Source organism: Oncorhynchus tshawytscha, linkage group LG26, assembly GCF_018296145.1.
Source record: "Oncorhynchus tshawytscha isolate Ot180627B linkage group LG26, Otsh_v2.0, whole genome shotgun sequence".
Lineage (NCBI taxonomy): Eukaryota > Metazoa > Chordata > Actinopteri > Salmoniformes > Salmonidae > Oncorhynchus > Oncorhynchus tshawytscha.
In genome coordinates this window covers 4,009,249-4,081,337 of record NC_056454.1, presented here as the reverse complement: position 1 = coordinate 4,081,337, position 72,089 = coordinate 4,009,249, and positions in this window count along the sequence as shown.

The window sequence follows — 72,089 nt, the reverse complement described above, 5'->3', positions numbered from 1 at the left end:
AAAACCACGTGGTTGCTATCATGTCATTATCGTGTGCCGTGTGACGATAGACACCCCACTGAGTCTGTATGTGGATTCGGTAGCTGTTGTTATTTTGTCCCGCTTTATCTAACACCTGTATCCTGCCTGTCACGCTATGTAATGCCTGCCACAGGTCAGTGACCACTGCTAACATCCACAGAAGAGCTCAGTAATTACTGTGGTAACAGAGCTGTTTAGGGATTGATCGGGGTCAAGGGTGAGGGATTATCCCAAAATATTTTTCCTGAGGAAAATGGCTGCCTCAGGTTGGTTGGCCTTGAGACATTCAAATTGACAGGTCTCATTACCTCCTACACCCCCAATACTCTCCTCCTTCTCCCACCATATGCACAGTCAGGCTGAATCTACTTGTCCAAGTCCTTACACTGCATCACCTCACCCCTCTCTTAACCCGGACACTTTCTCTCTCTCTCTCTTCACCAGACACAGCTCAGAGCCATAGCAGGAGAGAGTGAATGTGTGTGTAATTAATTGACATGTGTTATCTTTGAGTGTGCGTGTGTGTGTGTGTGTGTGTGTGTGTGTGTGTGTGTGTGTGTGTGTGTGTGTGTGTGTTGTGTGTGTGTGTGTGTGTTTGTGTGTTTGTGTGTGTGCATTTTGTGTGTGTCATTGTGAGTTAAACAGGCCTTTCGGTTGACAGTCTGACAAGGGTCCCCTTGTAAACAAACCAGAACAACTAGCGTGATCCGACCTTACCTTAAGAATTGTGCTGCAAATTGAAATGGGACGGAAGCGTCTCTCTGTCTTTTTCACACTTACACACACACACACACACACACACACACACACGGCAGTACCTTTGCAGAATCTTAAGTACCTTATGCAAACTGTGTGTTTGTTGGGAAAAGCACAGGCAGAGCGCTGATGAGTGTCTCATTAAGGCAACACCAGCAGTACACACTGGGTATCGCATAATCAAAGCCTGGGGGTACGGATTAATTATCCGTTTGAATAGTGATGAAATTTTAAAAAGCTTCTCCTTAAGGCTCCCATCATCGGCAGATGAAACAAAGAGCGGCACAGCTTGCGCGCCCGGGCTCACATGTGTTTTTACATCTGTTCAGGATATTTCAATTTGATGCTCAACAAGCTGAGACTCAGATTAAAGGATAATAATGTGTCATCCTCTCTCACAAACATCTCTTCCACGGCGCTGTAATAGCATGTCGCCAGGCAGGCAGCTCTGCTCCTGGAGAAAAAGAGCTAGCAGCCGTCACAGACGACACAGATGCTACAGTCACACATGTATCTCTTGCTCGTCTAGTCATGGTTGCTGAGGCAAATCCTCTCTCACGAGATATAGTATGTACCGGTTGTCGAGGAAGAGAGAGGGAGAGAGTTTTTGTATCAATATTTGCTTGAAATAAATATTTATGAGCTGCTTTTCTTTAAAAAAAAGTGTTGTCATTAATGAACATGCTTTAAGATTGTTTCATCATCTATAATTTATAAAGTAAGGCTTTGTTGGCAAACAGGACTCGTTTGTAAGTGTGAATTCCTAATAGTGATGAAAAAGTGCATCCTACACAGCTGCTGCTGCATTGGAGTAGTATGACACTTCTGGAGCAGGGTAAAATGTTCCAGAGAAGGACTCGGTGTGGAGACCTCCACCTCAAGTCAAATCCAGCTAGGCCCAACCTACAAGCCAAGTCCAGCTAGACCTAACCTACAGGCCAAGTCCAGCTAGGCCCAACCTACAAGCCAAGTCCAGGTAGGTCCGACATACAAACGAAGGCAAGCTAGGCCCAACCTACAAGCCAAGTCCAGGTAGGCCCGACCTACAAGCCAAATCCAGCTAGGCCCAACCTACAAGCCAAGTCCAGCTAGGCCCAACCTACAAGCCAAGTCCAGCTAGGCCCAACCTACAAGCCAAGTCCAGGTAGGTCTGACATAGAAACAAAGGCAAGCTAGGCCTGACCTACAAGCCAAGTCCAGCTATGCCCAACTTACAAGCCAAGTCTAGCTAGGCCCAACCTACGAGCCAAGTCCAGCTAGGCCCAACCTACAAGCCAAGTCCAGCTAGGCCCAACCTACAAGCCAAGTCCATCTAGGCTGGACCTACAAACGAAATGCAGCTAGCCCCGACCTACAAGCAAAGCCCAGCTGGGCCAGACCTACAAGTCAAATCCAGCTTGGCTTAATCAACAGGCCCAGGCCTCTTTTTTTTTTTTGGGGGGTGCAATTAAAATTGTACAGGTTCTTTGTTACATATACATTAGTAGTACACAGACATCAATACAGTACTTTCAGTAATAACTATTACCAATCATGCTACCCTCAGCCAATCCCCAACTTGCATTTAAGAGCAGTTGGAGGCCACGGAAGCAGAGTAGTATGGCATTGAAGCTTGTCTGAACGCTAGTTAACACAGTGTCCGAAGAAGCGCCAGAGGTATACAGAATGGTGTTGTCTGCGTGGATGTGGATCAGAGAATCACCAGCAGCAAGTGCTACAGGATTGATGTATACAGAGAAGAGAGTCGACCCGAGAATTGAACCCTGTGGCACCCCCATAGAGACTGCCAGAGGTTCGGACAACAGGCCCTCCAATTTGACACACTGAGCTCGATCTGAAAAGTAGTTAGTGAACCAGGCAAAACAGTCATTAGAGAAACCAAGGCTGTTGAGTCTGCCGATAAGAATGTGGTGATTGACAGAGTCAAAAGCCTTGGCCAGGTTGATGAATATGACTGCACAGTAATGTCTCTTATTGATGGCAGTTATGATATCGTTTAGGGCCTTGAGCGTGGCTGAGTAGCATCCATGACCAGCTCTGAAACCAGATTGCATAGCGGAGAAGGTATGGTGGGATTCGAAATGGTAATCTGTTTGTTAACTTGGCTTTCGAAGACCGTAGAGAGGCAGGGAAGGATAGATATAGGTCTGTAGCAGTTTGGGTCTAGAGTGACTCCTCCTTTGAAGAGGGGGAAGACCAATCTTTGGGAATCTCAGACGATACGAAAGAGAGGATGAACAGGCTAGTAAATAGGGGTTGCAACATTTTCGGCAGATCATTTTAGAAAGAAAGGGTCAGGGGTGCAGATTTTGCAGCTCTTTCAGAACATCAGCTATCTGGATTTGGGTGAAGGAGCAATGGGGGAGGCTTGGGCGAGATGCTGTGCGGGGTGCAGGGCTGTTGACCGGGGTGGGGGTAGCCAGGTGGAAAGCATGGCCAGCCGTAGAAAAATGCTTATTGAAATTCTCAATTATAGTGGATTTATCGGTGGTGACAGCCTCAGTTTCCTAGCCTCAGTGCAGTGGGCAGCTGGTAGAGGTGCTTTTCTTCTCCATGGACTTTACAGTGTCCCAGAACATTTTTGAGTTTGAACAGCTCAAATTAGAGAAAGGACAGTCCATCATTACCTTAAGACATAAAGGTCCATCAAGTGCTCTGATGAAACTGGCTCTCATGAGGAACACCACAGGAATGGAAAGACCTAGTGTTACCTCTGCTGCAGAGTTCATTAGAGTTAACTGCACCTCAGACTGTAGCCCAAATAAATTATTCCCAGAGTTTAATTAACAGACACATCTCACAATCAACTGTTCAGAGGAGACTGCGTGAATCAGGCCTTCATGGTCAAATTGCTGAAAGAAACCACTTCTAAAGGACACCAATAAGAAGAAGATACTTGCTTGGACCAAGAAACACAAGCAATGGACATTAGTACAGTGGAAATCTGTCCTTTGGTATGATGAGTCCAAATTTGAGATGTTTGGTTCCAACCACCATGTATTTGGGAGATGCAAAGCAGCTGAATGGATGATCTCTGCATGTGTGGGTCCCACTGTGAACCATGGAAGAAGAGGTGTGATGGTGTGGGGGTGCTTTGCTGGTGAACCTGTCAGTGATTTATTTAGAATTCAAGGCACACTGAACCAGCATAACTACCATATTATTCTGCAGTGATACGCCATCCCATCTGATTTGCGCTTAGTGCGACTATCATTTGTTTTTCAACAGGACAATGACCCAAAAACCCACCTCCAGGCTGTGTAAGGGCTATTTGACCAAGGAAAGTGATGTAGTGTTGTATCAGATGACCTGGCCTCCACAATCACTCAACCTCAACCCAATTGAGATGGTTTGGGGACGAGTTGGACCGCAGAGTGAAGGAAAAGCAGCCAACAAGTGCTCAGCATATGTGGGAACTCCTTCAAATCTGTTGTAAAAGCATTCCTAATCAAGCTGGTTGGGAGAATACCAAGAGTGTGCAAAGCTGTCATCAAGTCAAAGGGTGGCTACTTTGAATAATCTAAAACCAAAAATATTTTTTGATTTGTTTAGGGTTACTACATGATTCCATATGTGTTATTTCATAATGAGAAGTTGTAATCTGTATGAAGGCAAAAATGTCATTTTTGAACCAAAGATGAGCCTTTCTTATTAATCTACCGGAGAACCAGTTAGGGTTTAAAAGCAGTGTAGCACTTATTTCTCGATGCTAGAAACGCAGTACCCCAAGAAAACATTCCCAAATTACAAACTCTTTTGTTATCAATTGTTTTAATATTATAATGGTGTTCTAAAAAGTTGAGTTTGAGTTTTTTTGCAAATCAGCTCTACCTTTGGAAAAGATCCCACAACTCCCTGTGGTCAGCGTCGCACAATGAATGAAAAACTTTGTGCAAAGTGGGATAAACTGCTATCAACAATGGAAGGAGTGCTTCAGAATGAAGTTGCTTCTCAAAGTGGATCCTCTACTCCTTTGCATCAATTTGAATTCCAAAAGCATCACAAACAGCCATCAGCACAAGCAGAGACCAATCATTATCATTGGCTTCAGTGAGCATGGATGTCAACTGGCTAAGGGACAATCAAAGCGCTAGCTTGCTAGCACGATGCAAAATGTAAACATGTCTGCCAGCTGTTGGCAGCTAACTACTGATGCTGTCATACTATAGTATAGTATAGTATAGTATAGTATAGTATAGTATAGTATAGTATAGTATAGTATAGTATAGTATAGTATAGTATAGTATAGTATAGTATAGTATAGTGTAAGACTAAGGGAAAGAGTAATTTTGGATGCGACGGAGGTCCCTGTTACTGTATAGAACCAGTTTTCAAGGTGTTTGTGGGGGCTGCTCGTTGCGGTAATTCGGCCATTCTGTGGACATTTCTATACAGTTTGCCAAGCAGTGCCGATTTTAGCATGTAAGTCTTGGTGGGGCAAACAAAAACCCCAAAATGTTTTATGCATGCCATTAAAGCCACTACACAACACAACACTAAACAATACATTAATTGCACTATAACGGTGACACTATAACTGTTCCCCAGTAGGCCGTTATTGTAAATCAGAATTTGTTCTTAACTGACTTGCCTAGTTAAATAACGGTTACATTTGAAACGTTTAAATATAACGGTGACAAACGGTGCCCACAAACTTTTAGGGTCTACATAAAGCTGTCCCAACAGCAGAGCTTTCTTTTTAGCACCGTGGAGCGAATCCTTACCACCACTACACCTGGCTATCAGCGGAGACTTGTCTGGCAGCGAAACAGTTCATTCAGAGTCATTTACAACCTTTTTAAAAAACATAGCTGATATGGCTGACTTGCTTAAACAAATGTGGGTTTTACTGACAATTGAGATGTACAAACTATGGCACGATGAGCGGAAGAGACAATCCATAATTTTGATTAAGACATTGATGAGCGAGCTGGGACGGATGAAGAAAAAAATTACTATTTGTTCAGCACTTTTGAAATGTACAGTTACGGAATTCAGAACATGGGCTTTCTTACAGTATTCTCCCTGTAAACCAAGTCAGACCCATAGGATAAATAAAGGTGGCATGTAAGCAGGCAATGAAAGCTCTTAGAATATTAGATGATTACATTTCTCTAAAACAGGTTATAGGCAACATGTGCACCATCAAGTCAGAACAGTAGACTAAGTTATGAGGGAGGAAAGGGACCAAATTATTAGGATCAGGAACATGGGCTACTATCAGCTTACTAAACAAGTTATCTTGAACTCACTACAGTCCGAGATGTCCCAGTTCCGAGATTCCAGGTGTTTTTGAAAGCGACAGAAATCATGCTGGATCGACAGCATGGCCAACGTATTCAAACTTTTCTGGCCAATGGCGTTGCCCCCTTTTTCGTGATATCCAATTGGTAGTTACGATCTTGTCTCATCTGTCACACCCTGATATGTTCCACCTGTCCTTGTGATTGTCTCCACCTCCTCGCTTATTATCCCCAGTGTATATATACAACTGTGTTTCCTGTCTCTCTGTGCCAGTTCATCTTGTTTGCCAAGTCAACCAGCATTTTTCCTTGCTCCTATTCCCAGTCTCTTTTGGTTCTAGTCCTGCTGGTTTTGATCCTTGCCTGTCCTGACTCAGAACCCACCTGCTGACCACTCTGCCTGTTCTGTCTTCAAGCCTGCCTATCCCCTTGTACTGTTTGGACTCGGATCTAGTTACTGGCCTGGCCTCTAGACTGCCATTCGTATGGTACTGTTTTGGACCCAGTTTATGAACTCTCGCCTGTCCCCGACCTACCTTTGCCTGCCCCTTGGATTAATAAATATCAGAGCTCAACCATCTGCATCCTGTGTCTGCATTTGGGTCTCGCCTTGTGTCCTTAGATCATCGCTGCAACTCCCTTACAGACTCAGCGAAGGTCGAGAGCCAAGCCACACTGCTTCTTGACAAACTGCTCGCTTAACCCGAAGGCCAGCCGCACCAATGTGTTGGAGGAAACACTGTCGAACTGATGATCGAAGTCAGATTGCAGGCACCCAGCCCACCATAAGGAGTCGCTAGAGCACGATGAGGCAAGGACATCCGTCCAACCAAACCCTCCCATAACCTGGACGACGGTGGCCCAATTGTGCGCTGCCTCATGGGTCTCCCAGTCACAGCCGGCTGTGACACAGTCAGGGATCGAACCCGGGGCTGCAGTGACGCCTTAGCTCTCATTTTTTAATTTGTGATTTCATACTTGCTGTATCATTTTTATCTATAATTTCTCTTCATATGACAAGGATTAAAAATTATTTGTCAGTAGATTGCCGACTTGATGCATGATGATGACTGTCTAGCTTGCTAGCTACGATTTTCAAAGTATGATTTTGACATCATCAGTCCAATCAAAGCTAAGGTACATATAACATGCTTTGATGTAATTATATCTGTGGCCAATGACCTATGGCCAATGGTCTATGGCAGCACCTAAGGGACTTAGATTTTGCAGTGTCGTAGTGTCCCCCATGAGTGACAGAACACTGAGCCAATCACGGCACAACTAGAGAACATTACCAATCCCTACGCACCACAGAAAGCACTGAGCTAGGCTGAAATGCCTGCATTTTGGAGCAGCCTTACTCAAAAAGGCAAAAAAGATGTGGTTTGTATGTGGCTTTATTAACTCAATGATATGTGACACGTATTAATGCCAAAATAACATGCAAAACAGGCCTTGAATGACACTTCACCACTGCTGCCAAGTGCGTCTAAACTGAAATGCAACGCCTCAGCAATAGCGGATCAGGTGGCATTTCGGAGATGCCCAAGCGCTGTGCTCACTTTGGAGTGGTGGATTGTGGATTTTGCTCAGTGGGGAATCTTGCAAATTCAGCCAGCTGTGGTGTGAAATAGGCTTTTATAAGTTACTTCTTTATCTTATCACTTATTGTTAACCCCGTCTTTGGTGTGCTTTGGTGTGCTTATCAATGCACAACCACAAGCACTTTTTTTCCACTCGAATCGATCATGCGTGAAGTTTCAAATGAATTCTGTCATTACTAAATATGTAATGTGATAGGCATTTAACAAGGGAGTTTAACACAACAAAAAACATTTGATTAATAAAATGTTTAATTGGTCATCTTCCTCAAATGAAGGGGATGATGATGCAATCTTTGCAAGAGGGTAGTAATCTGATTTCATTGGTCCTCAACTCGTGGCACACACACTTCATTCATGATAAATGGAGTTAGCCTGCTCCGGAGCAGAGTAGCTGTGAAGGAATCGTTGCCATAGAATTGTACCTTGCTAAAAGGTATGCCACTTTCATGGTATCGGTTATTCCGAGTTGAACTCAAAGTTGACCGAAGCTACCTCGGTAAGTTCTCAAACCGGATTCATGGTATAGGGCTCTCACCAACACAAGCCAAGTCCAGCTAGGCCCGACTGACAGTGAGCTCCAAAGGTATTGGGACAGTGACATAGGTTTTGTTGTTTTCGCTCTGTGCTCTAGCACTTTGGATTTGAAATGATGCAATGACTATTAATGCAGTTAAAGTACAGACTCAGTTTTAATGTGGGGGTATTTTCTTCCATATCGGGTGAACCATTTCGAAATTATAGCACTTTTTGTACACATAGAAATTAATGGTAAATAACGTATTGTGTCATTTTGGAGTCACTTTTATTGTAAATAAGAATATAATATGTTACAGATGCACAGATATAATACCTTCACCATTACAATAACAGGGAAGTTTAGCACTTTTGGGGGGTGTGATATTTGTGCGTTTTAACTTCTCCCTCCTCATTATTCACCATTCATTCAGGATTATGCGTAATCATGATAGTATCCATATTGACCCTCCTGCTGTGTTCCGGTCAAATTGGGCAACCAAATTGGACTGAGTTTTCTCTCTGAAAAATGTAGTTAATTTAATCTGATTGTTTTAAGGTTCCATGACTTTGTCCACACAGGGCATCTGAACACACAAAATACATTTTGATGATTTTCATTACATTTTGGGTGTTTTATTTAACTTTTGTACACCTGTGGTGTTCCCTGTCTAAAATGACATCAGATATGAATGTGTGAGACTACAATTAGTGTATAAAATTGAGTTCAGGCACATGCCCATTCATCAGATGGACACACTTCCTCTCCCAGACTCACATGCATGTTTGTTTTAGCACACACACACACACACACAGACACACACACAGACACACACACACACACACACACACACACACACACACACACACACACACACACACACACACACACACACACACCTCACCCCCCTTCTTGGCATCCATCCAACGCCCACAGGAACCTTTCCCAACAGAATCCACACCTGTTGGCATTCTCACAAACAACCACAACATTGTTTCTATAATATATATAACTTTTCTCGCAGCTCTGGTATGGAAAGATTTTTTGGGGCCTTGTTCACAATTAATTCTGTGGCAGCACAATGACCAAACGATATACTGAATGTGAGGCTCCTGATCATATCTTTGATCATATCACTGGTGAGGAGGAGAGAGTCCTTGTTAAACTTTGACACAAAGTAGTCTGTGATAAATAGCACAATATGTTTCATCTGAGTATTTGTTATAGTCAAAATAATCCATACATTATGCCTTTTTTTACTCAAAGACGAGTTGTATGAGCTCAGGTCAATGAGGCCTACAGGCCATAAATAGCAAATGGAAGATCAAAACTTGTAATGTTCACAACTTAAGTTGATAAAAAGATCTAACACAACATTAGATGATAATATATGTATTATTATGGATTTATAATCAGCTATAATGGGGCGGTCATTTTAGACCAGGAACACAGAATGAATTAACATGAAACGAACACAACAGGAGGGTTAATATAGAAGTCTTTAGAAACATATTCTATTCTTATTTACAATAAAAGTGACTTCAAAATGACACCTTACGTTATTCACCATTCACTTCTATTGGGCACAAAATAATCTGAAACAAAACCAAAACAAACAGCAAATGCATCCGACAAATTTGTAGAATCTCAAGCTTGATGTTGTCATTGTGCGCCATGAATATAGGACCAAATATTACACTTTTTGCTACTTTAATACAAATAAGTGAATTTGTCCCAATACTTTTGGTCCCCTAAAATGGACTATGCACAAAAATGGCTGTAATTTCTAAACGATTCACCCGATATGGATAAAAATAACAAGATCCTAAATCAAGGAGCTAACCCCAACGACAACACTCATTTGACCTCCTTTGGATTTGTGTCACACATTTGTCTGGTTGTCTCCTTCTATGACCATGGTAAAACACCTGAACTGCTGTTGGAGATGTAGATACACACTCGGGAATGAAAGCATTGGTGAACAGGCAAGGTCACAACCAATAACCAACAAATAAAAGGGAGATCAGCCTCAGCACTATAAGTCTGGAGAAACTCTAACCATATCACTTTATATTCTGTGTATTTGGACGTGCACATTAGCACAGTAAAAAACTAAAATAACAATAAAAAAATACAAAAAACACTGTAACTGTCAAGCTTTTACCCTGTTTGAGTTTCTCACTCTATGCACACACACACACACAGTTTGAAAGTGATTTTTCCATTTTTCAGGGATGTTGGTAAACCTGTCATCCTCACAGAGAGAAAAGCCAACTTATTTATTTATTTGACTTCAGAGTAATTAGAGGCGTTACCGTGGTGCCTCGCCGTGACAACCCTTTCTAGAATCAAGTGTCAGAGTGCGGAAGAGTTAAGGCATGCCGGGAGGAAACGGTAGAGGGAAATTAAATAGGTGAGCAAATGTTTTTTCTCCTTTTCTAATCTTTAAGCAAATTAAATAGGTGAGCACAGTTTTTTCCCTCTGTCTTCCACACCTCCCCTTCTCTCTTTTCTCTCTTGAATATGGCAGAAAGGAAAAGCATTGTGGAACAGCTAGGAATACATTTAGAAAGCACGGAAATCGTTTCCTGTCAGGGCTTCCATACATGTTGGTCCCCAGGAATTTTTCAATATGACTCACTGTGTAAAAGTGAAGACTGTACAGGGAAAACACCAGAGCCAACAATCCAATTGAAGGTATGTCTTTCCATTTCCGGCTATTTGGCGAAGACGAGAAAATATTCATTCCTCCTGAAAGGCTTCAGAGGAAATATGTTGATACTGTTGCCTCTTTTCTTTTACCCTAAATAATTGAACAGAGAGAGGAAGGCCTCTGCAGGGTTCATATTGAGTTTTACAGTTTTCACACATCTGTTTCACCCGCTCGTCTCCACATGCACACACGCACGCACGCACGCACATACATACACACACACACACACACACACACACACACACACACACACACACACACACACACACACACACACACACACACACACACACACACACACACACCACACACACCCTCTGCATAGAGTAGGTGACAAAGAGCCTGTCTCTGCTTCAACTGCTTTGAGCTTTTTGACAAGGCGTAAAAGATAAAGACTAGCATACAGGTACAACATGGTCAGACTCCGCAGGGTCTCCCCAACAGTAACACTCCTCCTCCACCACTAGACACCCACCACCCCAGAGCCCTGACAGGAGAGAAACGACATATTAAAAACAAGAGGACGGGAACAAAAACAACTTCCCCCTCTAAAACATACTGTTCTACATCTCCCTCACACGACAGCTTCAGGGACAGTTTATGTGAGAGAGACAAAGACTCTTTGACACTGTCAGCTTGTCACTGATGCAGCGGATGGTTGAGCGTTACAGTCGTCGCTACAGCAAAGCCATACACCCTTCCATCCCGCACCACTTGTGTGTTCTGCACTGTCTTGGGCGCCTTGTGAAAGCGTGTGAGTTGACTCACTCTTTTGTGCGACTGACTGAATGTCTGGAGGGTCTTATGATAATGAGTGCCAGAGCTAGGCGGTAGGCCCACTAAAATAGTTCAATAATACATGAAACAGTGCAGCTACTGGTTGATTCACACATAACATTGTGAGGAGAAGAGGAGCGGAAGATGTTACTGCCATTTTAAGAGAGCAAAGTCGAGCTGTTAAATGCATACACTATCCTAAACACAGGAACAAACCACGTGAAAGCTAGAAGCAGACCTGTTTTCTGGGGCGAAGGGGAACAATGTAGGGGTAATTAAGAGAGTCAAGTGTAAAGATTTAATCGTCTGGGTTGTTGATTATCCTGATTACCATTATTAAGTAGCTTCTAAAGAAACATGACTGGGAGCTATATACTGTATGCAGTGGTTGATTTATTAAACTGTTTGTTGGAGCACAAGAGATACAGTGGTAGAGGTATTAGCTTGGTTATACTGTAGAGCAAGAAAGGGATATACAGTACAGTTGTACAGAATAGGAGGGTTCCCCAAAAGATGTGCAGCTAATAGGTTTTTTTTCATTGAAATTGATTAAATGCTTGATTTGCTGATGGTTGATCGCTACAGCTTGCTAGGTATCAACAGCCAGCATAGAATTTGCATAATTCATATTTCAGATTCCCCAACTTTACGCATGCTCTGTTCACCGAGTTCCTCCCATTAAAAATAAATGGGCTCTGCCATTTTATCGGACCCATCACACCCAGTGGACATGGGTCATAACGTGAAACTTTGTCTTGCCATGACCAAGAACAAGACCAATTGTAGAACAGCAAAGTGCTTCAGTTGGTGAATTTCACGCACAGAAGACTTACTGTCAAACATCAATCCAGTTCTATTAGTTTAACTCCCATTGCTGCAGTGTGGATAAAGAAGGTACCACATCAGCTAGGAGGCTTTCAGGAGTCTCATTCCAGTACAGTACAGTACTGACAGTGATTCACTCTGACTTAATGAACTGTGTGTGAACGTCTTTACTAAGGCTATGGTAATTTAACACACATACACCATTATATTAACTAACCTTTACGTTATCTTGCCCTCCAACCATTTTGAAAATCACTGATCAATAAATATCAACCATATTTGGAACAGCCATTTAAGGTCTGTAGACAGCTTTTGTTACACATGACACAAATTTTACCCCAATATTTCCATGGGATTCCCCAAAGTCCTTAAGAATTTGCGACAGCATAGAAACTCAAGGTGTATATTGTGTTGTGTAGAAGCAGCTAAAGTCTGTTCTGCAGACCAGGGCTGGATTTCCTAAAAGAATTGCAGCACTAAGATCATCTGTCATTTATTTAGTTTCAGTGGAATTATGATCTTAGTGCTATGATGCTTTTGGGAAACCCAGTCCTGACCAAAGAAAGGTAGCCCACTTTGTAATTTTAAAAAGTTTAGTGAAAACATTTAGAGTCGATTTTTTTGTGGAAGGATTAGCACACATTCAGGATCACTGATGATGAAGTGTTTAAACACAAATCCTATGAAGCTCTCCAATTTGATTATCATGAAGACAATCGCATCAGCAAGCTGGTCAGTCCCCTTCGGCCCTTTAGAAAAAACACAGGCTTCCTTTTTTCCCTGATTGTAGTAGTCAGGGTGTGAGCAGTACCCCCCAGTTTGAGGTTAGAGCTCAGGTACCTGGCTCTCTCTCCCATCCACCACCCACCCCCAGGCTGCAGACTGACTCTTCAAAGAGATGATACCCACCACGGACTAGTTGGTTGGAAAAAAATATGAAATATTGATTAAAAAATACAGATAGATCTAGGCTTGGGCGGTATACCAATACACCGTATACCGGGGTATTTGGAAATAGCCACTGGATGGTTTTTCAATTCCGCCAATACCGTCAGAACTATTTATTTTAAATTTTGTTTATAATTTAGTTTTTTATTAGCTACTTTTGGGGTAAATAGCTGCAGTCAACTTGTGCAATATGTTAGGAGATACAGAAGATTGCGTGTTTCATTTCACCTGTCAATTAATTTTTCATAATGAAGTTTACCAGTTGTCCCCAGTCACGTGGTGTTTGTTTGCAAGCAACAATGACGAGAGATCGAAGCCTTGTTAGTCACTCACTGTTGTGCAGCACGTGCCAGGTTATCTAGATACAGTTTGGAATTCACAACTAAATGTTTGCCAGCTGGATATCTTACAAATATCAAGTTAACTGTCTGAAATGTGATAAATGCTCTGCAGTTGTGCACTTGGTTTGCTAATTTAGTAGCTAGTTAGCTATCTAGCTACGTGGTTAGCTTATTTCAAAATCAAGTTTTGCTTGGTAACTGCAGAGAATCCCCTCCTAGTCTAATATTTGTTTTGTGGACGTAGCATGCTATGAGTAGCATTTTTTAATTACTTGTATAACTTTATGAGCTGGGATGTCTGTCCTGCAAATACTTTAGGTTAAAGACTGTATAAAATGTCCGCAATGCTAGTTAGTTAGCATTTCGTTAGCATTCTCCATCGAATTTTACATGTACTTATTATCATTGCTAACCTTCGGATCACAAAGGCTCAGTGGGGTTTGAAAATAGCGGCCCTTGTGTTCAGTGCCGGTATTACCAAATATCCAGTATCACAACAGTATCTCGGACCTGCCGGGTGTGTTCCTTGTTCTTCATGATGCTCTCTGCGCTTTTAACGGACCTCTGAGACTATCACAGTGCAGGTGCATTTATACGGAGACTTGATTACACACATGTGGATTGTATTTATCATCATTAGTCATTTAGGTCAACATTGGATCATTCAGAGATCCTCACTGAACTTCTGGAGAGAGATTGCTGCACTGAAAGTAAAGGGGCTGAATAATTTTGCACGCCCAATTTTTCAGTTTTTGATTTGTTAAAAAGTTTGAAATATCCAATAAATGTCGTTCCACTTCATGATTGTGTCCCACTTGTTGTTGATTCTTCACAAAAAAATACAGTTTTATATCTTTATGTTTGAAGCCTGAAATGTGGCAAAAGGTCGCAAAGTTCAAGGGGGCCGAATACTTTCGCAAGGCGCTGTATGTAAACTTCAACTGTAGTTGCCCTTGGTCTTGTTTGATGCGTTTTCACTCTCATCGTTGCCATGAAATGCCAACTCCTGTTTACCTAGGTAGATTGAGCATTAATTAGCTAGGTCTTACAAAATCTCAGGGTTACCCTTTACCTTTGCATTGTGCATGCTGATGTTCAATCTCCATTGTTCATTCAATGTCAGATCTATCTCTGAGCTGTCAAATGTCTTAAGAGCTATCTGGCTTTGGATGTGAGACAGATTTATCATGCTTGTTGAGTGCTATAGGCAAGCTGTTCAAGTCGCAGTAACCTGCTCTTGTCCACACGCTGTCGTTGGTGGAGAAGCAGGCAGGGGAAGCAGTAGTCGGCTGCTAGCACTGCTGCACTGCTAGTCGGCTGCTAGCAGTGCAGCCACACATTGACACCACTCAGATTGATATGATTGTGTTATTTTCTGTCCCTAAGGTCCCTAAACTCAGATGTTGGTCTTCCATCCCTTATCACCCCCTGTTTTGCTAGAAAATCCAACTTTGAAAACTGTTTCAGATGCAATATGTTAGCCATCTTGATCAGCTTTCTTTGGCTAGCAGTGAAATGAATGTAACCAGAATATGACACGTGACGTCCATAGGCAAGAGCTAGCTATGCCTGTCCTCCTGCCTATACCATTACTTTTTTTCACACCAATACGCAATCCCACCAGGAGCCATTGATTACAGGCAACATCTGTACTGTGCTAAAGGCTATAGCTGCTGCATTCAAGGATCGGGACACTAATCTGAATGCTTATAAGAAATCCCACTACGCCGTCCGATGGACCATCAAACAGGCAAAGCATCAATACATGACTAAGATCGAATCCTACTACACCAGCTCTGATGCTCGTCGGATGTGGCATGGCTTGCAAACTATCACAGATTACAAAGGGAAACCCAGCCGCGAGCTGTCCAGTGACGCGAGCCTACCATACAAGCTAAATATTTTCTATGCTCACAACTAAGCAAACAACACTGAACCATGCATAAGCGCATCAGCTGTTTAATTATTTCTTGTTTTTTTATTTCACCTTTATTTAACCAGGTAGTCTAGTTGAGAACAAGTTCTCATTTATAACTGTGACCTGGCCAAGATAAAGCAAAGCAGTTCGACACATACAAAAACACAGAGTTACACATGGAATAAACAAACACAGTCATAATACAGTAGAAAAGAAGTATATATACAGTGTGTGCAAATGAGGTAAGATAACGGAGGTAAGGCAATAAATTAGGCCATAGTGGCGAGGTACTTATGATATAGCAATTAAACACTGGAGTGATAGATGTGCAGAAGATGAATGTGCAAGTAGAGATACTTGGGTGCAAAGGAGCAAAATAAATAAATAAATACAGTATGGGGATGAGGTAGTTGGATGGACTATTTACAGGTGGGCTATGTACAGGTGCAATGATCTATGAGCTGCTCTGACAGCTGGTGCTTGAAGTTAGTGAGGGAGATAAGAGTCTCCAGCTTCAACGATTTTTGCAGTTCGTACCAGTCATTGGGAGCAGAGAACTGGAAGGAAAGGCGGCCAAAGGAGGAATTGGCTTTGGAGGTGCTGCTGCTATGGTGACCAGTGAACTGAGATAAGGCGGGTCTTTACCTAGCAAAGACTTGTAGATGACCTGGAGACAATGGGTTTGGCAACAAGTATGAAGCGAGGGCCAGCCAACGAGAGCATACAGGTCGCAGTGGTGGGTAGTATATGGGCTTTGGTGACAAAACGGATGGCACTGTGATAGACTGCATCTAAATTGTTGAGTAGAGTGTTGGAGGCTATTTGGTAAATGACATCGCCGAAGTCGAGGATCGGTAGGATAGTCAGTTTTACGAGGATATGTTTCGCAGCATGAGTGAAGGATGCTTTGTTGCGAAATAGGAAGCCGATTCTAGATTTAATTCTGGATTGGAGATGCTTAATGTGGGTCTGGAAGGAGAGTTTACAGTCTAACCAGACACCTAGGTATTTGTAGTTGTCCACATATTCTAAGTCAGAACAGTCCAGAGTAGTGAGTAGTTGGCCAGCAGCATACCACCCTGCATACCACTGCTGGCTTTCTTCTGAAGCTAAGCAGGGCTGGTCCTGGTCAGATCCTGGATGGGAAACCAGATGCTTCTGGAAGTGGTGTTGGAGGGCCAGTAGGAGGCACTCTTTCCTCTTGTCTAAAGAAATAAAATACAATTATCCCTATGCTACAGGCCAGTGATTGGGGACACTGCCCTGCGTAGGGTGCTGTCTTTCGGATGGGACGTTAAATGGGTGTCCTGACCCTCTGAGGTCATTAAAGATCTCATGGCACTTATCGTAAGAGTAGGGGTGTTAACCCGGGTGTCCTGGCAAATTCCCAATTTGGCCATTGACCGAGAATGTGTTAAAAAAATAAAGAAAGTCATGTTGGACAGGCCGGCAGTGATCGGTTGAAGAGCATGCATTTAATTTTACTTGCATTTGAGAGCCGTTGGAGGCCATGGAAGGAGAGTTGTATGGCATTGAAGCTCATCTGGAGGGTAGTTAACACAGTGTCCAAAGAAGCACCAGAAGTATACAGAATGGTGTCGTCTGCGTGGAGGTGGATCAGAGAATCACAAGCAGAAAGAGCGACATCATTGATGTATACAGAGAAGATAGTCGGCCCGAGAATTGGACTCTCTGGCACCCCATAGAGACTGCCAGAGGTCCGGACAAACAGGCCCTCCGATTTGACACACTGAACTCTATCAGAGAAGTAGTTGGTGAACCAGGCAAGGCAGTCATTTGAGAAACCAAGGCTGTTGAGTCTGCTGATAAGAATGTGGTGATTGACAGAGTCGAAAGCCTTGGCCAGATCGATTAATATGGCTGCACAGTATTGTCTCTTATCGATGGCAATTATGATATCGTTTTGGACCTTGAGCGTGGCTGAGGTGCACCAATGACCAGCTCGGAAGCCAGATTGCATAGCGTATAAGGTACGGTGGGATTCAAAATGGTCGGTGATCTGTTTGTTAACTTGGCTTTCGAAGACCTTAGAAAGTCCGGGCAGGATAAATATAGGTCTGTCGCAGTTTGGGAGTAGAGTGTCTCCCCCTTTGAAGAAGGGGATGACCAAGGCAGCTTTCCAATTTTTGGGGAAATGGACGACTGTTATGGACGACTGTGTGTTCACGCTCTACATAGCCGATGTAAGACCTTTAAACAGATTACCATTCACAAGGCCGCAGGGCCAGAAGGATTACCAGGACGTGTACTCAGAGGATGCGCTGTCCATCTGGCAAGTGTCTTCACTGACATGTTCAACCTCTCTCTGACTGAATCGGTAATACCTACATGTTTCAAGCTAGTCCCTGTTCTTGGTGTTCCTGTGGCCAAGAACGCCGAGGTAGCCTGTCTAAATTATTATTGCCCCGGAGCACACACATCTGTAGCCATTAAATGCTTTGAATGGCTGGTCATGACTCACATCAACACAATCATCCCAGACACCCTGGACCCACTCCAATTCACATACCACCCCAACAGATCCACAGATGACGCAATCTCCATTGCACTCCATACTGCCCTTTCTCAACAGGACAAAATAAACACCTACATGAGAATGCTGTTTTTTTCAGCTCATGATTCCACAACATTTTGTCCTCCAAGCTCCAACCTCACTAACCTAAGGACGCTGAGATTAAACACCTCCCTCTACATCTGGATCCTGGACTTCCTGACAGGCCCCCTCCAGGTGGGTAAGCAACAACACAACCGCCATGCTGACCCTCAACACGGGGGCTGAGGGGTGCGTGCTTAGTCCCCTGCTGTACTCACTGTTCACCCACAACTGGTGGCCGCACGACTCCAATACCATCATTAGTTTGCTGACGACATTACAGTGGTAGGCCTGATCACTGACGGCGAGACACCCTAGAAGGAGGAGGTCAGAGACCTGGCACTGTGGTGCGAGAACAACAACCTCTTCCTTTATGTCAGCAAGACATAGAAGCTGATTGTGGACTACAGGAAATGGATGGCCGAGCACATCCCCATTGACATCACAAGAGCTGTAGTGAAGCGGGTCCAGAGCTTCAAGTTCCTCGTTATCAACATCACTAAGTACCTTTCATGGTCCAAACACACCAACACAATTGTGAACAGGTTACGACAACACCTCTTCCCCCTTAGCAGGCAGAAAAGATTTGGCATGGGCCCTCAGATCTTCAAAAAGTTCTACAGCTGTACCATTGAGAGCATCTTGACTGGATGCATCACCGCTTGGTATGGCAACTGCTTGGTATCCGAACACAAGGCATTACAGAGGGTAGTGCGTACGGCCCAGTACATCAACGCGGCCAAGCTTCCTGCCATCCAGGTCCTCTATACCAGGCATTCAGAGGAAGGCCCTAAAATTGTCAAAAACTCCAGCCACCCAAGTCATAGACTGTTCTCTCTGCTACCACACTGTAAGAGGTACCGGTGCGCTAAGTCTGCGATCAAATGGCTCCTGAACAGCTTCTACCCCCAAGCCATAAGACTGTTGAACAGTTCATCAAATGGCTACCTGACTATTTGCAATGACCTCCTTTTTTTGCAGCACTGACATCTACCCACACACTAACAAACACTACACTCACACACACAAAACACACGCAAATACATATTTATGCCACACGCACACACACACACAATCACACACACAGACACACTTTCACATGCACTGCTGCTACTGTTTATTATATATCCCTATTGCCTAGTCACTTTTTCTCACTTTTTCTTTTTCTACCTAAATGTACATATTACTTCAATTACCTCAACTACCTTGTACCCCTGTACATTGACCGGTTCTCCTTGTTTATAGCCTCGTTATTGTTATTTTATTGTGTCACCATTTCCTTTTTTTTCTTCTTATTTCCTAATATTTTCTTAATTTTTAACTCTGCATAGTTGGGAATGGGCTCGTAAGTAAGCATTTCACAGTAAAGTCTACACCTGTTGTATTCGGCGCATGTGACAAATACAATTTGATTTGCATTTATTATTTCAGTGCAATGAAAATGAATGGGACCTATTGACAGATGAAAGGAAGCAAAGCTCTCTGCCTGCCTTTCGGCGTCCATTAGCTGATAGTAGTATAAGGTAGAAACACGCATGCGCAAGTTATGTCAGTGCCATGCATTGAGTTTGAAGGGCAGAAGAAAGGCACACGGCAAGGCTGCCTTTCCCCTGGCCTCCTTGCACATTTTGTATCAGAACACTACAAATTTGGGAAGACCTAGGTCAGAAATTAGATTTTATCATGCAGAAAAAACATTAAGATGACAAAATTATTATTGAAAAAATGTATATTTATTTTTCATTGCAGTTCATTTTCACCTCTATCCTGGCTGCACGTCACTGATGTGATGGGTGTTGTAATGTATTAGTTAATACATTACACATATATTATGTCAATGGACATTTTTCCTTTCAATTCACTTCTGGGGCTTTTTTTCCAGACCCTACCTATAAACTGTAAATATTCTGAACACTATGGGTGTGTGTGTGTGTGGCTTAATAGTGGGCACAGAGTAATAAAATGATTATAGCATTTGGTCATTGGTTTGTCACTGTGGCAATATACACAAGAGTAATCAGCTAGGAACTGAGAAGTGCTCTGCCTATCATTTTACCTCTGTGCTCCTGTGTCCTACCCCTCAATTTCCTGTGTCTATTTTCCTATTGCTCCAATTCATCAGACACAGAGTTCTGGCATGCTAGACAGATTGTCAGGATTGAGGATTCAATCACCGTGTCTTGACTTGACGATGGCCTCACACTGATTATATATACAGTTATTATGCACAACATGCACATTCATCTTTTAGATAAGCCTTCAAATTAACCTACGCTTCCCTGTTTTACAAAGCCCCTGATGCTGAGAGAGCTTGTTGAGAGAAAGCTTGGGTGTAATTCATGTATTTTGAGTGCCCTCTTTTGGCCAGTGGTGGTATTACAGTCGGTGTAGACATTTTTGGGGGGCTCTGTTACAACTGGTTCGAGGAAGATGTAGGCCTGTCTAGTGAGTTTGCTAAATGGAAATATGGTGCATGTGGTATAATGAAGATTAAGATGTCTTAACTTGACATTTCCACAGTATAAATGCTTTATACTCATTGTATAAGTACTGTGGGACCTTTACTTCTCTAACCCAGTGAGACGGTGCAAACTATTCAATTCAGTAGATAATATATGGTAAATTCCAACATGTCTATGGTTATAATGAAGCTAATTGCAAGAAGAGGAAGAAAGCAAGCGCCAACATTTTGAAAATGCTGGAGTCCTTGAGCTTTTCATTCTGCAAATGTATTTGTTGTTGGGGATTACTAGCCTTGTGTACCAGGCTACAACCTATTATGTATTAACTGGTTGAGCATTGCTTCAACATAATTTGTCAACATATTGTGACATGGAATCTAAATGGATAGTACTGTGGGGCCATACTTGCGAACATTAGAAACAGTTGCTCTGGCTCAATATCGTCGATTTACTTGCACATGATAGAACGTTACATTGTAGCTGGTCCCATCAGATAACCCGGCACATGATAGCCCGATGCGAACCTCACCAGATGACAATGATTCTTTCCTGGAACAAGTTCTGCATCAACCAATTACAAATGTTGACGTAAAAGGAAGTGAACAAACACTTTTCCATAATTATTTTAAAGAAGTTTATCACAAGGACTCGAACCCACGATAGCGATCATCCACACTGGAGGCTAGTTTATCATTCTACAGTACACTTGTCAATTGACCGACCAATGCATCCTATTGCACACTGTAGTCCTAGTAATAAGGTGGTAACACAACCATTCAGTGCTTTCAGTGTGTGTTCATTGACATAGTGACAACTGCAATGACAGATTCTAAAAATGTGTATTTAAATGTAACAATTGAACAGCAAACAGCGTTTAGTCTGCACATCTTTTACATCATGTCATTGCTTGCCTTGAAGCTCAAGTGGTTTGCAAGTGATTTCTATCTTTCTAATTGTTGTCAATTCCTTTGGATCTTCTTTGTCACTATGCTCATCTCTCTGTATGTCCTGTGCAACTATCTAAAATGCTTCAGTGCTACAATGTTATCATAACCAGCAAAAATGATCACACCAATGCACCTTTTCTCCTCAACTTTCCACAAGAGTTAATTTGGCTTATGTTGCAGGTAGGCCTGTTTGTCATCCAGCAATTAGCAAGAGCAAACCTGCTTCTTTCCTCAAATAGGCTATTAGCCCTATGTCACGCTGGTATAAAGGATATGTGGAGACAGGCGCAGGAATACACAATAGGGGTTTTTAATACACCCAAAATAAACAAGTATGCAAAAACACTGGGCTGAAGCCAAACAAAAGAGCGAGGGTAAACCTCATTGACCGACACGGGACGATACCCGTATTACACAATATATATATATATATATATATATATATATATATATATATATATATATATATATATATATACCACGCAGCATAACAGCTGCACCAAAGCATAGGTACTTACACCACCAACAGACATGGGAACAATAACCGACAAAGACAGAGGGAACAGAGGGCACATATACAACATACTAATGAGTGGAAATGGGAACCAGGTGTGTGTAATCAGACAAGACAGTCTGGGGTTGATGATAATGAATCCCGTTCAGTGGAGCCTAGAAAGCCTTTGACGTTGATCTCCGGAATTGGTGAACAGAATGAGCATCAGTAGCGGGGGGATCTGTGACAGTACCATTTGTCCACCACATGAGCCTCGGTCTGGCTCGGATGCCAAGGTGCCAGGGCCGGCTGATACCCCAACACACACTGAAAGGAGTGAGGTTAGTGGAGGAGTGGCGGAGGGATTCTGCGCGCACTCCGCCCAAGTTAGAAACACTCTCCCGGCCGATCCTGACAGTAACACCGCAGGAACCTGCCCACCTCCTGGTTGACCCTCTCCACCTGCCCATTTGCTTGAGGATGATACCCAGAGGTGAGACTGACAGTGACCCCCAGGCATTCTATGAATGCCTTCCATACCCGTGAGGTGAACTGAGGGACATGATCTGACACAATATCCTCCGGGATCCCATAGTGCCGGAAGACGTGCGTAAAAAAGCCTCTGTGGTTTGCATGGCCGACGGTAGCACAGGCAGAGGAAGGAGGCGACAAGCTTTGTAAAACCAGTCAACAATGATGAGAATGGTGGTGTTCCCCTGGGAGGAGGGAAGGTCAGTGACAAAGTCCACGAATGGGTGAGACCAGGGTCATTGTGGAACCGGCAGGGGAAGGATCTTTCCATAAGGGAGGTGGCTGGGTGTCTTAGACTGAGCACAGATGCAGCAGGAGATGAGGCACTGTGCAAGTGAGGGTTCCGCACGCAGGGCCTGCCGTATGTCAGTGTCCACGTCCCATACCACTCGCCCAATGATGCGGGATGATGGGGTCTCCTCTCCCTGCCTCTCTGCGTCATAGAGGCGAGATAGGGCGTTCACATTCTTCGAGCCTGGCCTATAGGAAATTGTGAATTGGAACCTGGCAAAGAATAGAGCCCACCTGGCCTGTCTTGGGTTTAGCCTCTTCGCTTCCCTGATGCACTCATGTTGCGGTGGTCCGTCCACACCAGGAAAGGGTGTTTGGACCCCCGCAGCCAGTGCCTCCACGCCTTCAGAGCCTTCTTGACCGCCAAGAGTTCCCGGTCCCCTACGCCGTAGTTCCTCTGAGTGGGGCTCAGCTGCTTAGAGTAGAAATCGCAGAGCAGCAGCTTTGGAGGGGTTCCGGTATGCTGGGACAGCACTGCCCTGTCTCCTACTTCGGAGGCATCCACCTTGACGATGAAGGGGAGTGAGGGGTCGGGATGTGCCAATACGAGAGCAGTGGCAAAATATGCCTTCAGCGTCTCGAACGCCTTCTCCGCCTCCGCCATCCAACGAAACCACTGGGGACCTCCTCTCAGCAGGGAGGTAAGAGGCGCGACCACCGTGCTGAAGCACCAGATGAACCTCCGGAAATAGTTGGCGAACCCCAGGAATCGCTGGACTGCTTTCACAGAGGTGGGGATAGGCCATGACCTGACTGCACTGACGTGTTGCTCCTCCATCTCCACTCCCTCCGTGGAGATGAGATAGCCCAAAAGGACACAGACCGCTGGAAAGAACAGACATTTCTCCTGTTTAACATATAGATCATTCTCCAACTCTGTCTTCTCAGCACAGACCTGACTAACGAGACATGCTGGTCGCGGTCAAAAGAATAGACCAAAATGTGGTCTATATATATCACTACGCCCCATCCCAGCATGTCCCGAAACACTTTGTTGATGAAGGCCTGGAAGACTGAATTAGAGAGGCCAAAGGGCATTACGAGATACCGTGGTCGTGGAACAAGCAGTCTTCCATTCATTGCCTGCACGATTGCGCACCAGATTGTAGGCGCTCCTCAAGTTCAGCTTTGTGAATTACTGCGCCCGTGCATTTGTTCGATGATGGTTGGGATCAGGGGTAAAAGATAGCTGAACTTGATGGTGGCTGTCACGCCCTAATCTGTTTCACCTGTCCTTGTGATTGTCTCCACCCCCTCCATGTGTCGCTTATTGTCCCCAGTGTATTTATCCCTGTGTTTCCTGTCTCTCTGTGCCAGTTCGTGTTGTATGTTAGTCAAATCAACCAGCATGTTTTTCGCATACTCCTTTTGCTATTCTCTTTTTGATAGTCTTCCTGGTTTTGACCTCTGCCTGACTCTGGACTACTTTCGCGCCTGCCTGACCACCCAGCCTGCCCTGACCTTGATTCTGCCTGCCCTTCGGTACCTTTTGGACTCTGAACTGGTTTTGACATTTTTACCTGTCCACGGCCATTCTCTTGCCTTACCCTATTGGATTAATAAATATTGTAAGACTCCAACCATCTGCCTCCTGTGTCTGCACCTGGGTCTCGCCTTGTGTCATGATAGTACAACCTGGCCATGACAGACCCAGGAGACTTGGACCAGCTCCGCCAAGCTGTCTTCCTGCAGGGAGCCACCATTGGGAGACATTAGGAGTTGCTACAGGGCCTTTTGGAAGGGCTCAGTTCCTTTATGGAATGCCACGACCATGGATTAAAGGCTATTATGGAGTGAATCAAGGAGTTAGCTCAGAGACTGTTTGCCACCTCTGAAAAACCCAAATCACCCAGTAATTTTTTCCCTATCTGTGGTGAGTTTGTACAGCCTATGCTGACTCCCCGTGTACCACGCTTACCTCCTCCACAGCGATATTTGGGAAATCGTGGTAGATGCAGGGTTTTCTTTCTCTGTGCTCGCTTATTTTTGAGCTACAGCCATCTTTGTCTTTTTCAGACTGATCGAAGATTGAATATATAATTACGCTTATGTCGGGAAGGGTGCTCACCTGCGCTAAGGTAATTTGGGAACAACAATCTGCCATTTGCGGTCATTTGGAGGAATTCATGGCAGAGATGAGAAAAGTAATTGAGTCTACGGTATCTGGGAGAAAGGCTGCCAGCAAACTGCTTGACTTACGTCAACACTCCCCTGGTGTGTCAGACTATGCGGTGGACTTTCGCTCGTTTGCCACCGAGAGTGCCTGGAATCTGGAGATAAAGGATGAGATAGCTGCTCGGGAACTGCCGGTGGACCTCGACTCTCTTATCGCCTAAACCATTCAAATTAAGAGAACGTAAGAGTGAGAGGGGGTCTGGTCTCGGGCACACTCGTGCACCCGATATAGCGCGTTCATCTCCTATGGAATCCGGAAGTTTTCGAAGGCAGCTCTTCCGAGAGGAGTCGAAGTCATCCGAGCTCTCTCGTGAATCTACGACAGGTGAGTTGGATACTCCTGAGCCTATGCAGTTGTGAAGAACTAGGCTATCAGTTTGGGAGCGCTCACGGAGGAAGAATAATGACTGTTGACTATACTGTGGAGGGATAGGACATATTATAGCTACCCTATTAGGAAACCCTTGTCTCTAGTGGGTACCAGTACTATGGTGATTCACACTGGGTGTTCCCTAAATCCCATCACCCGCATACCTCCTTTTGCTCTTGTGCTATGGGGAGACCAATCTATGTCTCTCCGAGTGCTCATTGACTCTTGGGCTGATGAATGTCTTATAGATGCTATGATAGCTTCGGAGGATGGTATTCCCTCTCTCTGTGCCCATGGATGCTAGGGCACTGGACGGCCGCTCTACAGGGGAAGTCACCCATAGTACTGTGCCCGTTCAATTATGGGTTTCTGGTAACTACAGTGAGACAATACAGCTCCTCCTCATGGCATCTTCCCATGTTCTGGTTGTTTTGGGATTTCCCTGGCTCCTAAAGCACAATCCTGTGAGTGACTGGACCATCCTGGGTTGGAGCCCATTTTGCCATTCTCAATGCCTTCAAGCAGCACAGCCTTCCCCTATTCATCTTCCTCAGGAGTTTAGCAAGACAGTGGATGTCTCTTATCCCCACGGAATACCATGACCTCCTGGAAGTGTTTAGCAAGGCATGTGCTACTTCCCTTCACCCGTCCCGTCCTTACGATTGTGCCATTGATCTTCTCCCAGGCACTACACCACCTCGGGGTCGGTTGTACTCTCTGTCCGGACCAGAGACCATTGTAATGGAGGAGTACATAGAAGAGTCTCTGGCCACTGGGGCCGTCTGTCCTTCTGTCCTTGTGCATCTCCTGCCAGCGAAGGGTTTTTCTTTGTGGAGAAGAAGGACAAGAACCTGCGCCCGTGCATTGACTACTGGGGACTTAACGATATCACTGTCAAAAATCGTTACGTCCTACCTCTCCTCTCCTCGGCGTTTGAACCTCTCCAGGAGGCTACCATGTTTACCAAGTTGGACCTTGTACCAGGTCATGCCATTTGGACTCACACTGTCTTCCAGGCTTTGATCAATGATGTGCTTCGGGACAAGCTAAACCGGTTTGTTAGTCTACCTGGACGACATCCTGTTTTTTTCCCGATCTGCCCAAGAACATTTACTCCATGTCAGACAGGTCCGTCAGCGCCTTCTGGAGAACCAATTGTTTGTGACAGCCGAGAAGTGTGAGTTCCACGGCTCATCTATCACCTTTCTGGGATATGTCATTGCTGAGGGGAATGTTCAGATAGATCCCGGAAAGGTGAAAGCAGTGGTGGATTGGCCTAAACCATCATCCAGGGTGCAGTTGCAACGGTTTCTTGGTTGGCGGCACCCCTCTTGGCACTCACCTCCCCCAAGGTACCGTTCAAATGGTCTCCAGCTGTCGACAAAGCCTTTGTGGACCTGAAGCATCGGTTCACAACAGCATCCACCCTCATCCATCCAGACCCCTCGAGTCAATTTGTGGTGGAAGTGGATGCTTCGGATGTTGGAGTGGGGGCCATCCTGTCCCAGCGATCTGCGCAGGACCAGAAGCTTCATCCCTGTGCCTTCCTGTCCCATCGTCTCAATCCTGCTGAGAGTAACTACGATGTTGGCAACCGAGAACTCCTGGCGGTGAAGATGGCATTGGAGGAGTGGAGGCACTGGCTGGAAGGAGCATAACAGCCATTCCTGGTCTGGATCGACCATAAAAACTTGGAAAATCTCCTTTCAGACAAGCGCCTCAACTTAAAGAACCGTCAGACCTAGAGTTGGGAAACTTTAGAAACCTGTTCTAGAGCTCATGTCGATAGTGTGTGGTGAGTTATGTGGCTCTAGAAGGTTCTCGGCCCGAGAAACAGCCTCGTACATTTGCAGTGACTTCAATTCATTTTGACCATTACGAAAATGACGACATTTAGAAAAGTCCCAGAGTCGTAAGACTAGGTCCATTGAAACCGGCTCGGCCCATAGAGACGGACCCAAACGTTTCTGTCCGATAGCTCATTTATGGACCCCGTAGCAAGGCATGGAAAAAAGTGGATTTTCAGCACCAATTAAGGTCTTGCTCGGGCACCGAATGATCTATCAAGCCGAAACTTGGGATTCGGGATCAACTTAGCTGGCCTACACATAATGTCAGAACTGGACCCGCAGCTAAAATGTAACTACGTGTTTTACGTTTTTGTTATGTTTTGAACAGAAGGCGCTGTGAATTTTGGGCCTGCTCTGAAATATGTGACTGACTTCGAAACGAGTTGGAAAAAGTGGGTGTGGTGTCAGTTTGTATCAGTTTGGTGTCAGAATGACATCTAATTGACTGATGGATGGTGACTTGCTCGCTGACTTTTGTCCATTTGCAATATGTTTAAACAGTGAGGTACCATCACTAAAATGACGAAATCAACACCAACGAGCAATGGAGAGGAACCAGAAACACTGCCCGGCCATCCCGAGTTCATCGGGCCAGTCAATTTTGCATTCCTGCAGTATTTTTGAGCATGACAAATTCGTGATGGTAAATGCCCATTGAAAAATATTGCAAATGCACAGTGCATTTGCAATATGATTCAACAGTGGAAAAACATCACCAAATGGACATGATGAAATCAACACAACGAGCAATGGAGAGGAACCCCTATCACTGCCCGGCCATCCCGAGTTCATCAGGCCAGTCAATTTTGCATTTCTGCAGTATTTTTGAGCATGACAAATTCGTGACGGTAAATGCCCATTGAAACTTTTACGCAAGAATCACTCTGAGAGCCCTCAGCTGGCCACTTATGCAATGTGGTCCTTTACGCTCATTCTTCAACATAAAGGTGTGAAACTATGTCTAAAGGCTGTAGACACCTTAGGGAATACGTAGAAAAAGGAATCTGGTTGATATCCCTTTCAATGGCCAATAGGGATGCATAGGAACACAACGGTTTCAAAATATGAGTCACTTCCTGATTGGAATTTTCTTAGGCTTTCGCCTGCAATATCAGTTCTGTTATAATCACAGACAATATTTTTACAGTTTGGGAAACTTTAGAGGGTTTTCTATCCTAAACTGTCAATTTAATGCATATTCTAGCATCTGGTCATGAGAAATAGGCTGTTTACTTTGGGAACGTTATTTTTCCAAAAATAAAAATAGTGCCACCTAGCTTCAAGAGGATTACCTCTTACAGCTCCGCCCCTACTTTGTGCAATTTCCACCTGAAGACATACACAAATCTAACAGCCTGTAGCTAAGGCACAGAACCAAGGATATGCATATTCTTGGTACCAATTGAAAGAAAACACTCTGAAGTTTGTGTACATGTGAATTGAATGTAGGAGAATATAACACAATAAATCTGGTTTAGGTAAAACAATGAAGAAAACCATACGTTTTTTATTTTTATATCATCGTCTTTAAAATGAACAAGATATAACAAACATTCAGATAGGATGATGGGGACAATTTCAGTGAAAAATATAAGAGGGCACCTGTACTTGTGCAAAGTTTCAGAATGATAACTTCCTAAACGAGTGTACTACATGACATTTATCATGAAGTCACCCAGGTGTCCCACACAAGTAGCCCAAATGTATCCAAGTGGCCAAATTGGTGAAGGTATACATTTTGAAACAAATAACTATATACAAAATACCAAAACGGTATTCTAACACACCCCCGAAAGAATTGAGAAAAATACATTTAAAAAATTAAAAATGGAAAAAATAATTATTATTGATTAAAAAATATATGAAGAAAAAAATATATACATACATTTACAAAATAACATGGGTAACTATTTACACACTTTCAATATTTGGAGGACCCTCAGTCCTCTATCAAATCAAATCTATTTATATAGCCCCAGCCTGAAACCCCAAACAGCAAGCAATGCAGGTGTAGAAGCACGGTGGCTAGGAAAAACTCCCTAGAAAGGCAAAAACCTAGGAAGAAACCTAGAGAGGAACCAGGCTATGAGGGGTGGCCAGTCCTCTTCTGGTTGTGCCGGGTGGAGATCACAGTGGTTGTAGAGGGTGCAACAGGACAGCACCTCAAGAGTAAAAATGAACTGGGGACAGCAAGGAGTCATCATGCCAGGTAATCCTGACGCATGGTCCTAGGGCTCAGGTCCTCCGAAAGAGAGAAAGAGAGAATTAGAGAGAGCATACTTAAATTGCAAACAGACAAAGATCGTCAAAGGTAAACGATTTATTTTAATGCAGTTTGTGATTTTGTTAACCTGTTCTGTCAGAATATAAAAGAGACAGTAGATCTAGCAGGTCATAATAATGTATTCAACCTTATGTTCCCTGTTCTCTCTCTATATATATCTGTTTATTATACCTGTTGATACAGGGCTCATATGTGAAACTATTCTAACTGAACATGTTCTTTCACAGTGACACTGACTCCGAATGGCAGCCCCCAGGGCCAAGGTTTCCATTCCCCACTGAAGCTGGTTCTGCAGGCATGGATGTGCCTCAGGGCCAAAAGGGCACAGCATGGAGGCGTCGCTGTGTTCTTTGCTCTCATCGGATATGGCTACAGTGTCTCCTGATCCCTCCTGTTTCAGCCTCCAGTATTTATGCTGCAGTAGTTTATGTGTCGTGTTGCTAGGGTCAGTTTGTTATATCTGGAGTACTTCTTCTTTCTTATCCGGTGTCCTGTGTGAATTTAAGTATGCTCTCTCTAATTCTCTCTTTCTCTCTCGGAGGAGAACTTGAGCCCTAGGACCATGCGTCAGGACTACCTGGCATGATGACTCCTTGCTGTCCCCTGTCCACCTGGCCTTGCTGCTGTTAGAGTTTCAACTGTTCTGCCTGCGGCTATGGAACCCTAAACTTTTCATATTTACTCTTGAGGTGCTGTCCTGTTGCATCCGCTACAACTACTGTGATTATTATTATTTGTGCCTGCTGGTCATCTATGAACGTTTGAAAATCTCTGCCATGTTCTGTTATAATCTCCACCCGGCACAGCCAGAAGAGGACTGGCCACCCCTCATAGCCTGGTTCCTCTCCAGGTTTCTTCCTAGGTTTTGGCCTTTCTAGGGAGTTTTTCCTAGCCACCATGCACCTACACCTGCATTGCTTGCTATTTGGGGTTTTAGGCTGGGTTTCTGTACAGCACTTTGAGATATTCGCTGATGTACGAAGGGCTATATCAATAGATTTGATTTGATAGAGGACTGAGGGTCTTCCAAATATTGAAAGTGTGTAAATAGTTACCCATGTTATTTTGTAAATGTATATATTTTTTTCTTCATATTTTTTTCCCATATTTTTTACTCAATTTTTTTGGGGGGGGTGTGTTAGAATACCATTTTGTTATTTTGTATGTAGTGATTTGTTTCAAAATGTATACCTTCACCAATTTATCTAAACCAGATCTATTGTGTTATATTCTCCTACATTCAATTCACATTTGCACAAACTTCAGAGTGTTTTCTTTCATATGGTACCAAGAATATGCATATCCTTGGTTCTGTGCCTGAGCTACAGGCTGGTAGATTTGGGTATGTCTTCAGGAGGAAATTGAAAAAAGTAGGGGTGTAACGCTAAGAGGTTAAACCAGCATTGTAATTAGGGTAAAACTTCAACATAAATACATTGACTTAACCTGAGTAACAGGATGTTACATTAATCTAATTTCAACACAATCGTCACAACTATGTATACCTTGAAATTGTGTTGAAAATTCTGATTAGAAACAAGAAAAATATTTTATGTCACTGTTTCAATGTCATGCCATCAACCTAAATAAAAAGGTTTATTGAAGTAAAATGTGAAGCCAGTCCAACGATTCCTGCCTGAACATTGACTCCTACTGGTATATGAGGGGTAATGCACTTCAGAGAGAACAAGTCCACCATCCAGATACATGCCTCTATGTAACCTGCATAGCTTTGTAAACAAGCTGTGTACATTTCAGCTGAACTATCATGTCAACACATTAAGCAACCCCCTATAGTCAATGTCCGCACCCCCGTTGCAATTTAATTATAATAATAAAAAAATCCCAATCAAAATCTGTCTCTTTAAGATAGATATACTATATCAGTTATTTTGCTTGGGCAAATGGTGAACTTCCGCTGTTCGAGCTACAGCGGTGTTTGTGAGACCATGAGACAATCTGTCTTCTCACAAAAATGTCTGAAGTGTCTGAATGGTTTGGCCTAAAAACTAAATATGATCACTATGGAAAGATGAGACTTTCAAGAACACGTACTGTACATTTTGGTTGTTTTGCTCTAGGACTTCCACATCCTCACAAGACTCATCTGAAAGTAGCCCGTTACCAGTAAAAAAAATGAATGGACGTACAGTATATTTGGAAGTAGTTTAGTAAAAGAAAAGCGGTAAAAAATATGTATTTCTTATATCTGTCAGACATCCTCTCTGGGATATGTGGGACGGTAGCGTCCAACCTCGCCGTCAGCCAGTGAAAGTGCAGGGCGCCAAATTCAAAACAACTAAAATCTCATAATTACAATTCCTCAAGCATACAAGTATTTTACACCATTTTAAAGATAACATTCTCATTAACCTCTGGCGACGAGCAATCCCGTATCCGGGAGCGTAATCATAGCCTCAAGCTCATTACCATAACGCAACATTTCCTATTCATGAAAATCGCAAATGAAATGAAATAAATATATTCAAACACAAGCTTAGCCTTTTGTTAACAACACTGTCATCTCAGATTTTCAAAATATGCTTTTCAACCAAAGCTATACAAGCATTTGTGTAAGAGTATTGATAGCCTATCATAGCATTAAGCCTAGCATTCAGCAGGCAACATTTTCACAAAAACAAGAAAAGCATTCAAATAAAATAATTTACCTTTGAAGAACTTCGGATGTTTTCAATGAAGAGACTCTTAGTTAGATAGCAAATGTTCATTTTTTCAAAAAATATTATTTGTGTAGACGAAATAGCTCCGTTTTGTTCATCACGTTTGGCTAAGAAAAAGACCGGAAAATGCAGTCACTTACAACGCCAAACTTTTTTACAAATTAGCTCCATAATATCGACAGAAACATGGCAAACGTTGTTTAGAATCAATCCTCAAGGTGTTTTTCACATATCTATTCGATAATCTATCAGTGGTGGCAGTTGGCTTCTCATCAGAAGTGAAGAAATGAAAACAGGAAGTGAGAAATCTGAGCTTTGTATGTATTCACCAGAGTCCCCAATGAAATCCCCTTGAGATATTAATGATGTTACACTACCTAGGGGTTCCACTAGATGTTAACCATCAATAGAAATTGTAATTGTATAACCTACAGGCCAATGCAGCAGTAGACCTATAACTTCCATCCTCAACTAAGTAAGATACATAAGCATAAAGCCAAATAATGAAAACAGAAGAAAATATTCTGATGAAAATTACAGTTCTTTCAAATAACATCTCTCTACTCCGCCTGTTTGCCTAGGGTTTCCAGTGCCAGTGAGCTCAGAACAGAAAGCTGTTTCTGATGTTTCCACTGGATATAGAGGATCATCAGATCATTATATTTTTCTCTTTCACGCTGAGGCTTGGGGTATATCGGGGCCGGGAGAATGTTGGAAAGATTTTTCAAATACTGTGAAGAACTATTATTATTTGCAACGGATGTAAAAAATAAAATGACTTTGTTGACATAGGCTACTGTGTTAGGTGAAGAGAAAATGACTGAGAAGCTTAGCTTATTAGTGGTGGACATGGTGAGTAAAGACAATCAGAAGTCAGACATCCCCAAATGGGCACTTACCTACATTTTCGCACAACAGGCCAGGTAGTCCTACTGCTATGCGTGCTCAGGCGTACTTGGTGCCTCAATGTTATCAGGACAGAGGAACCAGACACATGCTCATTTCTCAAATGGAGCATTCCAAACAGGAGACAACAAAACATTTTTACAAAACTCGTAAACTTGTTTCTCACAAGTGTAGGAGGTTAAGAAATGTTTCCGCTCTGAGAAGGAGAATGGTTAATGACTAATTAATACATGCATTAACAGAAATGTATGTAACCAAATGACCGGGATTAACGGTACATTTACTAGGCCAACTGGTGACAAATGTAATGGGGAATTTATCAAAATAAACAATCAAAGGGCAAACAATTCATACAATGAATGCTCAAGAATTGGCAGCCCATGTATCTGATGCTGTCTGACCAGAGAGGTCCTCTGTGGTACATCACATCCTACATGTTTGACATTACAGAGGCTTCGATTAATGAAACAAGAAGGGAGCAAGTTTCGAGCCCTCAACATTCTAGCCCGAAGTCCAGCACGCTATCGACTGTTCCCAAATGTAAAGTATTAATTGGAGTTGGGGCCGATTGTGGCTAAAAAAACTTTATCAATTGGAATCTTTAACCCTTTCAAAAGTACCATCACACGGGTGTGATCGTTCTACAGTGGTTCCTGAAACGCACGATCACACCCATGTGATTAGAACGCTTATTTATAACGGCCAGTTTCGAATGACGCAACAACCAGCTGGCCACACTTTTTTCAGAAACTATTAACACAAACACAGTCCTTACAAAGTTATGTCCAGAATGTGAGCAGTTTATTTTTGAATGCAATGTTCAAATATTCACAGAAGTATCTATAGCAAAACACAATCATTCAAACCATAAAAATGTAAGCTACAGTTGTCCTAGCACTAACTGAGGGAAGATTGACATGACACAAGCAGTCATATTTTTTGCAACACAAGCTGTCAAATTTTCTAACTCTCGGCTGACATAAACTACAATATGAATTAGCTAATAGCAATTACTATGTGTAATTAATCATGGGTGAGCTCACTATTGATCAAAATAATTGAGTAAAACATTTCTAGATATCGAAAGTAATCCGACGATGATTAGTTTAAGCGCGCAGATATGCTTTTTTTCTTCACAGAATCCAAAGATAATAAGAGAAGACAAGATGAGTTTGGTCTGTTTATTGTATGCATGTTGAAGGGGTGTGTCGTCTACCATCATTCACATCCCACCATTCACTTCCTGAAGCTCTCAAAAAATGACTGAACCCTTACTCGACTCATTTTGTTATAGCATCTTTGGTTCAACAAGAATGCATGATTTATCAACGGTAATTGAAAAACATGTGAATAAAACAGTAAATATATCAATAATTACCACACAAAACATTTTCTGGTAGTGATTTATTGATACAAATGGCACGTGCAGGCAGTCAATCACGTAACCTCTCACTCCCACACTGAGCCATTCAGTGTTGTTGTTTATGTATGTAGCTAGTGAGCTAAGCTGTAGCATTAGCAATGTCTTTCAAAAGGAGACAACTCACAAATGCGGAAATTCTGGAGATTTAAAAAAATTCTGACAATGATTCTGAAAGTCAGGAATCAGATTCTGACAGTGACAGTGAAGAGCTGCCCCCCCCCAGCCCATGAGAACCCTGAATATAAGGACCCCTTGTCCACTGACAAAGTCCTAGTCCTCTTTGAAGTTACTGGTGGTGATGGAGGCAGACAAACAGTGGATGAAGTACAGGAGTTCTGTGGTAGCTGGAAGGCCGCCAGCCATTTCACCCATCCTGGCCCTGCTGTTTGCTTTGATGAGTCCCAGGCTGGAGTGCAACGCCCCCTGCCATTTCCATTTGAGGCAGAGAGCTTGAAGTTGTTTATGACAGAGGAGCTGGTATGAGTCATAGCAGAGACCAATCGCTATGCCTTCGAGCTACAGGAGAAGAGAGAGCCAGGAGTGAGGGGACAACCACAATTGGTGAAATGTATACCTTCCTGGTGACAGTCCTTCTCATGGGGATAGTAAAGAAGAACTCCCTAGGAGAATACTGGAGCACAGATCCTATGTTTGCAACTCATTTCTTTGCAACGGTGACTGCATTTCATCAACAATGCTACTGCCATCCTAAATGACCCGTTATACAAAATAAAAAATGTCAACAGCTGGCAGTAAAGTGGCATGACAAATGAAACATCCATGTCCTCTCCACTATCCATACAGCAACCATGTTGGCCACAGGGAAGGTTATTTGTGACATTGTGGTTTCAATAAAGAATGTAATCAAGATGCTGTCTTTTTATTTACAGTAGTGATGGACAACTGGAGCCATTTTGAAAACAGGTTTACAAACACTTGTTTTTCACAAGTGTACTGTAGTACTGTAACAGGTGCAGCCCATCATGCAAATGTCACTTTATTATAAGGTGAAATCCTAGCAGATTGCAGTTCCTAGGGCTTCCACTAGATGTCAACAGTCTTCAGAAAGAGTTTCAGGCTGGTTTTTGGAAAAATGAGCCAGAAATGTTAGTTTTTCTAGGTGGCTCCAATTTTGTCTATTGTGTTTCCAAGTGCGTGGAAGAGAACGCGTTCTTTGGTATTTTTCTCCGGTAAAGACAACAACGATTCTCCGTATTAAGTTTTATCGTTTATTTACATATTAGGGTACCTAAGGTTTGATTATAAACGTTGTTTGACTTCTTTGGAAAAGTTTATTAGTAACGTTTGGGATTAATTTTGTATGCATTTTAATGGAGGGAAACTGGGTGGATTATTGACTGAAGCGCGCCAGCTAAACTGAGTTTATATGGATATGAAAAAGAACATTAATGAACAAAGGGACCATTTGTGATGTATCTGGGACCTTTTGGAGTGCCAACAGAAGATCTTAAGGCGTTTATTATATCGAAGAAGGTAAGGCATTTATTATATCGCTATTTCTGACTTTCGTGGCACACCTGCTTGGTTTAAACATGTTTTTCATGCTTTTGTAGGCAGGGCGCTGTCCTCAGATAATCATATGGTGTGCTTTAGCCGTAAAGCCTTTTTGAAATCTGACACAGAGGCTAGATTAACAAGAAGTTATGCTTTATTTTGATGTATTACACTTGTGATTTTATGAAAGTTAAATATTTATAATTCTGTATTTTGAATTTCGCGCTCTGCAATTTCACCGGATGTTGGCCAGGTCGGACGCTACCGTTCCACCTGCCCATAAGAAGTTAATAAAATAACGGAAAAAAAGATATTCAAAAGCGGATGTTCATTTAAACTACATTTTAGTCGCATTTCCACCCAGCTCCACAACCACTGTTAAAACCTTGCTGAGATGATCAATGTATGTTTTGCATTGTTGTATCGTCATTTTCTCTAGCCAAAACATCTTGCTGGCCTTGACCAGTTCATCTATGCTTGTTGGCTTGGCAGAGTTATGGATGAATGTTTTCAGTTGATGCCAAACAAGATCGATCTGGTTTAATTAAATCAGGAGACCTACATGTAGAGATGAAAACATATTTTGTGATATACTGTAGGCCTACCGAATGTGTTGTAGGTCTTTATTTATTTATTTATATTTAACCTTTATTTGACTACATATATGTCTACATACCCTGTTGGCGTTTTGACACAGTTTATGCCCTCATTTGCAATGCAAACCCAGGCAGCATTGTGTTTTGGGTCATTGTCTGCATTTTGAGAAGAAAAAAATAAACTTAGCCTAACAGCCAACATTAGGTACAATACTAGAAATGTACATGTAAATAGGCCTAAATGTAATAAAATACTGTCATAAGTCCCAGAAACACCTCTCTGACATTTCTGTCCATGACTGATGCAACGTGAAAAGGCATTAAAGACAGAGTTAATGAGTACTTGAGGTCACCAAGAAAGTCTGGACATGGCCTGCTCTCCATTATGTAAGGAATTAGGCACTTTCCCACGTTTACTACAGTATGTACTGAAGGCTATGTTTACTTGTCATACTGCACAGTAGCCTAATAAACAACTGCAGGTAGTTTATATATTTAAAATGCTTTAAATTCTTCATTATCCAAATGTAAAAGCATATACTGTAAAGTACTGTAAATCTTCATCAGCATCTTTATGCTTTTGTTAATAAAATAATGATAAAAATATTTTCAAAATGGTGATGTTTATTTAGTTATGGATCGATAAGGAATTACTATGGGAATGAATATCACTGAATTACAGAATTATTGGAAGTTGTCTAATGAAGGTAATGAAGGTAAACAAATGGTTGCTTCCTGGAAAATACTCTTTTAAACACACGGTCACGTTGTGCAGCGCCATTATGGCTATTAGCAGGGTCATATTTTGAACATTATAAGTATTATTTTGGCCTTTATTCAGATTACAATCGCTCACTGTCATTTAAAAAAAATGAAATAATCTCCAAAATATTGTTATACATAGCTTTCCCTTTGTGGATGTCTATTTCAGAAAAATAAGGCGCTGCTCTGAGACAAGCATGGAGAAACTAAAATGTTAATTTATATTCCATGATATTCTTAACATACAGCTGAAGTCAGAAGTTTTTACAAATTAGCTCCATAATATCAACAGAAACATGGCAAACGTTGTTTAGAATCAATCCTCAAGGTGTTTTTCACATATCTATTCGATAATCTATCAGTGGTGGCAGTTGGCTTCTCATCAGAAGTGAAGAAATTAAAACAGGAAGTGAGAAATCTGAGCTTTGTATGTATTCACCAGAGTCCCCAATGAAATCCCCTTGAGATATTAATGATGTTACACTACCTAGGGGTTCCACGCAAATTCAAATAAATTGATATAAAAATCAAACTTTCATTAAATCACACATGTACTCAATTAAAGTTACACTCATTGTGAATCCAGCCGACAAGTAAGATTTAAAAAAGGCTTTTCGGCGAAAGCATAAGAAGCTATTATCTGATGATAGCACAACAGTAAACAAAGAGGGTAGCATATTTCAACCCTGCAGGCGCTACACAAAACGTAGAAATAAAATATAAAACATGCCTTACCTTTGATGAGCTTCTTTTGTTGGCACTCCAATATGTCCCATAAACATCATAATTGGTCCTTTTGTTCGATTAATTCCGTCCATATATATCCAAAATGTCAATTTATTTGACACATTTAATCCATAAAAAAACAGCTTCTAAAATGCGCAACGTCACTAGTTGTAATACAACTTTAGGTATTTTTAAGCGTTAATAATTGATCAAATTGAAGACGGGTCTATCTGTTTTCAATAGAGGACGAGAGGAAACTAACTCTACTTTTCAAGTCTTGCGCAACTCTCAACAGTGTAACTCAGTTCCTAGATGGCCAGACTCATTCATTGCACAAAGGAATAACCTCAACCAAATTCTAAAGACTGGTGACATCCAGTGGAAGTGGTAGGAACCAAAAACAAGTTCCTAAGAAATATCATTTGCCAATGAGACTCAGTGAACAGACAGCGACCTAAAAACAATAACAGTCTGAACGGTTAGTCCTCGGGGTTTTGCCTGCTACATAAGTTCTGTTCTCCTCACAGACATGTTTTAGGAACTTCAGAGTGTTTTCTATCCAACTATACTAATCATCTGCATATCTTATATTCTTGGCATGAGTAGCAGGAAGTTGAAATTGGGCACGCTATTTATCCAAAAGTGAAAATGCTGCCCCCTATACATGAAGAAGTTAACAATGAATTTGTGGAGTGATTCCAACCTAAGTGTTTGTAAACTTTCAACTTCAACTGTATATGTTAAGACTGAATATAAGCAAGTGATGTCTGCCAAATTATCAGGTTCTGTTTTTCCAGAAATAAATAATTCTAAATAACAAACTGGCTTTATTTGCAAATTAGTCAGAATGTCTCCCTCCATGTTCAAGAATTGCCTTTGTCTCGCTCACTCTAGGTTAAATGAAAAACAAAATCTCCAAAATATTGTTAATTTTTAAACAGAGTAATTATTATTATAATTCATTTAGAATTATATTTTAAAAAACGTAGATATTCTTAGGTATTCTAACAGATCCTAACGGAACATGCCCCTTATATATGAAATTAAAATCTTTCAAACCTCTAAATGTAATTATTGGCTGAGTCATGTCATTGAACAAATTTATTTTAGATACAGTGGGGAGAACAAGTATTTGATACACTGCCGATTTTGCAGGTTTTCCTACTTACAAAGCATGTAGAGGTCTGTACATTTTTTTGTCATCACTTCAACTGTGAGAGACGGAATCTAAAACAAAAAAACAGAAAATAACATTGTATGATTTTTAAGTAATTCATTTGCATTTTATTGCATGACATAAGTATTTGATACATCAAAAATGCAGAACTTAATATTTGGTACAGAAATCTTTGTTTGCAATTACAGAGATCATACGTTTCCTGTAGTTCTTGAACAGGTTTGCACACATTGCAGCAGGGATTTTGGCCCACTCCTTCATACAGACCTTCCCCAGATCCTTCAGGTTTCGGGGCTATCTCTGGGCAATACGGACTTTCAGCTCCCTCCAAAGATTTTCTATTGGGTTCAGGTCTGGAGACTGGCCAATCCAGGACCTTGAGATGCTTCTTACGGAGCCACTCCTTAGTTGCCCTGGCTGTGTGTTTCGGGTCGTTGTCATGCTGGAAGACGCAGCCACGACCCATCTTCAATGCTCTTACTGAGGGAAGGAGGTTGTTGGCAAAGATCTCGCAATACATGGCCCCATCCATCCTCCCCTCAATACGGTGCAGTCGTCCTGTCCCCTTTGCAGAAAAGCATCCCCAAAGAATGATGTTTCCACCTCCATGCTTCACGGTTGGGATGGTGTTCTTGGGGTTGTACTCATCCTTCTTCTTCCTCCAAGCACGGTGAGTGGAGTTTAGAACAAAAAGCTCTATTTTTGCCTCATCAGACCACATGACCTTCTCCCATTCCTCCTCTGGATCATCCAGATGGTCATTGGCAAACTTCAGACAGGCCTGGACATGCACTGGCTTGAGCAGGGGGACCTTGCGTGCGCTGCAGGATTTGAATCCATGACGGCGTAGTGTGTTACTAATGGTTTTCTTTGAGACTGTGATCCCAGCTCTCTTCAGGTCATTGACCAGGTCCTACCATGTAGTTCTGGGCTGATCCCTCACCTTCCTCATGATCATTGATGGCCCCACGAGGTGAGATCTTGCATGGAGCCCCAGACTGAGGGTGATTGTGGAGAGGTTGGAGTCTGTTTGATTAAGTGTGTGGACAGGTGTCTTTTATACAGGTAACGTGTTCAAACAGGTGCAGTTAATACAGGTAATGAGTGGAGAACAGGAGGGCTACTAATGAAAACCTAACAGGTCTGTAAGAGCCGGAATTCTTACTGGTTGGTAGGTTTTAGGAATATTATGAATAAATGAATAAACAATATCCTCATTTTAAATAGAACTGTAACTAAGTAAACTTATACTATGTTTTATTATATCTGATTAACAATATGAGTTTATAAGAAGGGATTGTGTGACACGGACAAGGAGTAACACCATTCCAACTAGGCAGAAAGGAATGAGTTGTGGATTAAGTAAGCAGATAAGGAAGTGACAACCTATGGTTGAACCGACAAAACTGAACTCTGGGGTGTTTTAGATAAGGCAGTGAGTGCATTCCTAGGTTTTCTGTTTTTATTTTACCTGGCAAGTCAGTTAAGAACAAATTCTTATTTTCAATGATGGCCTGGGAACAGTGGGTTAACTGCCTGTTCAGGTGCAGAACGACAGATTTGTATCTTGTCAGCTCAGGGGTTTGAACTTGCAACCTTCCGGTTACTAGTCCAACGCTCTAACCACTAGGCTACCCTGCCGCCCTGTTAATTAGAACTGTCAGCTAGGTGGTGATCGATAATGGTGAGGAGTCAAAAGTTAATTCAGTTGTGTTGTGTGTCCTGTGTATGTGCTAGTGGGTCAGAATGAACTTCGAATTAACTTTTAAAGTTCCCTTTGTCCTGCTCGAGAGGAGGAGATTCATTTTAGAAGCAATGAAATTACGTCATGTTATTGTATATAAACTGTTGCTCGTGGTAACGTGGCAGTGTGCTCCGAGAATAAATTATGTTACCTATTATTGATAAGACTGGTCGCCATTTATTTTATGCAAACAAGAATCTTACAAATTCTCATAAAATATATTAAGGGAATTCAAATAATGAAAACATATAGGTATAATTAAATTACAGTAACAGTAGGTGATCAAATACTTATGACATGCAATAAAATGCAAATTAATTACTTATAAATCATACAATGTGATTTTCTGGATTTTCTGTTTTAGATTCCGTCTCTGACAGTTGAAGGGTACCTATGATAAAAATGACAGACCTCTACATGCTTTGTAAGTAGGAAAACCTGCAAAATCGGCAGTGTGTCAAATACTTGTTCTCCCCATGGTATATTGATCTACCATAGGCTAAATGAGTCTCACTCGTGTTGAGTAATGTGCTGTTAAAAGTGGTGTAGGTATTATATTTCTAAAGAGCATATTGAAGTTAGAAGCAATAGGATTTGAAGCAAAAGCATACAACTATTTTAGAACTGTTTCTCGCTGCTCTGAGACAAGCTTGGAGATTGGTCTTCATAAATCAATGAGATTTTTATTTTCACTTAATCTCCGTCTGCGTATTGGTTAGCCTAGAATGAAAATATTACGTTGCAGAAATATTATGCTCTTAGTGTAACCTTTAATTTAACTAGGCAAGTCAGTTATTTAAGAACTAATTCTTATTTACAAGGACAGCCTACTCCTTCCTCCCCATTGGGTAATTGAACCACGGTCACCCACGTGCCCTGCCAACACAACACAGGGATTCTTTAACTAAATAGCCCAGAACTGTACTGCCAACGTCACGTTGTACAGCGCCATATTTTCCGTTCCATTATAACTGTAAAACAGAGTGTTTTCGTTTTTCTTTGAATAGAAACACCACAATATTATTTCAAATGAATTAAGCATGTACCTGTCAAAAGTTTGGACACACCTACTCATTCCAGGATCTTTCTTTATTTTAGCTATTTTCTACATTGTAGAATAATAGTGAAGACATCAAAACTATGAAATAACACATTTGGAATCATGAAGTAACCAAAAAAGTGCTTCGACCTAGGTTGGGCAAAACTAAACATGGTGGTGTTCGCCTTAGCAATCTCACTAGGATAAAGACCTCCATTCCTGCCATTATTGAAAGAGATCGTGATACCTCACATCTCAAAATAGGGCTACTTAATGTTAGGTCCCTTACTTCAAAGGCAGTTATAGTCAATGAACTAATCACTGATCATAATCTTGATGTGTTTGGCCTGACTGAAACATGGCTTAATCCTGATGAATTTACTGAGGCCTCACCTCCTGGTTACACTAGTGACCATATCCCCCGTAAATCCCGCAAAGGCAGAGGTGTTGCTAACATTTCCGATCGCAAATTTCAATTTACAAACAAATGTCGTTTTCGTCTTTTGAGCTACTAGTCATGAAATCTATGCAGCCTACACAATCACTTTTTATAGCTACTGTTTACAGGCCTCCTGGGCCATATACAGCGTTCCTCATTGAGTTCCCTGAATTCCTATCGGACCTTGTAGTCATAGCAGATAATATTCATATTTTTGGTGACTTTAATATTCACATGGAAAAGTCCATAGACCCACTCCAAAAGGCTTTCAGAGCCATTATCAACTCAGTGGGTTTTGTCCAACATGTCTCTGGACCTTCTCACTGTCACAGTCAAACTCTGGACCTAGTTTTGTCCCATGGAATAAATGTTGTGGATCTTAATGTTTTTCCTCATAATCCTGGACTATCGGACCACCATTTTATTACGTTTGCAATTGCAACAAATAATCTGCTCAGACCCCAACCAAGGAGCATCAAAAGTTGTGCTATAAATTCCCAGACAACACAAAGATTCCTTAATGCCCTTCCAGACTCCCTCCCTACCCAAAGACGTCAGATGACAAAAATCAGTTAACCACCTAACTGAGCAACTAAATTTAACCTTGCAAAATACCCTCGATGCAGTTGCACCCCTAAAAACTAAAAACATTTGTCATAAGAAACTAGCTCCCTGGTATACAGAAAATACCAGCTTGGAAAGACAGTACCGTGCAGTATCGAAGAGGTGGAGCAAGCCCATGTAATGCTTTGTAGGTTAGCAGTAAAACCCTGAAATCAGCCCTTGCCTTAACAGGAAGCCCAGGTGTGTGAAGGTGAACGAAAAGGCTCTGGAGCAAAGAACCGCCCTTGCTGTCTCTGCCTTGCTGGTTCCCCTCTCTCCACTGGGAATCTCTGCCACTAACCCTATTACAGAGGCTGAGTCACTGGCTTACTGGTGCTCTTTCATGCCGTCCCTAGGAGGGGTGCGTCACTTGAGTGGGTTGAGTCACTGACGTGATCTTCCTGTCTGGGTTGGCACCCCCCTTGGGTTGTGCCATGGCGGAGATCTTTGTGGGGTATACTCGGACTTGTCTCAGGATGGTAGGTTGGTGGTTGAAGATATCCCTCTAATGGTGTGGGTGCTGTGCTTTGGCAAAGTGGTTGGGGTTATATCCTTCCTGTTTGGCCCTGTCCGGGGGTATCATCGGATGGGGCCACAATGTCTCCTGACCCCTCCTGTCTCAGCCTCCAGTATTTATGCTGCAGTAGTTTATGTGTTTGGGGGCTAGGGTAAATTTGTTATATCTGGAGTACTACTCCTGTCTTATCCGGTGTCCTGTGTAAATTTAAGTATGCTCTCTCTAATTCTCTCTTTCTCCCTTTCTCTTGCAGGACCTGAGCCCTAGGACCATGCCTCGGGACCACCTGGCATGATGGCTCCTTGCTGTCCCCAGTCCACCTGGCCATGCTGCTGCTCCAGTTTCAACTGTTCTGCCTGCGGCTATGGAATCCTGACCTGTTCACCAGACGTGCTACCTGTCCCAGACCTGCTGTTTTCAACTCTCTAGAGACAGCAGGAGTGGTAGAGATACTCTTAATGATCAGCTATGAAAAGCCAACTGACATTTACTTCTGAAGTGCTGACTTGCTGCACCCTCGACAACTACTGTGATTATTATTATTTGACCATGCTGGTCATTTTTGAACATTTGAACATCTTGGCCATGTTCTGTTATAATCTCCACCCGGCACAGCCAGAAGAGGACTGGCCACCCCTCATAGCCAAAAGAGGACTGGCCACCCCTCATAGCATGGTTCCTCTCTAGGTTTCTGGGTGGGTTTCTGTACAGAGTTTGGCGTGTGACTGTTTGAGGTTGTGGACAGGTGTCTTTTATACTGATAACAAGTTCAAACAGGTGCCATTAATACAGGTAATGAGTGGAGGACAGAGGAGCATCTTAAAGATGAAGTTACAGGTCTGTGAGAGCCAGAAATCTTCCTTGTTTGTAGGTGACCAAATACTTATTTTCCACCATAATTTGCAAATAAATTCATACAAAATCCTTCAATGTGATTTTCTTGATTTTTTTTCTCATTTTGTCTGTCATAGTTGAAGTGTACCTATGATGAATATTAAAGGCCTCTCTCATCTTTTTAAGTGGGAGAACTTGCACAATTGGTGGCTGACTAAATACTTGTTTGCCCCACTGTAGGAAGACTGGAAAAACACCCCAAATGGTGTCTAGCAGTGAAGTTTCCCTTTAAGCTACAGTATCTGGCTAGTATTCTTCCTGCTTTGTCCCCCTCCTGAAAATAATTCTGTCTCACTCTGAGCAATGTAAAGTTGGAGGTTTTACATGTCTAGTTATAATAATTCTTAGCTATCTGAATCTGTTATTCCAAATCGTTGTTTGCCATATTGGCTTTCTTTTTGTGGGATGCATGCTGAATTACTTAGCCTGTAAGAAATGCTATCATGGCCTCCCAAGCTACTCCTGATGAGAAATTAAATCACATTTTATTTGTCACATGCTTCGTAAAAACAGCAGGTGTAGACTAATAGTTAAACGCTTACTCATGGGCCCTTCCCAAAAATAGAAAAATTATTATTATTAACTATTAAAATAACTATGTAGCAGTCATATGTCTTGGAGGTAGAAGCTGTTCAGGGTCCTGTTGGTCCCAGACTTGGTGCATCAGTATCGCTTGCCGTGCAGTTGCAGAGAGAACAGACTATGACTTGGGTGGCTGGAGTCTGGCAATTTTTAGGGCCTTCTTCTGACACCGCCTGCTAGAGAGGTCCTGGATGGCACAGCCATACACACTACCCTCTGTAGCGCCTTGTGTTCGGATGCCAAGCAGTTGCCATACCAAGTGGTGATGCAGTCAGTCAAGATGCTCTCAATGGTGCAGCTGTAGAACCTTTTGAGGACCTGAGGACCCATGCCCAGCCTCCTGATGTATCAAACTCTTTGCGTTCCGGCAGAAGTCGTTCATTGTCAATGGAGCATTCCGCAACACTACGTTGGGGGTGCCACACAAGGCTGCGGTGCGTTCTGTGTACCGCATGCATTCAATATTTTCAACTCGTGTGTTGCTTTACCATGAGTTGGTACAATCAGAAGTACTGTCACAGATTCCAAATAGCTAGCTTTTAGCTAGTTGAAAAGTGAAGCATATGTGTGTCAAGTATGGAAAATGTGGCAAAACAAAAGGCTTATGCATCTGGTGGACATCAGACATGAGGGGGAAAGGGCATTGTTGTGCCCCCTTCAAGACCGTGTCGGTGTGTGCGAACAATAATCGGAACTTGAAGCTCTCAACCTGCTCCACTACAGCCTCATTGATGTGGATGGGGACATGCTCGGCCCTCCGTTTCCTGAAGTCCCCGATCATCTCTTTTGTCTTGCTGACGTTGAGTGAGTGGTTGTTGTCCTAGCATCACACTGCCAGGTCTCTGACTTCCTCCCTCTAGGCTGTTCCATCATGGTCGGGGATCATACCTACCTCCGTCATGTCATCATCAAACATAATGATGGTATTGGAGTCGTGCACGGCCACGCAGTCGTGGGTGAACTGGGAATACAGGAGTGGATTAAGCACGCACCCCTGAGGGGCCCACATATTGGGGGTCAGCGTAGCGGTTGTGTTGTTGCCTACCCTCACCACCTGAGGGAGGCCCATCAGGAAGTTCAAGGTCTAGATGCACAGGAAGTGTTTAATCCCAGGGTCCTTAGCTTAGTGAGGACCCTAGGTGGCAGGGTAGCCTAGAGGTTAGAGTGTTGGACTAGTAATGAAAAGGTTGCAAGTTCAAATCCCCAAGCTGACAAAGTACAAATCTGTTGTTCTACCCCTGAACAGGCAGTTAACCCACTGTTCCTAGGCCATCATTGAAAATAAGAATTTGTTCTTAACTGACTTGCCTAGTAAAATAAAGTGATGATTTTGCAGGCACTATGGTATTGAAAGCTGAGCTGTAATCAATGAACACCATTCTCGTGTAGGTGTTCCTTTTTTCCAGGTGGGAAAGGGAAGTGTGGAGTGTAATAGAGATTGTGTCATCTGTGTATCTCTTGGGGTGGTATGTGAATGGGTGCAGGGTATCTGGGATGATGGTGTTGATGTGAGCCATGACCAGCCTTTTCAAAGCATTTCATGTCTACAGATGTGTGTCCTATGGGGCATAGTCATTTAGACAGGTTACCTTGGCGTTCTTGGACACAGAGACTATGGTGGTCTGCTTGAAACATGTAGGTGTTACAGACTGGGTCATGGAGATGTTGAAAATGTCAGTGAGGACACTTGCCAGTTGGACAACGTATGTTCTGAGTATGAGTTCTGGTAATCTGTCTGGCCCTGCGGCCGTGTGAATGTTAAACTGTTTAAAGCTCTTATATCAACGATGTAGAGCGTGATCACACAGTCGTCCGGAAAAGCTGGTGCTCTCATGCTTGTTTCAGTGTTGGTAGCCTCGAAGCAAATGTGGAGGGCATTTAGCTCATCTGGTAGGCTCGCATCACAGAACAGCTCGCGACCGGGTTTCCTTTTGTAATCCATGAGAGTATGCAAGCCCTGCCACATCTGACGACCATCAGAGCCAGTGTAGTAGGATTTGATCTTGGTCCTGTATTTACGCTTTGCCTGTTCAATGGTTAGTTTGAGGGCGGGATTTCTTATAAGCATCTAGATTATCCCGCTCCTTGAAAGCGGCAGCTATAGCCTTTAGCTCAGTGCGGATGTTGCCTGTAATCCGTGGCTTCTGAATGGGATATGTATGTACGGTCACTGTGGGGACAATGTCATCAATGCACTTATTAATGAAACCGGTGAATGATGTGGTAAACTCCTCAATGCCAATTAATTTCGGAACATATTTCTGTGCTAGCGAAGCAGTCCTGTAGCATAGTATCCGCTTCATTGGACCACTTCTGTATTGAGCGTGTCACTGACACATCCTGCTTGAATTTTTGCTTGTAAGCAGGGATCAGAAGAATATAGTTCTGGTCAGATTTATCAAAAGCTTTGAATGCATTTCTCTGTGTCGAGTAAAGGTGATCTAGAGTTTTTTCCCCCTCTAGTTGCACAGGTGACATGCTGGTAGAAATGAGGTAAATCAGATTTCAGTTTACCTACATTAAAGTCACTGGCAACTAGGGGTGCTGCTTCTGGGTGAGCATTTTTCAAGGGAGGGAGAAAAGAAAACGGTCTTACCTAGATTCTCTCAAGTACTTAACAAGATGGTGTTCATGTTCAATGAGAGCTTTGAGACAAGCTCCCGTCACTTCTGGTCCTTTAGGGAGGACTGCATTCAGTAGTGTGTGCTTAAGGTCCTTATGGCTCGTTGAGTGTGGTCTTAGTGCCTGCATTGGTTTGTGGTGGTAAATAGACAGCTACGAAAAATAAGATGAAAACTCTTTTGGTAAATAGTGTGGTCTACATCTTATCATGAGGTAGTCTAACTCAGGTGAGCAGAACCTTGAGACTTTCTTAATATTAGAGTTTGTGCGTCAGCTGTTCTTACCAAAGAGACACACCTCTCACCTGAGCTTCCTTAACGTTACTGTTCTGTCCTGCTGATGTATAGAAAAACCAGCTTGTTTTATATTTACCTTGTCCTTGATCAGTGATGACTCTGAAAAACATAATACATTACAGTTCTTCAGATCACATTGATAGGATAGTCTCTAACAGGGTTCATCCAGTTTATTCTTCACTGATTACACATTCGCCAATAGAAAGGAGGGTAGAGGCGGTTTATCCACTCTCCAACGTATTCTCATCAGGTATCCTGCATGCCGGCCTCTAAAGCGCAGTCTCCTCCTTCTTTGAGTGTTGGGGATTTGGAACTGGTTCGGGACAGTCAATATGTCTCCAATCATACAATGTGATTTTCATGATTTTTGTTTTACAGTGCCTTGCGAAAGTATTCGGCCCCCTTGAACTTTGCGACCTTTTGCCACATTTCAGGCTTCAAACATAAAGATATAAAACTGTATTTTTTTGTGAAGAATCAACAACAAGTGGGACACAATCATGAAGTGGAACGACATTTATTGGATATTTCAAACTTTTTTAACAAATCAAAAACTGAAAAATTGGGCGTGCAAAATTATTCAGCCCCCTTAAGTTAATACTTTGTAGCGCCACCTTTTGCTGCGATTACAGCTGTAAGTCGCTTGGGGTATGTCTCTATCAGTTTTGCACATCGAGAGACTGAAATTTTTTCCCATTCCTCCTTGCAAAACAGCTCTAGCTCAGTGAGGTTGGATGGAGAGCATTTGTGAACAGCAGTTTTCAGTTCTTTCCACAGATTCTCGATTGGATTCAGGTCTGGACTTAGACTTGGCCATTCTAACACCTGGACATGTTTATTTTTGAACCATTCCATTGTAGATTTTGCTTTATGTTTTGGATCATTGTCTTGTTGGAAGACAAATCTCTGTCCCAGTCTCAGGTCTTTTGCAGACTCCATCAGGTTTTCTTCCAGAATGGTCCTGTATTTGGCTCCATCCATCTTCCCATCAATTTTAACCATCTTCCCTGTCCCTGCTGAAGAAAAGCAGGCCCAAACCATGATGCTGCCACCACCATGTTTGACAGTGGGGATGGTGTATTCAGGGTGATGAGCTGTGTTGCTTTTACGCCAAACATAACGTTTTGCATTGTTGCCAAAAAGTTCAATTTTGGTTTCATCTGACCAGAGCACCTTCTTCCACATGTTTGGTGTGTCTCCCAGGTGGCTTGTGGCAAACTTTAAACTACACTTTTTATGGATATCTTTAAGAAATGGCTTTCTTCTTGCCACTCTTCCATAAAGGCCAGATTTGTGCAATATACGACTGATTGTTGTCCTATGGACAGAGTCTCCCACCTCAGCTGTAGATCTCTGCAGTTCATCCAGAGTGATCATGGGCCTCTTGGCTGCATCTCTGATCAGTCTTCTCCTTGTATGAGCTGAAAGTTTAGAGGGACGGCCAGGTCTTGGTAGATTTGCAGTGGTCTGATACTCCTTCCATTTCAATATTATCGCTTGCACAGTGCTCCTTGGGATGTTTAAAGCTTGGGAAATCTTTTTGTATCCAAATCCGGCTTTAAACTTCTTCACAACAGTATCTCGGACCTGCCTGGTGTGTTCCTTGTTCTTCATGATGCTCTCTGCGTTTTTAACGGACCTCTGAGACTCACAGTGCAGGTGCATTTATACGGAGACTTGATTACACACAGGTGGATTGTATTTATCATCATTAGTCATTTAGGTCAACATTGGATCATTCAGAGATCCTCACTGAACTTCTGGAGAGAGTTTGCTGCACTGAAAGTAAAGGGGCTGAATAATTTTGCACGCCCAATTTTTCAGTTTTTGATTTGTTAAAAAAGTTTGAAATATCCAATAAATGTTGTTCCACTTCATGATTGTGTCCCACTTGTTGTTGATTCTTCACAAAAAAATACAGTTTTATATCTTTATGTTTGAAGCCTGAAATGTGGCAAAAGGTCGCAAAGTTCAAGGGGGCCGAATACTTTCGCAAGGCACTGTAGATTCCGTCTCTCACAGTTGAAGTGTACCTATGATACAAATTACAGACCTCTACATGATTTGTAAGTAGGAAAACCTGCAAAATCGGCTGTGTATCAAATACTTGTTCTCCCCACTGTACATAGACATGGAATCACTGGTCACTTTAATAATGTTTACATACTGCTTTACTCATTTCATATGTATATACTGTATTTTATTTTACTGTCGTAGAAGTCAATGCCATTCCGACATTGCTCGTCCTTATATTTATTCATTTCTTAATTCCATTATTTTACTGTTAGATTTGTGTGTATTGTTGTGAATTGTTAGATATTACTGCACTGTTGGAGGAACACAAGCATTTCACTACACCCGCAATAACTTCTGCTAAATACAGTATGTGCATGTGACCAATACAATTTGATTTAACGAGTCTCCCTGACCCTGCTGCTGAAAAACTTCCGCAAAGCATAATAATGCCACCACCATGCTTCACTGTAGGGATGGTGCCAGGTTTCCTCCAGACGTGACGCTTGACATTCAGGATGAAGAGTTCAATTTTGGTTTCATCAGACCAGAGCATGTTGTTTCTCATGGTCTGAGAGTCCTTTAAGTTCCTTTTGGCAAACTCCAAGTGGGCTGTCATGTGCTTGTTTACTGAGAATTGGCTTCCGTCTGGCCACTCTACCATAAAGGCCTGATTTATGGAGTGCTGCAGAGATGGTTGTCCTTCTGGAAGGTTATCCCATCTTCACAGAGGAACTCTGGAGCTCTGTCAGTATGACCATCGGGTTCTTGGTCACCTTGGTGGTTCCAAACTTATTCCATTTAAGAATGACAAAGGTCACTGTGTTCTTAGGACATTCAATGCGGCAGAAATGTTTTGTAACCCTTCCCCAGATCTGTGCCTCGACACGATCCTGTCTTGGAGCTCTACAGACAATTGCTTCGATCTCATGGCCTGGTTTTTGCTCTGAAATGCACTATCAACACTGGGACCTTATATAGACAGTTGGTTGCCTTTCCAAATCCTTTTCAATCAAATTTACTACAGGTGGACTCCAATTAAGTTGTAGAAATATCTCATAGATGATCAATGGACATAGGATGCACCTGAGCTCAATTTCGAGTCCCAGAGCAAAGCATCTGAATACTTATGTAAATAAGGAATTTCTAAAAAAACAGTTGTCGCTTTGTCATTATGAGGTATTGATGAGGAATTTAACAAAACAAAATGTGGAAAAAGGGAAGGGTCTGAATACTTTCTGAAGTCACTGTGTACTGTACTTCCATTCATATTTTCAACTGGTACATGGGGACCTTCAGACGAGTCTTGTGGCCTGTGGGCATCCTAGAGCAAAGCAACCTACATGTACGTGTGAGACTGAGTCCCAAGATGTTTATGGGGATCATGGAGCAAAATGGAGAACACCATCGTGTTCATGAGAGTCTCGTATTTTCATAGAGGGATCATAATTGGCCAAACCGTTCGGACGCAACACACTATTTTGTGAGAAGATCCATTTTCGGGACGTGGAAGTGTGACATTGGCGGATGCGGTGGATTGAGACACATCCAATGCAATACAACTGGTCTCTGGCTTAAACTGAAGGATGTTCATGGGAATTTTGTATTATGCTTCTGCTGGGGCCCAGACATCGACTTGGGGGTTTTAATCACATTGATCATTAAATACACTGAACAAAAATATTAACGTAACATATAAAGTGTTGGACCCATGTTTCATGAGCTGAAATAAAATATCCCAGAAACCTGTTTGGATCCCTGTTAGTGAGCATTTCTCCTTTGCCAAGATAAGCCACCTGGCAGGTGTGGCATATCAAGAAACTGATTAAACAGCATGACCATTACACAGGTGCACCTTGTACTGGGGACTTGTGCAGTTTTGTCACACAACAATGCCACAGATGTTTCAGATTGGCATGCTGACTGCAGGAATGTCCAAAAGAGATGTTGCCAGAGAATGTAATGTTAATTTCACTACTATAAGCCGCCTCCGTTGTTTTGGAGAATTTGGCAGTACGTCCAACCAGCATCACAACCGCAGACCACGTGTAACCACGCCAGCCCAAGACCGCCACATCCGACTTCTTCACCTGCAGGATCGTCTGAGACCAGCTACCCAGACAACTGATGAAACCGAAGAATTTCTGCACAAACTATCAGAAAAGCTCAGGGAAGCTCATCTGCGTGCTCATCGTTCTCACCAGGATCTTGACCTGACTGTGGTTCGGCGTCATAAACAACTGCAGTGGGCAAATTCTCACCTTTGATGGCCACTGGCAAGGCGGAGAAGTGTGCACTTCCTGGATGAATCCCAGTTTCAACTGTACCTGGCAGATGACATACCATGCCGTGCCTCATGGTTGCGGTGTGATTATGGTATGGGCAGGCATAAACTACAGACAACGAACACAATTGCATTTTATAGGTGGCGATTTGAATGCACAGAGATACCGTGACGAAATCCTGAGGCCCATTGTCGTGCCATTCATCCGCCACCATCACCTCATCTTTCAGCATGATAATGCACAGCCCCATGTCGCAGGGATCTGTACACAATTCCATGGCCTGCATACTCACCAGACATGTCACACATTGAGCATGTTTGGGATAATCTGGATCGAGGTGTACGACAGCGTGTTCAGGTTCTCGCTAATATCCAGAAACTTTGCACAGCTATTGAAGAGGACTGGTTATCTGACACAGTCCCTACTTCGTCTTTAAAGTATCTGTGACCATCAGATGCATATCTGTATTCCCAGTCATGTCAAATCTATAGATTAGGGCCTCATTTTAATTGACTGATTTCCTTATATGAACTGTAGTGCAGTAAAATAGTTTATTTTGTTGCATGTTGCGTTCATATTTCATTCAGTGTATAATATCAGGCTGTGCAAAATTATGAACTTAATAGAATATTAACAGTACAATTCTTTTGTATGTATTTTGGTCTGAGTCAGATCATGGCAGGAGGAGGTTCGAGAAACAAAAACTGCACCAGTTGTCATCTTTAAATGGTATGTGCTGCAAAAAATGTGCACCCATTGTCAAAACGTACAGCCTGAAAAGTTACGTCTGTCCAAAAAACCTGAAAGAATTTGATAAAAAAACGGGAGGCCTGGCTTGAAAGTGTTCAGGATGCTGCCGTTACCTTGGTATATGCTCTTGTCATTAATCTTAACCTTAACGTATATGATTTCGTTCAGATATTAGTACATTTTCTAAAGTATTCATATATTTTAGAGCACACCGATGTATCTCTTGGCATGCCTGGCCAATCAGCTTGAATCAAGGTGATCTGCACACTTCTTCTTATTTGCTGGCCTCTACATTATGTCTCTCACGTCTGCATTGCCATTCCCGAGCATACTTTTCAACTAGTAGCAAGCAAAGCTAGTCACAACTGTACCTGAAAGATGGCTCTCAGCCATTTTTACCAGGTAAACAGAAATGAGAGCAGATTATCAGATTAAGCAGATTAAGTAGGTATATGTCAGGTGACATGGTATATGATTGAAACATTGGTACAATTCAGTACTTACCCTGAGACATTGTAGATTCCTATGATGCAATGGTTAAGGGCAAATTCACACAACACTGTTTCCCCTAACACCACACTCTGTATAATATAATATTCATTAAATACTTTTATTACAGCTTGAGAGGCTACAAGCCCTGGGCTTTAAGCCAGTGTTGCTCCTGGGTACAAGCAAAAAGCCAGGACTGTGGATATGTGAAATGATGACCCCCAAGGGCAACCTTGGCAGAGTCCTCCCAAGTCTGCCTTGAAAAAATACAGGCCATTTTCATAATCGTAGTAGAAGGTAAGATTACTTTATTTTACTTGACTTATTTAGGGGGAGGCATTATATTTTTGGTAGATTGAAGTGAGGTACAATGAAAAGAAGCATGCAGACCTTAAAGCAATACGCAATTGAAATGTCTGATTAACCCAGCGAAGGTGCACCTGTTATTAAAGCCACAATTGTCAGTATTAATAGCCTGGACGCTGTCAATGTATGGTACAGTGAGGGATGAGTTTGGTTAGAGAAATGGAAGTACACTCAAAATCATAGAGAGAGCTATGGATGCAAGGATGGGCAGACAATAGTTCTAAACACACTTGAAGCTTTCTAACAAACATAAACAATGCACTAATACAGGCTTAGTTCTGAGTTCCAAACTTGCATTCAACTTGGAGTTAAGTTTGCAGTTAAAACGTTTTCGGGATAGGGGACAGCATTTTCCCTTTTGGATAAATAGCTTGCCCAAATTCAACTTCCTGCTCCTCATCCCCAGAATAGAAGATATGCATATTATAGTAGAGTATAGTAGATTTGGATAGAAAACACTCTGAAGTTTCTAAAACTGTTTGAATCATGTCTGTGAGTATAACAGAACTTATGTAGCAGGCAAAACCTAGAGGACAAACCATTCAGAATTTTTTTTTGGAGGTCACTGTCTATTCAATGAGTTTTCATTTGGGACTTATTTGGGACTTATTTGCAGTTCCTACCGCTTCCACTGGATGTCACCAGTCTTTAGAAATTGGTTGAGGTTGTTCCTTTGTGTAATGAAGAAGTACGGCCATCTTGAACAAGTGTCACATCATGTGTACTGTTTGAGGCTCAAGACCAGAAAGCATGCTTGAGTTTGTTGTCTTCACAGATCATCCCGTCTTCAATTTTGTCGATTATTTACGTTTAAAAATACCTAATGTTGCACTACAAAAGTAGTTTAAAATGTTTTGGCAAAGTTTACAGGTAACTTTTGAGATATTTTGTAGTGATGTTGGTCAAGTTGGAACCAGTGTTTTTCTGGATCAAATGCGCCAAATAAATTGACATTTTGGATATATATGGATGGAATTAATCAAACAAAAGGACCATTTGTGATGTTTATTGGACATATTGGAGTGCCAACAAAAGAAGCTCGTCAAAGGTAAGGCCTGATTTATATTTTATTTCTGCGTTTTGTGTCGCGCCTGCAGAGTTGAAATATGCTACTTACTCATTGTTTACTGTTGTGCTATCATCAGATAATAGCATCGTTTGCTTTCGCCGAAAAGCCTTTTTTAAATCTGACATGTTGGCAGGATTCACAACGAGTGCAGCTTTAATTTGGTATCTTACATGTGTGATTAATGAAAGTTTGATTTTTATAGTATTTTATTTGAATTTGGCGCTCTGCATTTTCCCTGGCTATTGGCCAGATGCGTCCCACATATCACAGAGAGGTTTTAAAGTTCACTGTGAAAAACAATAATGAAATTGTAGATGGAAAAGGAAAAATATTACATTGTTTTTAATGTTGGGAAATACAATATAAAGTGCATTCGACCGTGAAGGACTGATTCACGCAGTATCCTTTGAACAGATGATGTTGAGATGTGTCTGTTACTTGAACTCTGTGAAGCATTTATTTGGGCTGTAATTTCTGAGGCTGTTAACTATAATGAACTTATCCTCTGCAAGAGAGTTAGCTCTGGGTCTTCCTTTCCTGTGGCAGTCCTCATGAGAGCCAGTTTCATCATAGCGCTTGATCAAGAGAAAGGAGATGATTGTGGGCTACAGGAAAAAGAGGACCGAGCACGCCCCCATTCTCATCGACAGGGCTGCAGTGGAGCAGGTTGAGAGCTTCAAGTTCCTTAGTGTCCACATCGCCAACAAACTATCATGGTCCAAGCACACCAAGACAGTTGTGAAGCGGGCACGACAAAACCTATTCCCCCTCAGGAGACTGAAAACATTTGGCATGGGTCCTCAGATCCTCAAAGGGAAGGCACTAAAAATTGTCAAAGACTCCAGCCACCCTAGTCATAGACTGTTCTCTCTGCAACTGCACAGAAAGAGGCTTCTAAAACAGCTTATACCCCCAAGCCATAAGACTCCTGAATATCTAGTCAAATGGATACCCAGTTGCATTGCCCCCCTCCCCACCACTGCCACTCTGTTGTCATCTATGCATAGTCACTTTAATAACTCTACCTAGATGTACATACTACCTCAACTAACCGGTGCCCCCGTCCATTGACTCTGTACCGGCTCCCCCCGTATATATTGTTATTTTTTATTGCTGCTCTTTAATTACTTGTGACTTTTATCTCTTATTCTTATCCATATTTTTTTTAAACTGTTGGTTTGGGGCTCGTAAGCATTTCACTGTAAGGTCTACACCTGTTGTATTCGAAAGAAATTCCACAAATTAACTTTTAAAACACCTGTTAACTGAAATGCATTCCAGGCGTCTACTTCATGAAGCTTGCTGAGAGAATGCCAAGACTGTGGAAAGCTGTCATCAAGGCAAAGGCTGGCTACTTTGAAGAATCTCAAAAATAAAATAGATTTCGATTAGTTTAAACACTTTTTTGTTTACCTGCATGATTACATATGTGTTATTTCACAGTTTCACTATTATTCTGAAATGTAGAAAGTAGTAAAAATTAAGAAAAACCAAAACTTTTGTCCAAAGTTTTGACTGGTACAGCGTATATACAAAAAAGTATGTGAACATCCCTTAAAATGAGTGGATTCAGCTATTTCAGCCACACCCGTTGCTGACAAGTGTATAAAATCGAGCACACAGCCATGCAATCTCCATAACACAAATATTGACAAATAAAATTTGATTTGATTTTGATTTTGAATTGCCACACAAGGTCATAGAACATGACCCCCGAGTGCTTAAGCGCGTAAAAATCGTCCGTCCTCGGTTGCAACACTCATTACAGAGTTCCGAGCTGCCTCTTGAAGCAACATCAGCACAAGAACTGTTCGTTGGGAGCTTCATGAAAGGGGTTTCCATGGCTGAGCATGGCTGAGCAGCCACACACAAGTCTAAGATCACCATGCTCAATGCCAAGCATTGGCTGGAGTGGTGTAAGGCTCGCCGCCATTGGCATCTGGAACAGTGGAAATGCATTATCTGGAGTCTGATGGACAAATCTGGGTTTGGCGGCTGCCAGGAGAACGTTACCTGCCTGAGTGCATAGTGCCAACTGCAAAGTTTTGTGGAGGAGGAATAATGTTGTGGGGCTGTTTTCATGGTTCGGGCTAGGACCCTTAGTTCCAGTGAAGAGAGATCTCAACACTACAACACTTCCAACTTTGTGGCAAAGGTTTGTGGAAAGCCCTTTCCTGTTTCAGATTGACAATGCCCATGTGCACAAAGCGAAGTCTATACAGAAATGTTTTTTCAAGACAGAACTTGACTGGCCTGCACAGAGCCCTAACCTCAATTCCATCCAACACCTTTGGGATGAATTGGAAAGTCGACTGCGAGCCAGGCCTAATTGCCCAACATCAGTGTCCGACCTCACTAATGCTCGTGGCTGAATGGATGTAAATCCCCATAGCAATGTTCCATCACCTAGAGGAAAGCCTTCCCTGAAGATTGGAGGATGTTATAGCAGCAAAGGGGAGCCATAGTTTTGGTCATGTAGTTCATGTTCCTTCCTGATAGCCACTCTAGCACAGCTGGGGTTAACCATTAACTTCTTATGGTATAGGGGACGCTTGTGTCCCACTTGGCCAAAAGCCAGGGGAAATGCAGAGCGGCAAATTCAAATAAATTGATATAACAATCAAACATGTAAGATACCAAATTAAAGCTACACTTGTTGTGAATCTCACCAACATGTCAGATTTTAAAAAGGCTTTTCGGCGAATATGATGATAGCACAACAGTAAACAAAGAGTGTAACATATTTCAACCCTGCAGGCGCTACACAAAACGCAGAAATAAAATATAAAACATGCCTTACCTTTGACAAGCTTCTTTTGTTGGCACTCCAATGTGTCCCATAAACATCACAATTGGTCCTTTTGTTTGATTAATTCCATCCATATATATCCAAAATGTCAATTTATTTGGTGCGTTTGATCCAGAAAAAAATAGCTTCCAAATTGCGCAACGTCACTTAACAAATACCTTAACAAATGATAACATCCTCACTAACAGGGATGTAAACAAATCTATGCACGACATTTAAGAGAAATCAGCTATTTGTGTTTATGAAAATGTTGGAGATATTTTTTTTCAGCTCATGAAACATGGGAACAGCAGTGCATATATCAATCAGTCATTCATTCGTTCATATCACGCAGCGTACAAGTATACAAGTACAAGTTTATGCCTATAAATAATATCATAGCCTGCACTTTCACTCTGCTGTTAATGTTGGAAAAAAATATGTTACCACATCAGATGAGGGAGAGTGATGACAGCCACAAATTCAGAATGACTGCCTACTCAAGCAATCAGATGATGTAGTGTGATGACACGTATGTCGACCAGCTTGCTGGGGCAGATGAGAGACATGCATTTATTTTATCTAGTGATCAATCAATTATTTTATTATTTATTAAACCCACTGTTTAAAATGCTAAGTGGTAATCGGATGTCATATTCAAACAGCTTGCAAGCTTATCATGATGTTTGCCCATATTCATAGTTACTTGGTACAACCCAAAATAGGTTTACTCCAATATATGCATTGTTTTTGAAATGGCATGCAGACAAAACGTTTTACACATCTTGATTTTAGATTTTTATTTTCAAAATCCACAAGATAGCCTGCAGAGTTCTGTCCTACTATCCAGGTCTGTACCCAAACAATTTGAACTTCTACTTTTAAAAATCTACCTTTCTAAAAACAAGTCTCTCACCGTTACCGCCTGCTATAGACCACCTTCTGCCCCCAGCTGTGCTCTGGACACCACCATGTGAACTGATTGCCCCCATCTATCATCAGAGCTCCTGCTGATAGGCGACCTAAACTGGAACATGCGTAACACCCCAGCCACCCTACAATCTAAGCATAATGCCCCCAATCTCACACAAATTATCAATGAACCTACCAGGTACAACCCCAAAGCCATAAACACGGGCACTCTCATAGATATCATCCTAACCAACTTGCCCTCTAATAACACCTCTGCTGTTTTCAACCAAGATCTCAGTGATCATTGCCTGCATTCGTAATGGGTCAGCGGTCAAAAGACCTCCACTCATCACTGAAACACTTCAGCGAGCAGGCCTTTCTAATCGACCTGGCTGGGGTATCCTGGAAGGATATTGACCTCATCCCATCAGTAGAGGATGCCTGGTTATTTTTTTTAAATGCCTTCCTCACCATCTTAAATAAGAATTCCCCATTCAAGAAATTTAGAACCAGGAACAGATATAGCCCTTGGTTCTCTTCAGACCTGACTGCCCTTAACCAACACAAAAACATCCTGCATTAGCATCGAACAGCCCCCGTGATATGTAACTTTTCAGGGAAGCTAGAAACCAATATATACAGGCAGTTAGAAAAGCCAAGGCTAGCTTTTTCAAACAAAAATTTGCTTCATGCAACACAAACTCAAAACAGTTCTGGGACAATGTAAAGGCAATGGAGAATAAGAACACCTCCTCCCAGCTGCCCACTGCACTGAGGATAGGAAACACTGTCACCACCGATAAATCCACTATAATTGAGAATTTCAATAAGCATTTTTCTACGGCTGGCCATGCTTTCCACCTGGCTACCCCTACCCCGGTCAACAGCACTGCACCCCCTACAGCAACTTGCCCAAGCCTTCCCAATTTCTCCTTCTCCCAAATTCAGTCAGCTGATGTTCTGAAAGAGCTGCAAAATCTGGACCCCTACAAATCAGTCGGGCTAGACAATCTGGACCCTTTCTTTCTCAAATTATCTGCCGAAATTGTTGCAACCCCTATTACTAGCCTGTTCAACCTCTCTTTCGTGTCATCTGAGATTCCCAAAGATTAGAAAGCAGCTGCGGTCATCCGCCTCTTCAAAGGGGGGCACACTCTTGACCCAAACTGCTACAGATCTATATCTGTCCCACCCTGCCTTTCTAAGGTGTTCGAAAGCCAAGTCAACAAACAGATTACCGACCATTTTGAATCCCACCATAGCTTCTCCACTATGCAATCTGGTTTCAGAGCTGGTCATGGGTGCACCTCAGCCACACTCAAGGTCCTAAACGATATCATAACCGCCATCGATAAGAAACAATATTGTACAACCGTATTTATTGATCTGGCCAAGGCTTTCAACTGTCAATCGTCACATCCTCATCGGCAGACTCAACAGCCTTGGTTTCTCAAATGATTGCCTCACCTGGTTCACCAACTACTTCTCTGATAGAGTTCAGTGTGTCAAATTGGAGGGCCTGTTGTCCGGGCCTCTGGCAGTCTCTATGGGGGTAACTCAGGGTTCAATTCTTGGACCGACTCTCTTCTCTGTATACATCAATGATGTCGCTCTTGCTGCTGGTGAGTCTCTGATCCACCTCTACGCAGACGACACCATTCTGTATACTTCTGGCCCTTCTTTGGACACTGTTCATAGCCCTCCAGACGAGCTTCAATGCATTACAACTCTCCTTCCGTGGCCTCCAATTACTCTTAAATACGAGTAAAACTAAATGCATGCTCTTCAACTGATCGCTGCCTGCACCTGCCCGCCCGTCCAACATCACTACTCTGGACGGTTCTGACTTAGAATATGTGGACAACTACAAATACCTAGGTGTCTGGTTAGACTGTAAACTCTCCTTCCAGACTCACATCAAACATCTCCAATCCAGAGTTAAATCTAGAATTGGCTTCCTATTTCGCAACAAAGCATCCTTTACTCATGCTGCCAAACATACCCTTGTAAAATTGACCATCCTACCGATCCTCGACTTCAGCAATGTCATTTACAAGATAACCTCCAATACCCTACTCAATAAATTGGATGCAGTCTATCACAGTGCCACCCATTTTGTCACCAAAGCCCCATATACTACCCACCACTGTGACCTGTACGCTTTCGTTGGCTGGCCCTCGCTTCATACTCGTCGCCAAACCCACTGGCTCCAGGTCATCTACAAGACCCTGCTAGGTAAAGTCCCCCCTTGTCTCAGCTCGCTGGTCACCATAGCAGCACCCAACTGTAGCACGCGCTCCAGCAGGTATATCTCTCTGGTCACCCCCAAAACCAATTCCTCCTTTGGCCGCCTCTCCTTCCAGTTCTCTGCTGCCAATGACTGGAACGAACTACAAACATCTCTGAAACTGGAAACACTTATCTCCCTCACTAGCTTTATTAAACATTATTGTAAATACATGTATCTTACAACATTTAAAAGCTTGACTTCTTGTTAATCCAACCCATGTGTCAGATTTCAAAAAAGATTTATGGAGAAAGCATACCATGCGATAACCTGAGGACAGTGCCCCGCACACACAAGTATTACTAGCATTTTCCAACCAAGCATTAGCATCACAAAAGTCAGAAATAGCAATAAAATAATCAATTACCTTTGAAGATCTTCTTCTTTTGGCAATACAAAAGGTCCAATCTTCACAATAAATGGTTGTTTGGTTCGATAAAATCAATTTTTATAGCATAACACAAAACATTCTGTAAACGGCTTGTGTCATGAATTCCGTCTCCTTCAACTTACGACGAACCATTCTATGTATTACACACACTAAACTTACATTTATCTTGTCATGGATGATTTCTTTGCAATCCTCTATTTATCAGTAACACAGCCATACTTGATGGTTCTTTTTGAGAGACGTACTGACCGAAAGGAAGGAACTGATTTGAAAACACCAAACAATGACCTCATTGCGTGCCAATGATATGACCAGTGACTGTATTTTGGCCCAATGACCACTGATCGTCTTGAAATCTAGCTTGGTAGATAGCCAATGAGCTGAGGTAAATGGCAATATCTAATGGTTATACCCGGAAAGACCAGCTCTTATACAATAGTCGAGCGTAATACAGCCATTCGCCATTGAAATCTCTACCTGAAGGAGCCACGTTGTTTGCGCTTAGCAGTATTGAGTTGAGATAATTTTCCGTTATTTTATCGAAAGAATTATGGCGAGTAAATCTGGAAAATCAAAGGCAAAGTCCAGGTATACAGATCTACACAATATTATTGACGAAATTGATAGAGAAATTGACACAGATTTACTTGAAGATGAGTCAGATTGTGAGACAAGTTTGGACTCCCAATTTGAAGAAATGTCTTTGCACGGAGAGGATGCAATTTTGGACTGGTAAGTAACTCTCGTGCCGTTGTTTGAAATTATAATATAAAATATTATTAATTTGAGTTGTTTTGGAGATATTTTATTTGACATATCAATATATAATCAGTAATGAAATGTGTGAAGTACACATGGCTCTACATTGTGGGTAGGGGTCTATATGTCTGTGTGTCTGTGTGTCTGTGTCTATTAGATATTTTCTACATGTATTTTATCTAAACATGGAATGGAACAGCACCTCACCATAGTGAATGAGGTTCTCTACTCTATATAGAATCTTTAGTCTTTATTTCACAGTCCATCCAATTCTGGTTGTGAGCCCCCACTGCCAATGTGCCCACCCCCCACAGGAGCTGGTTCAATTAGCCAGACCCCTGCTTGCTCCGGCTCCACACCTACCCCCGCCCGGCCAGATGTGAAGCGGAGGTGGGGAAGAGATAAACCTGCAATCAGAGAGGAGGTGGGTCATTGGCACTCTGTGCTGGAGGAGGATGTGGCGCCACCACCTTCAATATTCAGATCGAAAAGGCCACCAGGACCTCAGCTGGACATGACCTCAAAGTACAGCCCCATGCAACTTTTTCAGCTGTTTTTCAGTTGTTGATTCCCTTGTATTGAACACTAATAAGTATGGTGCTAAGAAGCAGGCAGGCAAGAAAGAGGGATGGAAGCCCATTTCCATGTCAGATCTTTTTTGGTACCTGTCAATGGTCATTTGCATGGGTCTTGTGAAGCTGAAATCCCTGAAAGACTACTGGAAAACTGCTCCCCTCTATCAATTGCCTTTCCCTTCCACTGTCATGTCATGCAAAAGGTTTCTGACAATCTCACGGGCGCTTCATATCATACAGACCCAGAAGTTGATGAGGACAACGAGAAGAAGCGAGGCACAGCAAGGTTTGATAAGCTCTGCAAAATAAAACCTCTCTACCACAGTGTGGTTGAGGCCTGCAAGACCTATTTTCAGCCCGCCCAGAACCTTTCCATCGATGAGAGGATGGTAGCCTCAAAGGCCAGAATTGTCCTAAAACAATACATGGTAACAAACCAACTAAATGGGGTTACAAACTGTTTGTTTTGGCGGATTCTGTCTGCACATGCAATTTTTTTGTTTATGAAGGGAAGAGCAGTTTTGCGACCGGTAAGGGACTCAGTTATGATTCCGTAATGGAGTTATTCGATTTTCAACTGCTGGGGAAGGGCTTCAAACTTTTTGTGGACAATGTCTACACAAGCTCTACCCTGTTCGCAGACCTGAGGAAGCTGGTTGTGTGGGCTTGTGGCACCATTCGGACCAACAGAGTGGGCTTTCCGAAAACCAAGGTGAATGACATGCCTAAGCGGGCTGAGCGGGGTACCATGATATGGATTCGCCAAGATGGCCTGCTCTTTGTGAAGTGGATGGATACCAGAGAGGTGGTCATGTGCTCCAGTATCCACGTCCTTCAATGGAGATCATGTCGTCAGGTTTATGAAGGGCGCTACTGGGGCATGGACCACCAAAAATGTCTCCATCCCTGCAGAGGAATAAACAGACTCACCCCATCGCGACGTCCCCTACAGGCCAACTCTCTAGCCCTCGCTATCTCCCTGCTTGCTAAACTCGGCCTGCTAACTGCTACCTTGTTTAGCCCGGGCCTACGAACTGTTAGCTTGTTAGCACAGGCCTGCTAACTGCTAGCTTGTCTAGCCCGGGCCTACGAACTGTTAGCTTGTTAGCACAGGCCTGCTAGCTTGTCTAGCCCGGGCCTACGAACTGTTAGCTTGTTAGCACAGGCCTGCTAACCGTCTGAATCGCCGCGTCCCAAACACTCACCGGACCCATATTTACTTTCTATCTCTTCTTGATTTTTAATCTGTTTACACCTTTCCGGAAACCTGGCTCACCCAATGTGATACGGAATCGCTATTATTTTTAATTTTTAGAACACACTCAAGAACCTCCAGAAGCTAACCAGCTAACTAGCTACAAGCTATTTAGTCATTGTTAACTTTTTTTCAACCTGGATAACACTCGCCAGTCCAGCTTCCCTGCCCCATCCACCGCTGCCCCCTGGACACTGATCTCTTGGCTACATAGCTGATGCACTCTGGACTGTCCATTAATCACGGTACTCCATTCTGCTTGTTTATGTTTTATCTGTCGGCCCCGTTGCCTAGTCAACGCCATTTTACCTGCTGTTGTTGTGCTAGCTGATTAGCTGTTGTCTCACCTACTGTTTAAGCTAGCTTTCCCAATTCAACACCTGTGATTACTGTATGCCTCACTGTATGTCTCTCTCAAATGTCAATATGCCTTGTATACTGTTGCTCAGGTTAGTTATCATTGTTCTAGTTCACAATGGAGCCCCTAGTTCTACTCTTCATACCCCTGATAACTCCTTTGTCCCACCTCCCACACATGCGGTGACCTCACCCATTACAACCAGCATGTCCAGAGACACAACCTCTCTCATCATCACCCAGTGCCTGGGCTTAAACCCCTGTACCCGCACCCCACCATACCCCTGTCTGCGCATTATGCCCTGAATATATTCTACCATGCCCAGAAACCTGCTCCTCTTATTCTCTGTCCCCAACGCTCTAGGCGACCAGTTTTGATAGCCTTTAGCCGCACCCTCATACTACTCCTTCTCTGTTCCGCGGGTGATGTGGAGGTAAACCCAGGCCCTGCATGTCCCCAGGCACCCTCATTTGTTGACTTCTGTGATCGAAAAAGCCTTGGTTTCATGCATGTCAACATCAGAAGCCTCCTCCCTAAGTTTGTTTTACTCACTGCTCTAGCACACTCTGCTAACCCTGATGTCCTTGCTGTGTCTGAATCCTGGCTCAGGAAGGCCACCAAAAATTCAGAGATTTCCATACCCAACTATAACATCTTCCGTCAAGATAGAACTGCTAAAGGGGAGGAGTTGCAGTCTACTGCAGAGATAGCCTGCAAAGTAATGTCATACTTTCCAGGTCCATACCCAAACAGTTCGAACTACTAATTTTGAAAATTACTCTCTCCAGAAATAAGTCTCTCACTGTTGCCGCCTGCTACCGACCCCCTCAGCCCCCAGCTGTGCCCTGGACACCATTTGTGAATTGATCGCCCCCATCTAGCCTCAGAGTTTGTTCTGTTAGGTGACCTAAACTGGGATATGCTTAACACCCCGCCAGTCCTACAATCTAAGCTAGATGCCCTCAATCTCACACAAATCATCAAGGAACCCACCAGGTACAACCCTAACTCTGTAAACAAGGGCACCCTCATAGACGTCATCCTGACCAACTGGCCCTCCAAATACACCTCCGCTGTCTTCAACCAGGATCTCAGCGATCACTGCCTCATTGCCTGTATCCGCTACGGAGCCGCAGTCAAACGACCACCCCTCATCACTGTCAAACGCTCCCTAAAACACTTCTGTGAGCAGGCCTTTCTAATCGACCTGGCACGGGTATCCTGGAAGGACATTGACCTCATCCCGTCAGTTGAGGATGCCTGGTCATTCTTTAAAAGTAACTTCCTCACCATTTTAGATAAGCATGCTCCGTTCAAAAAATGCAGAACTAAGAACAGATACAGTCCTTGGTTCACCCCGGACCTGACTGCCCTCGACCAGCACAAAAACATCCTGTGGCGGACTGCAATAGCATCGAATAGCCCCCGGGATATGCAACTGTTCAGGGAAGTCCGTAACCAATACACGCAGTCAGTCAGGAAAGCTAAGGCCAGCTTCTTCAGGCAGAAGTTTGCATCATGTAGCTCCAACTCCAAAAAGTTCTGGGACACTGTGAAGTCCATGGAGAACAAGAGCACCTCCTCCCAGCTGCCCACTGCACTGAGGCTAGGTAACACGGTCACCACCGATAAATCCATGATTATCGAAAACTTCAATAAGCATTTCTCAACGGCTGGCCATGCCTTCCGCCTGGCTACTCCAACCTCGGCCAACAGCTCTGCCCCTCCGGCAGCTCCTCGCCCAAGCCTCTCCAGGTTCTCCTTTACCCAAATCCAGATAGCAGATGTTCTGAAAGAGCTGCAAAACCTGGACCCGTACAAATCAGCTGGGCTTGACAATCTGGACCCCCTATTTCTGAAACTTTCCGCCGCCATTGTCGCAACCCCTATTACCAGCCTGTTCAACCTCTCTTTCATATCGTCTGAGATCCCCAAGGATTGAAAGCTGCCGCAGTCATCCCCCTCTTCAAAGGGGGAGACACCCTGGACCCAAACTGTTACAGACCTATATCCATCCTGCCCTGCCTATCTAAGGTCTTCGAAAGCCAAGTCAACAAACAGGTCACTGACCATCTCGAATCCCACCGTACCTTCTCCGCTGTGCAATCTGGTTTCCGAGCCGGTCACGGGTGCACCTCAGCAACACTCAAGGTACTAAACGATATCATAACCGCCATCGATAAAAGACAGTACTGTGCAGCCGTCTTCATTGACCTTGCCAAGGCTTTCGACTCTGTCAATCACCATATTCTTATCGGCAGACTCAGTAGCCTCGGTTTTTCGGATGACTGCCTTGCCTGGTTCACCAATTACTTTGCAGACAGAGTTCAGTGTGTCAAATCGGAGGGCATGCTGTCCGGTCCTCTGGCAGTCTCTATGGGGGTGCCACAGGGTTCAATTCTCGGGCCGACTCTTTTCTCTGTATATATCAATGACGTTGCTCTTGCTGCGGGCGATTCCCTGATCCACCTCTACGCAGACGACACCATTCTATATACTTTCGGCCCGTCATTGGACACTGTGCTATCCAACCTCCAAACAAGCTTCAATGCCATACAACACTCCTTCCGTGGCCTCCAACTGCTCTTAAACGCTAGTAAAACCAAATGCATGCTTTTCAACCGATCGCTGCCTGCACCCGCATGCCCGACTAGCATCACCACCCTGGATGGTTCCGACCTTGAATATGTGGACATCTATAAGTACCTAGGTGTCTGGCTAGACTGCAAACTCTCCTTCCAGACTCATATCAAACATCTCCAATCGAAAATCAAATCAAGAGTCGGCTTTCTATTCCGTAACAAAGCCTCCTTCACTCACGCCGCCAAGCTTACCCTAGTAAAACTGACTATCCTTCCGATCCTCGACTTCGGCGATGTCATCTACAAAATGGCTTCCAACACTCTACTCAGCAAACTGGATGCAGTCTATCACAGTGCCATCCGTTTTGTCACTAAAGCACCTTATACCACCCACCACTGCGACCTGTATGCTCTAGTCGGCTGGCCCTCGTTACATATTCGTCGCCAGACCCACTGGCTCCAGGTCATCTACAAGTCCATGCTAGGTAAAGCTCCGCCTTATCTCAGTTCACTGGTCACGATGGCAACACCCATCCGTAGCACGCGCTCCAGCAGGTGTATCTCACTGATCATCCCTAAAGCCAACACCTCATTTGGCCGCCTTTCGTTCCAGTACTCTGCTGCCTGTGACTGGAACGAATTGCAAAATCGCTGAAGTTGGAGACTTTTATCTCCTCACCAACTTCAAACATCAGCTATCTGAGCAGCTAACCGATCGCTGCTGCTGTACATAGTCTATTGGTAAATAACCCACCCATTTTCACCTACCTCATCCCCATACTGTTTTTATTTATTTACTTGCTCTTTTGCACACCAATATCTCTACCTGTACATGACCATCTGATCATTTATCACTCCAGTGTTAATCTGCAAAATTGTAATTATTCGCCTACCTCCTCATGCCTTTTGCACACATTGTATATAGACTCCCCTTTGTTTTCTACTGTGTTATTGACTTGTTAATTGTTTATTCCATGTGTAACTCTGTGTTGTCTGCTCACACTGCTATGCTTTATCTTGGCCAGGTCGCAGTTGCAAATGAGAACTTGTTCTCAACTGGCCTACCTGGTTAAATAAAGGTGAAATAAAATAAAAAAATAAAAGCTATCAAGGACTACAACAAGGGCATGGAAGGTGTGGACCTGTCAGACGCACTGATAGGCTACTACAATGTTCTCCACAAGACAATGAAATGGTACAAGACATTTTTCTATCATTTCGTCGACATTGCTGTGGAGAATTCCTTCATCCTCCAGAAGGAAATGGCTAAGAGCTGTGGACAGCCCCCCATCTCACAGCTAGCCTTCAGAGAGCTGCTCAGCCAGGAGCTTGCTTGCTACAGCAAGTCTACTGCAGCACCTTCTGTCCCCTCTACCTCTGTCCCTTCTGCTCCTTCAACCAGTGGTGTTCACCTGCCCAAATTCATCTCTGCAGGCATGAATGTGCCTCAGGGCAAAAAGGGCACAGTGGGGAGGAGTCATTGTGTGCTTTGTCACAATAAATGCCCCATCACCTGCACCACTTGTTCAGTAACCCTCTGCTTTACAGCAGAAAGAGACTGCTATGGGGCATGGCATCAGAAGCACTGTATTGTGTAGAGGACAGAGGGTCTTCACAATATTGAACATTATACATTGAATGTGTGTAAATAGTTACCCTTTTTATTTTTTGAGGGGGGGGTATGTTAGAATATAATTTTAGTATTTTGTATTTAGTTATTTACAACAAAATGTATCACTGTACCAATTCGGCCACAATTCGGCCACTTGGGTACATTTGGGCAACTTGTGTGGGACACCTGGGTGACTACATGCTCAATGTCATGTAGCTCACTCGTTCCTGAAGATATCTGTCTGAAACTTTTCTCAAATACTGCTACCCTCTTATGTTCTGCATCGAAATTATTTCCAGCATCATATCTGAATGTTTGGCTGTTCTTGTTCAGTTGAAAGATGATGCAACAACAATAAAAAACAGAAAACGTATGTTTATTTCCTTGTATTTTCTTCTATCAGATCTATTGTGTTATATTCTCCTACATTCAATTCCCATTTCCACAAAAGTCAGAGTACTTCCTTTCAAATGATACCAAGACTATGCATATCCTTGCTTCTAGGCCTGAGCTACAGACAGTTAGATTTGGGTAAGTCTTCAGGTGGAAATTGAGAGAAGGGGGGTATCCCAAAGCAGTTAAAGCAATACTTCAGGATTTTAGCAAGAAGACATTGTCATGTCTCTGCATGCAGTTTGAATTAAATTGCTAAAGCATTAGAACAATTGAAAACCAATGACAGTGCAATGATACTTGCAGATACCATAGACCTCCAGTCAATGCCTTAACTTCTTGGATATAGGGGGCGCTATTTTAATTTTTGGATGAAAAACGTTCCCGTTTTAAACAAGATATTTTGTCACGAAAAGATGTTCAACTATGCATATAATTGACATCCTTGGAAAGAAAACACTCTGACGTTTCCAAAACTGCAAAGATATTGTCTGTGTGTGCCACAGAACTGATGTTACAGAAAAAACCCAGATAAAAATCCAATCAGGAAGTGCCGCATTTTTTGAAACCGCCTCATGGCAATGACTCCTTATATGGCTGTGGAGGAGCTAGGAGTCAGCTTACGTTTTCCACGTTTTCCCCAAGGTGTCTGCAGCATTGTGACGTATTTGTAGGCATATCATTGGAAGATTGACCATAAGAGACTACATCTACCAGGTGGTCGCTTGGTGCCCTCCGTCGCAATTATTGCGTAATCTCCAGCTGCAGTATTTTTCCGTTTACTCCTGATGAGAAACCAACTGCCACGAATGATTTATCATCGAATAGATATGTGACAAACACCTTGAGGATTGATTCTAAACAACGTTTGCCATGTTTCTGTCGATATTATGGAGCTAATTTGTAAAAAAGTTTGGCGTTGTAGTGACTGCATTTTCGTTTTGTTTTTTTTGCCAAACGTGATGAACAAAACGGAGCTATTTCTCCTACACAAATAATATTTTTGGAAAAAATAAACATTTGCTATCTAACTGAGAGTCTCGTCATTGAAAACATCCGAAGTTCTTCAAAGGTAAATTATTTTATTTGAATGCTTTTCTTGTTTTTGTGAAAATGTTGCCTGCTGAATGCTAGGCTTAATGCTATGCTAGGCTATCAATAGTCTTACACAAATGCTTGTGTAGCTTTGGTTGAAAAGCATATTTTGAAAATATGAGATGACAGTGTTGTTAACAAAAGGCTAAGCATGTGTTTCAATATATTTATTTCATTTCATTTGCGATTTTCATGAATAGGAAACGTTGCGTTATGGTAATGAGCTTGAGGCTATGATTACGCTCCCGGATACGGGATTGCTCGACGCTAGAGGTTAATACTAGTTAGCATTTGCTTACAAAACTTCCTAAAGCTTCCTTCATACTGGATGCGGCGACATAAACATGGTATCCATGAGTTCATCTGACTCTTGGGAAGTAGATGAAGGGCCTCATTGCCAAATCCCAAAGTATTCCTAAACGTCTTAGGGATAGCTCCCTTTTTTTTTAAATTTCCCCTAAATGACATACCCAAATCTAACTGCCTGTAGCTCAGGCCCTGAAGCAAGGATATGCATATTCTTGGTACCATTTCAATGAGTATTGAACTTAAGCATGAGAATAGCATGCTATTCACCCGCTATTCTTTTGGCGTGGATATCAAATGAATGAAGGTGTGGCGGAGGTGTGTGTACAGATACACCATATCCTGACCATGACTTAATTTCCTAAGAATTACACCACCTTTACATCCAAGGAAACCATAAATAAGGTCTAGCGAACCTAGTGAATCTACTTTTATTTTTATTCAATAGAAATAACACAATTTTCCATGCACTGTAAATTACAACTTGATAAGAGCTATGTAAATGAGTAATCTGTTTGGATAAGGGATTTATAAATTGCACTCGTTTTTGATCTATTTTACCTAACAATTGCTGGAGATAAATGTGAAACCAGATCAACATATTAACTTTCCCACTGTAAAGTTTATGAATTGCTATTATGCCGAATTTAAATTGCACAGCCTTTTAACTTGCAGGGATGGGCAGTCTCGAATGTTTTAATTATAGGCTACTCGAACGAGTGGTGGCATTTGCGAGCACAGGCTTACGCAAGTCTGAAAATAACTTAAAAAATTACAGCGCATTCAAGTTAGAGCTTCTAGCTCTTAAATGGGCCATCACAAAAAAAAACCTCAAAGTTCACGGTTGTCACGGATCATAACCCGCTGAGATATTTGAAGACTGCAAACCTAGGAGCCATCGAACAAAGATGTGTCGCACAACTTGCAGAGTTAAAATTTGAGATGAAATACAAGCCAGGGAGACACAATACAAATCCTGAAGTCTTGTCCCATATTTCGACTCAAGCTGAGCCTGAAAGAGAGGATACAAAGATAGATTTGTTGGTGATGGGAGCAGATGAAGTGTATGTGTGTCTGTGGCCAGCTAAAAAAAAAGCTGATGGAGGAAAAGAGAGAGGTGCAAGTTGATGTGCAGGCTGCAGTGAGAGGAAGCATCACAGGTACCAGCTGGGAAGAAATCCAGAAACTCGAGAGTGATGACCCCACAATTCGCCCTGTGTTCTCCTCCGTGAAGAAGAAAAGTCCATCTGAATAGGGACCAGGTACGTGAGATGGATATGTTGCTGAAGAAGTTGGCTTACCAGTGGGACCACTTGAACATACTCAACGCTGTGCTGTTCCGCTGTATCTGGGACCCCAGAGACGGAGAGGAAGTGTGGCAGTTGGTCATGCCAGCACCCCTGCGGATGGATGTGTTTGAATAGCAGCATAATCATAGAGGACATTTTGGAGAGAGGAGCACTCTGGAGATGATGAGGAGCTACTATTTGCGCGAAATTAGTAAAGACATCCAGTGTTGGGTAAAGCAATGCAAGAGATGTGCGCTGGCCAAGGACATGTTCCCTAAGATTTGTGTCCCTATGACCTACAATAATGTGACTGCAT